Source organism: Juglans regia, chromosome 15, assembly GCF_001411555.2.
Source record: "Juglans regia cultivar Chandler chromosome 15, Walnut 2.0, whole genome shotgun sequence".
Classification (NCBI taxonomy): Eukaryota; Viridiplantae; Streptophyta; class Magnoliopsida; order Fagales; family Juglandaceae; genus Juglans; species Juglans regia.
The window spans coordinates 20323928-20396016 of NC_049915.1; the positions used below are offsets into that span (position 1 = coordinate 20323928).

Here is a 72089-nt window from a genome sequence, read left to right on the forward strand (position 1 = left end):
ATATATAGAATTGGTTTCCTCTTTTCCATCACTAGTGCCTTCAAGAACCAGGAAAGAGAAGGCTAAGCCGAGAACCTACTCTCTCCACAATGGATAGTTGTTGGGTTTTAATTTCAGAGTAACAAAGTTTCCAACTCTCTGAGAAGCAGATGCTATGGAAAAGAACAATAAGAGCCTACTCTCACAATAGCTCTGGTATGAAGATGATATATTTTGTGAATCACTTCACCTTGACGTGAGAGTGAGTGTTTTCTCTTATTTATAAACTTGTTGTATACATTTACATATATGAACCCACAGTCTATGTGATTTGATAGAGATATAAATAAACCGAATATGATAGAGATATGTATTGCAAAAATCATGCAAATTATACAAAGAAATTATTTGTCTGCAAAATCTCATCGATCAACATGCATAACTGACTGGGTGTTGGCAGAATCCTATACTTCAATAATAATTATGTGCCCTCAATTGTTCATAAATTATAAGCTGAAGTCTATGGCTCATCTACCCTAGAGGTAGATAATATACAAATTTCTCAACACCATTATTGATGATCTCTTTGCCTTTGTCATAAAAATGTCAATATTACATCAGCTATCTATCTTTCATGACGTTAAGGCATTCACAATGCCTATTAAACTAAATTCCTTAATAACTGTTGTGGTTTTTGTCAAGTCTTTGTGCCTAAGTTGGGGGCTTTTTTCATTGTCATGTGCCTAAATAAGGGCTCGCCAATGGAAGTATGATGACACTTGGGGAAAGAAGAAAATAAATGAAAAGGCAGAGGAAGTGCCGTTATGTAACTCATGGTACCAAAGTTATCATGTTGCAAATAGTATTTTTTTTATGTGAGAAACATCAAATTAACTAAAATTAGAAGTACAATTGAAGAGACGGGGGGCCCCATCAAACACCCCCAAATCGAAGGTAATAGTGCATGAAAAAAAAACAAACAAACAGGAATGGAACTTCACGATTTGATCCCATACTTCTTAACTCGAGAGAGGCCACATTGAAGATGGTTTTTTCTGTTAAATGAAGATCCAACAATATTAGGTTGAGCATTAAAACGATTTGTGCTCAAGTGGCTACTGGAAATCTCCGCACCCACATTTCGAACAAAAAAACATCCAATTTCACACAGAAAATGGTAATGAGTGAGACATGGAGCCTTAGAGGCATGAACAAGCAACTAGAAGTGGTGGCTCAAGGTGGCCACAACAGAGGGGCATGGTGGAGCGCATGCTCGTTGGTTTTTTACAAAATGATATGGATCTAGCCCTTACAAGCATGAAAGTACACAAAAACAAGCATATAATAAAACAGTAAATCTGAAGAGGATAAGGGGACAAAGCCAGTCCAAAAAGATGTTTGGTTTGGAAAACCAATTGAAAGAAGTTGAAAAACCTCGGAGGTGAGGATGTTGAATGGAGACCATGAGCACTGGCAGTGGCACGCGGACATCACATGCCAATGGAACAGTGAAGGTACCGACAATTTATGGAAGATTGGGTGATGAGAACTCCATAAAAGCATTCTTCATCAAAGCCATCTTCAAAATTTGATAAAAAATACATATTTTCTATAAATCATCCGTGGTCATAATCACATTAGATTAGTCAAAATAATAATATAATATATTTTTTTAATAATAATAATATTTCTTCATTCACATATTTCAAAACTGAACACAAAAATAAAAGTAAAAGTGCATTAAGGAAAGTAAAAACCGTGAAAAATAAAAACTGAAAAGGCAGTTGGGAGTAATTTTCACAATAATATTATTTTTTGAAGATGAACAATACATCTTCAAATTTGAAGATATACTTAAAATTACTGTAGCTCATAGTTCAAACTGAAACCAAAGTAGATCATTTTAGTGCTCTTAAGACCCATAAATACTAGAAGAAAACTAAGAAGAAAGGAAGTTAAAAACGAGAGAAAATGAGAGAGTTGGAGAAGGGCAAGGAGGATCCCAAGCTCCTCCCTCCCAACGTGATGGTGCTCTTTTGGGTCTCTCTTTGGGTGCAAAGCTCTCTGGGAAGGGTCTCTTTGTCCTTCCCGCAGTAGTCGCACAGGAAGAAAGAGGTTGTTGAATGCTGGTTGCACACCCAAATACTTCACCTTTCCTGGCACGCCTCTTTTCGGCCTTCTCATAAAAAGGCCAATGGTACCAAGAATATGGCCTGGGCCGAAAAGGATGGAGATAAAAAAAAAAACCCACCTAGGGTAAGTAGTCTCCATTCATAAACAATTAGAAAATGCTAAGTTGCCCCCCAAATGTGCCCCTAAGTTCCCCTCCCCAAAAGGCTGCAATCTCATCGTAAGAAGTTTCAAATACTCTCTCCAAATGAGGTGTGGAACATCACCCTATTCATGTCATGCCCTAAGCATATTCTTCAACACCCAGGGGTACCCATCAGCATGCAAAAGTTGAAATAAATAGATAACCAGCATTTTCATGATTCGGAACTTGCATCATTACGAATCAACAGACTTGTTCGATACATCGGATCAGGATTAAATAGTTCTGCATACATTGTGAAGGCACCATTAAAAGACTTGACTAACTGGTGGATAGAAAATGCACCCTAGCAAGTGTGTATTCTTTTCCAGAAATCCATACTCCTGTTTGTGACCACTGCACGTCTTCCCAATCAAGATTTTCCTCCAATACCTATTTGAGCAGAACAAGATTCCATTATATAGATGTTCAAGCACATATAGAAATTGAACTCAAAACAGATTTGACAACTATATCCATTTGTATAGCAATTCAATGAAAGTCTAAACAAGGATGCGAATGACGCAAATGATTCTCTTGCTCTTACGAAAATTGGAATAAAAAGTCAAACAAATTGAGCTATATGTTGGGCACTGACAAATAACAGCCCTAGTCTATAAGCAATTTACTGTGAGGACCAGCTTCACAAAAGCACCAGATATATGTGGAAAAGAAACATGCAAAAGCAAATAGTAGAGGCTGATGCAAACACCCAGTACATACTTATAATTTTTATTTTTTTGGCACCGGGTGCCCGAAAACAAAGTCCCAACTAATCCTGGGGTGCACAGGATTTTATCTGAAAGCAACCGTTTCTAGAAATTTTGAAGAAAAGTGCAGGTAAGTCAAAATAGACGAATGGGGACAAGAAGTACCTCCACATGTTCAAGGGGAAGTGGGATCCCAACTGATTGCATGACTTTCTGGGGAAGAGGCTTCTTACATCGAGACCACCGAAATGCATCAATAACCATGTTATCACAATCATTTCTTTCACCATTTGTGGAGTGTGAGTGATGATTCTGAGACTTCTCCGTCTCCAAGCCATGCACCTGAGTTGCTGGTATAGCTTTGACCATTTTCTCTCCAGTGAAACAAAGCTCATACCTGCAGATAATAACTCAGGAGATGAGAAAAGACAAGACAGTCACATAGGAAGTCCACGTGGACTTCAGCCTCCACAACCTCAAAATTTTAGAAATATGTGATCCCATGATTATAAAGAGTATGTAGTCAAACAACAAAAGAGTAAGGGAATTGAGCAGGTAAAGATAGACCCAACCAATCATAGAAAACAATAAAAAGAAGAGAGGATGGGTGGCTGGAGGTTTTAATCCCATCCCATTGACATGCTAAGTTTTCCTAGTAACCTGTTGCATTTTAAATCTGAAGAGAGTCAGACGAGGGAAATCAAGCTAAAAAAGGGCAAAAATTGCAAATTTAGGTTCCATATTCATTAACTGCTTCCAGGGGCAGGGTACCAATTGAATAAAAATAAACTTTGAGAGGGTGTTTGTCAATGGACAGCTTTGCTGTCCATATTTGTTTCCTTGATTTACTCTTCAGAATCATTAGCTTAATAATTGACAGATTGTATAGGGATAGAATTAGCATATACAACGTTATTTCCATGTATAGAATCCTTTCCATGTATAGAATCCGATGTACAGTTTATATATTGGAGAGAAACCACAAGGCCGGAGACTTTTGGCTATTTTCACACAATATTTTGACCTATCTTGACATGGTATCAAGAGCCGTCTCCTAGTTTCTTGTCGTCGTCAATTTTTTTTCGATTTTTCGGCAATCCCGTTTCGGGTCTGGTGGTTTCGGCACTTTCTGTTGTTGGGTGGCTGTCGACGCAGTCTTCTCTAAGCCTTTCGGCAATTTCTGTGGTTAGTTGCTTGTCGGCGCAGCACTCTGGTAGTGTTTCCGGCGTCTCTGTGTCTTCGTAGTTGCCATCGCAACTCTCTGGCAATTTTCGGCTCTGGGATTCTCGTTGTTGTGACTTTCGGCTTCGTCTGGGTGGCTATGGCTTGTTCTGGTTATTCCCGTTTGGGTTCTCAACTTCGTCTGGGTGCAGCTTCTCACGTGGGATTTTCTTTCTCTCGGCTTGGTCAGTTTTTTTTTATGTTCTGTGGCTTTCGGCTTCTGTCTTGATTTTGTTTCCTGGAGACTATAGAAACTTTCGGTCTATATTTTTTTGGGTCTCGGTTGATTTCCCTTAATGTTTCCCTTGCTGTTTCTGTTTTTTTGCTTTGTCTTGGCTTCATTTATTTGCAATGGACTCTGCACCTGTATGTGTCAAGTTTACGGGCACAAATTACTCTACTTGGGCATTTCAGTTTGAGCTTTTCCTCAAGGGAAAAGATCTTTGGGGTCATATTGATGGCACGGATATCGCCCAAACATCTAATCCTAACACATCCCATGATCTCAAGGCTTCTCCTTCATGGGCTGTGCTTGATGCTCGGATTATGTCTTGACTTCTTGGTTCGGTGGAACCACATATTGTTACCAACTTACGGGCTCATCGTTCCGCTCAATCCATGTGGAATTACTTGAAGAAGGTTTATCATCAAGCTAATGATGCTCGTCGCTTTCAGTTAGAACATGCGATTGCCATGTTTCAGCATGGTACTCTTTCCATCCAAGATTACTACTCAGCATTTCTAACTCTTTGGCATGAATATACTGATTTGGTTACAGCGGATGTTCCTGTTGCCGCTCTTTCGACTATTCAGACTCTTCATGAGACTAGCTGGCGTGATCAGTTTCTTATGAAACTACGCCCGGAATATGAATCTATTCGCTCCTCTCTGCTGAATAGATCACCTGTTCCTTCTCTTGATATTTGTTTTGGTGAGTTACTTCGTGAAGAAGAACGTCTTAATACTCAAGCTATTCTGGAGCAATCTCATGGTAATTCTGGGATGGCAACTGTGGCTTATGCTGCCCAAGGACGAGGATCACCTATGACTTCTAAAAATTTGCAATGTTTCTGTTGCAAGGAATATGGGCATATTGCTGCCAATTGTCCCAAGAAATATTGTTCTTATTGCAAGAAAAATGGTCATATTATCAAAGAATGTCGCATCCGTCCACAGAATCGTCAAGCTCAAGCATTCCAGACTTCTGTTATTGTTCCTCCTGCAGCAACTCCTGTAGCACATGGCTCCTCCTCAGGTGCTTCCTCTGATTTTGCACCTCCTGCAGCAAATTACTGCACACCAAAAATGGTGCAACAAATGCTCATTTCGGCATTATCTGCGATGGGATTTCAAGGTAAAAATAATACTAAACTCTGGTATGTAGACTCGGGCGCTTCTAATCACATGACGAATACTTCCACAACCCTATGTCATGTTCGGCCCTATGCTGGTCAATCTGCCATTCAGACTGCCAATGGCAGTTCTTTGCCTATAGATGCTGTTGGAGATGCCTCTTCCACATTTACTGATGTGTTTCTTGCTCCTCAGCTTTCCACGAATCTTATTTCTATTGGTCAATTAGTTGATAACAATTGTGCTGTTAATTTTTCTAGTGATGATTGTGTTGTGCAGGACCAGGTCACGGGGGAGCCGATCGCGAAGGGACCTAAAGTGGGGCGCTTGTTTCCACTATTTTTACCTATTCCCACACTTTCTTCAGTGTCTTCTATTAAATCTTTTGCTTGTAATAATGTTCCTGATTTGAGTATGGTATGGCATCGTCGTTTAGGCCATCCCAATACTCAGATCTTATCTCATGTATTGCACTCCGGATTTCTTGGTAATAAAGAACGTTCTTCTTGTTTATATTTTGAGTGTGATTCTTGTAAACTTGGTAAAAGCAAAACACTTCCCTTTCCTTTGCATGCTAGTAGAGCGTCTCATTGCTTTGATCTTATCCATAGTGATGTTTGGGGACCTTCCCCAGTTAGTTCACATGAAAAATTTAAATACTATGTGACTTTTATTGATGATCATAGCAGATTCACTTGGGTTTATTTTCTTTGCTCTAAATCTGAGGTTTTTCGTACTTTCACCGAGTTTTTAGCGTATGTCGATAATCAATTTTCTGCGACTATTAAGACGTTACGCACGGATTCTGGTGGTGAATATTTGTCTACTGAGTTTCAGGCATTCTTGGCTTCTAAAGGTATTATCCATCAACGTTCATGTCCCGCTACTCCCCAACAAAATGGAGTAGCTGAACGCAAAAATCGCCATCTTCTTGATGTGGTACGTACTCTCTTGTTAGAATCATCTGTTCCCTCCATGTTTTGGGTCGAGACTCTGAAAACTGCTACTCACTTGATTAATCGTTTACCTTCCCAAGTCTTACACATGGAATCTCCCTATTTTCGTTTGTTTGCTAAGCAACCTAGTTACGATAATCTCCGTATCTTTGGTTGTGTCTGTTTTGTTCATTTACCTCCTCATGAGCGACATAAATTATCTGCTCAATCTGTTAGATGTGCATTCTTGGGATATAATGTGTCAAAAGGGATTTGTTTGCTATGATCCTACTTTACATCGCACACGCATTTCTAGGAATGTTATTTTCTTTGAAAATCAACATTTCTTTCTTGTGTCTTCTATGCCCTCTTCTTCCACTGTGGTCCTCCCCTCTTTTGAGCAGCAGCTCTCAGATCTTCATCAAGTCAGTTCTCGCTTTAAACCAGGTATGGTGTATACGAGACGCTCCCGCCCACAGTCTCTTCCGGTGGCTCACCCGCTATCTGATCCTAACATGCATCAGAATCAGTTAGTTGCAGCGCCTCCAAAGCATTTGGTACGTCGCTCTCCTCGAGTGTCTATACCCCCAGATAGGTATGGGTTCTCTTCTGGCAATTCTATTTCAGCTCTTACTGCTGCATTGTCCAATTTTGATATTCCCACATGCTACTCACATGCTGTCAAGCATGACTGTTGGCGACAAGCTATGCAGGAAGAGATTGCTGCTCTAGAGGCCAATCATACTTGGGACATTGAACCTTGTCCTTCCACTATAGTTCCTCTGGGTTGCAAATGGGTTTACTCAGTCAAGGTTTGCTCTGATGGAAGTTTGGATCGTTATAAAGCTCGGCTTGTTGCCCTTGGGAATAATCAAGAATATGGTGTCAATTATGAAGAGACCTTTGCTCCTGTGGCTAAGATGACTACTGTTCGTACGATCCTAGCTCTTGCTGCTTCCCATGATTGGCCACTACATCAGATGGATGTCAAGAATGCTTTTCTTCATGGGGACCTTAAAGAGTGTATTTATATGAAGCCGCCCCCGGGATTGTTTCCCTCTCCGACCTCCAATGTATGTAAACTTCGTCGCTCTCTTTATGGTCTCAAACAAGCTCCAAGGGCCTGGTTTGATAAGTTTCGAACCACTTTATTACAATTTTCCTTCAAGCAGAGCAAGTATGACACTTCATTGTTTCTTCGAAAATCAGACATGGGTATTGTTGTCCTTTTGATTTATGTTGATGATATTGTGATTACTGGTTCCAATTCTGCTTTACTTGTCCAGCTCAAGACTCATCTCTCAGAATCTTTTCATATGAAAGATCTTGGGTCTCTCACATATTTTCTTGGTCTTGAGGTACATCGTAGTTCCTCTGGTATTTCCCTCAATCAGCATAAGTATGCTAGTGATTTGGTGGCTACAGCTGGACTACAGGAAGCTCCCTCTGTCAATACTCCCATGGAATTAAATGTCAAGCTTCGCAAAGAGGAGGGTGACTTACTTACCAATCCCAATTTATATCGGAAGTTGGTGGGTAGCCTTGTCTATCTCACTATCACTAGACCAGATATTTCCTTTGCTGTACAGCAAGTCAGCCAGTTTCTTCAAACTCCCCGTCATCTTCATTTGGCTGCTGTTCGTAGGATTATACGCTATGTTCAGGGCACTTCTTCCCGTGGGTTATTCTTTCCTGCAGGCAATTCTCCTCGTCTTGCTGCTTATAGCGATGCTGATTGGGCTGGTTGTGCTGATACACGTCGCTCCATCACTGGTTGGTGTGTGTTCTTAGGTGATGCGTTGATCTCTTGGAAGAGTAAGAAGCAAGACAGAGTTTCTAAGTCATCTACAGAATCTGAATACCGAGCGATGTCTCTTGCTTGTTCCGAGATTATTTGGCTTCGAGGTTTGCTTGCTGAGTTAGACTTCTCTGAGATTGATCCTACACCTTTACATGCCGATAATACAAGTGCTATTCAGATCACGGCTAATCCTGTCTACCATGAGCGCACCAAGCATATTGAAGTAGATTGTCACTCTATCCGTGAAGCCTTTGAAGCTCGTATTATCACTCTTCCGCACATTTCCACTTAGCTACAAATTGCAGATATCTTTACCAAGGCTCTTACTCGTCATTGATATTGCTTCCTAAGTAGCAAATTGATGTTGGTTGATCAACCCGCATCAATTTGAGGGGGGATGTCAATGGACAGCTTTGCTGTCCATATTTGTTTCCATATTTGTTTCCTTAATTTACTCTTCAGAATCATTAGCTTAATAATTGACAGATTGTATAGGGATAGAATTAGCATATACAACGTTATTTCCATGTATAGAATCCTTCCATGTATAGAATCCGATGTACAGTTTATATATTGGAGAGACCACAAGGCCGGAGACTTTTGGCTATTTTCACACAATATTTTGACCTATCTTGACAGTGTTAAAACATGAAATTCAGAACATACATAATCGAGCTGAATTAGCACTTGCTAAAAAGAATACCTGCGTGAATGGGTTTCTAAATACAAAACTTCTCCCTTCTTCAATCGTGCAGATGTATAAAGTGGTTTCTTCAGACCCTTGTCAGCAACAATGCTTATGCTGTATTTAATCCTGAAGAAATTCATAAGAACATATGCGTGGAGAGCAACAATCATTCAAGTGTTAAAGGCTTAAAATGAAATACGAAACAAAGCAGCAGCAACAACAGAAGCTGCTAAATAAAGTGCGGCATCTACACGTAGGTGAATGTGGAAAACCGGATACTCAAAATATAAATATGATTACAATTCTTAAGCCATGTATTTACCATTGTCCCTATGACTGACAATTACATGCGACTGGTCAAAGATGGATTGCATTAACAGCACTGTAAAGCAAATAAATCATAGCCACAACAATGTAAATAATGTAACCTATACCAGAAGAGGTGGCGATGGAGGAGAAAAAGAGAATTCACTTGCATGGCATCCTTTAAGGCAATTGCATCCACTGAAGTAAAACCTAGCCACAATAGGGGCTGTTTGGTTTTGTTTTTTTTTTTTTTTTTGATAAGTAAGAGATAAACTTTATTGATGTGAATGAAATAGGCATGTACCTAGTACACAGGAAGTATACAGTTGAACACCTAGATACATTCTAAGAGCGGTGAACTAAAGATAAGAATTCATGAATATCATCCCCATTTAATACAATAGCTAAAAACCAAAGCAATAAAGTGTGCAGAAAATAATTCTTCAGCTCCATCATTGTTCGTTCCTTGTCTTCAAAGCAACACATATTACTTTCCGTCCAAATACACCACATAATACACAACGGAATCATTCTCCAAACTGCTGCCACTTGATGACTGCCCTGCAATTTTCTCCAACAACCCATCAACTCCACCACTCTCCTAGGCATTACCCAAGCCATACCGACCTATCGAAAAATCTTATCCCACAACCCTCTTGCTACATCACAATGCAGTAAAAGATGATCTACCAATTCTCCATTCTTTCTACACATGTAACACCAATTCAGCACAACACATCCTCTCTTCCTCAAATTGTCCGTGGTCAAGATCTTACCAAGGGCGGCATTCCAAACAAAGAAAGCAACTCTAGAGGGCACTCGAGACCTCCAAATGTTCCTCCAAGGGAATGAGGTGTGATCCTGTAAAATCAAAATTTTGTAATACGCATTTACTGTGAATTTCTTATGATCCTGGAACCTCCATTTCAAGCTGTCGTGTTGCGCCATAGTAGACCCTAAAGAATGTAACAAGCTGAAAAAATCTGAAACCATAGATAATTCACAATCATGAATATCTCTATTAAACAGAATATTCCACTGATGCGAACCATGAGCAAATAATCGCACTTCCGCCACAGAAACCTCCTTATTAACTGCAATACGATATAAAACTGGAAACACCATTTCCAATGCATGATCTCCACACCAAACATCCCGTCAAAAACTGATTCGGTTACCCTCACCTGCGACAAAACGAATATGATTTACAAAAATAATCCACCCCTTCCTTATAAACTTCCATAGCCCCACTCCATGCCCCCCTCTCACTTCTTTAGAACACCAACCACCCCAATCAACACCATATTTAGCATCTATAGTTTCCCTCCACAAAGAACCCCCTTCCATAATATCTCCAAAGCCATTTCCCCAATAACACTTTATTAAAAGTTCTCAAATTACACACACCCAACCCCCCTTACATAACTGGAGAACATACTGTCTTCCAATTAACCAAGTGAACTTTATTCTCCTCCCCTAAGCCTCCCCATAGAAATGCCTTGAAGAGTTTCTCAATTCTATTCACCACCCCTGCAGGCATAGGAAAAAGAGATAAAAAATAAGTGAGAAGGTTTGTGAGGGTACTCTTGATAAGAGTGAGACGACCCCCTTTCGATAGATACCCTTTTCCATCCAGTCAACCTTTTCTATCTTCTCTACCACCCCATCCTATATAGCTCTACTCTTGAAAGTAGCACCTAGCGGAAGACCCAAATATTTCATTGGGAACAAGGACACCCTGCAAGCCAGAAGACTTGCTAGATTGCGTATATTAGGGACCACACCCACCGGAACCAACTCAGACTTGTCAAGGTTCACCTTAAGCCCTGATACTGCTTCAAAACAAAGTAATAATGCACGCAAAGTTTGGACCTGACTCCTATCCGCTTCACAAAACAACAGTGTCGCCTGCGAAAAGGAGATGTGAAATTATACAAGAGCTACCAGAGCCATTTCCCACCTGAAAACCAGATAAAAAACCCCCACTAACAGTAGCCTGCACCATCTTACTCAACGCCTCCATAACTATGACAAAAAGAAAGGGAGATAACGGATCACCCTGTCGCAAACCCCTTGAGCTATAAAAGAAACCAGCAAGAGTGCCATTAACTAGCACTGAAAACCGGGCCGTTGAAATACAAAAACGCATCCAAGAAATCCACATATCTCCAAAACCACACATCTTCAACAAATACAAAAGGAAATCCCAGTTCACATGATCATAAGCCTTCTCCATGTCTAGCTTGCAAAAAATACCCGGACTTCCCTCCCTCAATCTAGCATCCAAACACTCATTTGCAATGAGTACCGAATCAAGTATTTATCTCCCATGAATAAAAGCATTCTGAGGCTTGGAGATAATATTTTCCAGCACTGGACTAAGCCGATTAGCAAGAACATTTGAAATTATCTTATAGACACTGCTAACCAAACTTATTGGGTGAAAATCCTCAATATTCGACGCCCCATATTTCTTAGGAATGAGTGCAATAAAGGTCGCATTAAGTGATTTTTCAAACTTTTGATAAGCGTGAAATTCACTGAACACCCGCAAGACATCACCTTTCACCGCATCCCAACAAGTTTGGAAGAAACCCATTGAGAAACCATCCGGACCCGGCGCTTTGTCCTTAGCCATACCAGATATGACCTTGAAAATCTCATCTTCCACAAAAGGTCTCTCCAAGACACTTACAAGCTGCGGATCAATTGCCTCAAACGATAAGTCATCAAGCTTCGGCCTCCAAGTAACTGATTCGGTAAGAAGAGTCTCATAATAATGTGCAATATGACTTTTTAGATCAGCGGAAGAAGATAGCACCTGAGTACCTGAATGTAACAACTCAATCGCATTATTACGTCGATGAGAATTAGCCATTTTGTGAAAAAATTTCGTACACCTATCACCCTCTTTTAACCAAAGGGCCTTAGATTTTTGGCGCCATGAAGTCTCTTCTAACAACAAAACCCTTTCCAACTCTGCCACAACTGTTACTTTCCTCAATAACTCCTCCTCCGAAGGGCCCTTCCCAATAATTCCTTACCCTCCAACTCCTCCAACAAAATAGACTTTTGATTGTCAGTGCGACCAAAAACTTCCAAGTTCCATTTCTTCAGGTCTTGCTTTAGAGCCTTAAGCTTTCCTGCAAGAATAAAACTCAGAGTGCCACTAAACTGGTACGAAGTCCACCAAGTTCTCACCATCTCTACAAACCCATTCACCTTAAGCCACATATTCTCAAACTTGAAATACCGACGACCCCCGTGAATGCCACCACAATCTAAGAGAATAGGAAAATCGTCTGAACTGACTCTAGCTAACCTTTTCTGACTTACTTTTGGATAGTAGGCTTCCCGTAACGGCGAGACAAGAAATCTATCCAATTTCGTCCAAGCACGGCCGTTAGACCAAGTATACTCACCACCCACCAAAGGGAGGTCCATAAGATCCATATCAAAGATGAACTCAGAGAATTCCGCCATGGCCAAAGTGTGTCGATGATGCCCCGATCGTTCACAAGGAAAACGAGTAATGTTAAAATCACCCCCCATACACCACGGCACATCCCATAAAGAGTGTATTCCCGCCAACTCCTCCCACAACCATCGTCTATCTCTATCTATGTTGGGACCATAAGACCCTGCAAAAGCCCAAATCCACCCATCGCTCACATTTTTGAATAACACCGAAACCGAAAACTCTCTAACACACTCCTCAATCACCTCAACCACTCTTTTATCCCACATTAATAACACTCCACCTGATGCTCCCTGAGAGGCCAAATAGGACCAACCCATATAAGAACATCCCCAAATACTACGCACAAATCTTCTATCAATAAAACCCAACTTTGTTTCTTGCAAGCATATCACATCACCCTTCCACAATCTCAATAAAGCTTTGATACGAAGACGTTTGTCCCTATCATTGAGACCCCTTACATTCCAAGAAACAATCTTAGGCTTCATTAAAACTTAACTTACCCCTCCCTTTTGATCTAACCCTTCCACTACTCCCATCCTTAACATCATAATTGATGGAGCATGTTAAGCGTTTAAGTTCCCTATCTTGTTTTGTAGCTGATTTCGAACGACTAGCTTCAATAGCCACAAGAAGGGCTATAAATTGTTCCTCATAACCTCCAAAAGAGACCCCAAAAATTTTCTGTAGCTCCTCTACCTTTTAAAAATCCAATTCGTCAAACAACTCCCATAATCACTGGGAGGGAGTGTACATAGAGGAGTAAGAGCCCCCTCCTCCCCAACACTGTTATTGGGGGTCAAAATAAATTCCGAAACACCCAACTTATTTGTTTCACCACTTAAAACCAGATTATTAAGAGGAATATCATCCCCAGAAAATATCTCAGGACTACTCATCACCAAAAGTGGAAGACCACTCGGAACCTCATCACTGTCCCGCGAAACCTCCTCACCGCAAAGAGACGTCTCTCTTTCCCGCAAACCAGACTGCTCGTGCACAGCTTTTGGACCTTCGTCCACCATACTCAGCTCTGAAAGCCCATTCTCCACCAAGATCCCTGGAGACGAGGACGCAGAGGCAATTCTCAAACTCTTTAATGCTATCGCCTCCACCAAAAACTCCCCCTCCTCTAAATCTTCCCGTTGGCGCTCCTTTACCGTCTCACCAGAGTGGTCGACCGAGGTCGTCGACAACTTCTGTGCCGGCAGGGTTGCCGGTAATGAACTTATCGGCGCCACAGGAACATCGCGCTGTCCCTGATCTGATATCTCGGATCCAAAAACCTTCCCCGACCCAACTGGAGCCACTGCCCCCCAGGCCTTCACAGGGCCTGAGGCCTGACCCTTGTCAAGGCCCATCGCACTACCATGACCCATACCAGGCCCACCCTTACGGCCCACCACCTCCTTTAGCTCAGCCTTACCCTTAACGCAGCGTTTTAGGTAGCTGATTTCATCTAACACGATGCCAACCTTCTCCTCCAAACCAACTAACATCCTCAAAACACTTTCCTCATTTAACCCCAACAATCTGCTTTCTTCTCCACCATACCTCTACACGTCCTCATAATTGGTTACATCTGACACCACGTCTAACGCAGCACGATACGGTACCTTCTTCAGCACCTCACTATATGACCTTGCTCCTCCTGCCCACGATGATGGAGCACCTCCCTCACCTCTGTTCTTCTTTGCAGCAGCTGTCTGATGTATGATCGAAACAGGGGATGGAGAAATCTCCATTAAAATATCTCCAAGTTTCTTCCACCCCTCCCCCTTCCTTCCTTCCTTCCGGAATCACAAGCAATCCTCTCCTCTTATCACGACCAAATTCTAAGATGGAGATAAAACTACCATTGAGATTACGTCCCTTCCTCACTATTAACACAGTGTCTCATTTTCTACGAGTTCGCAGAAACTCCTGAGGACCCAGTGTTACTGCACATTCCTTCACCATAGAACCCAGCCAACCCAAAGTTTCCCAATCCACTGAAATATATTTCACACCACGACGACTGCTTTCTATAATCCTCCACCACCTTGCATTCTCCTTTCTGAACTCAAAAAACTTCTGATCAATGAATACCTCCTTACACAACCCCATCTAAACCAACCCACAAACAATACAACCCTAGTGATTCAATGATACACTAATCCCCTCAAGAAGGAAAAGCCATTAATGAAGCACTACCAATAGTAAGGAAAAAACCACAACAAAAACTGAAACTGTACGGAGAGAAAATATACTAGAGAGAGAAACTAAAATATTTTGGTTTTGTTTTAGAGAGAAGGCAGGGAATTTTTCTTAGAGAGAGATGGGTGTAATGCCATAGTGCTGGATACGTTTAGTCTATTACTCAGTAAATACCTCTTCAAAGATGCAAGTGGCAGAATGGTTTGAGGCATAGAATACAGTGGATATTCAAACTTGTGCACATTCAAACCATACATTTACCAGTAAACCAAACTTCTAAAAAACACCATATATCAGTGTTTAACCTATTTTTTAAAATAATACAAATAATTTTTTTTTTTTATAAGTAATAAAGACTTTATTCATACGAATGAAATAGGCATCGCCCGTGTACACAGGGAGTATACGAAAGAAAACACCTAATTACATTCTAGGCTTCTAGCTTAAGGAAAGAAAGTCATGGACATTGTTTCCGTCAAGTACAATGGCTGAAAACCATAACATTAAAGTGCGCATAAAAAAATTTTGAAGCTCCTCCATTGTGCATTCCCTATCTTCAAAACCTCTCATTCCTCTCGGACCATGTGCACCACATGGTCTAATTATGACACAAATAATAATTGCATGTGATGTCAGATTTTATGTACATGATCTAATAATTTTTGTAAAACTAAATCTTGGTCCATGCTTTCATTTAATCATGTGGCCACCATCTCATAGATCAATACCATCTCCCCCTCCCTCTTCTTCCCCTTTTTTGCTTCTTTCTTTTATGTTTATCAGACTGCCATACTAAAAATATTAGATTTGAGTAAAAACACCAAAACTTTTTTTTTATATATATAGGTAAAGATATAAAGAATAAAGAACAGTAAAAACACCAAAAGTTGCGAGAGAAACTTACAACAGAGATAACAGAGCTTGTGAACACTAACATACATAAGTTCTAAGAACTTAAATATCTGCAATCCCCCCATGGTGCATCTCTAATTATTAACACAGGCTCATGATCAAAAAAGGATGAGAGAGAGAGAGAGATTTGAAGTGTACCAAGGCTCATTGCAGAGGTTGTACTGTATTGTAACTTCTCGTACGTATCTCTGTTGCCGCAATGCATTCTAGAGAATGAAAGTCATCACGAGACTAATTACAATCCACAATTCATACATGTTTTTACAATTATATAATAACTTTGCAATCTCAAAACTCACGTCTCATAAAATTTAAAATTGCGATTATAAAAGGTCAGATATCTACTGTTTGATGATGCTACAATGCTATACTACCTTCTTTTTACCAAACAGAAGGCATAGTTAGCACAATACAATCCTAGAAAGTTTAGGCAGTAGACCATCTTCTACCCCTTCTTTCCCTAAGAAGTTGTTTTCTGGATCTAAAAGCTGCTTGATTCTTTCTTTATTAGCCTCTCTAGGTTTCATTATCCTTTACTGACGGATATATGGATCTCTATGTGCAGTGCTCAGCATTCTAGAAACTTTAGCAGAAGTGAGGAGTTGCTTCCCAAGTTTGCCTAATGATTTCCAACATGGTAACAAAGCCTGGTAGACTGGGAGGTCTAAAGCCCAAGATGAATCACATTAAAGGTTATGAAATGCAAATTTTCTTCTTCAACAGTACGATGCTTATATGCCAAATGACAATCATAACTTCCATTTTATTATTCGAAAACATTATGAATTCAAATAATTGTCATATTTCATTTCTTTATCTATTTTAGATTTAAATTTTGGCAAGAAAATTGATCAAAATTCATTAAAGAGCACTTGGGTGCAACCCAAATATACTGGGAACCACAGATATGTAGCTCAAACTACTAAACAATAAAGTAGTCAATGTAAGATGTCCACCTCTGGATCACACAATTAGGCCTGCCACCCGCCCTATGCGGGTGGGCTACCGGCCATCCTGCCCCCACACCCCGACTGGGCGGGGGGCCCTCTGTTGAACCCACACCTGGCCCCCATCCCACATATGTGGGTAGCCCCGCCTGACTGCCCGGAGAGCAGATTGGCCTATGGGCTGTCATGCAGGTTATAGGCCCATCGAGCCAAAAACCTGTTTTTAGAGTCTATAATGACTTTAACAGCCGGAAAATGGCTGTCAGCCCATATCTAGCAAAATAAACACAATTTTTTTTTATAAGTAAAAATAAATGCATAATTTTTCAATCTAAACTTTATATAAATAAAGTTTATGTCTACACTTCATACGACGATTTAATTGGAAAACGCATTTAGTATACAATAATAATAAAGTAATGCAAGATACAGTCCTATGGTCTATAAGACTTGCACAGTCCCTTTGAAAAAAAGTGGGGCCCACCATAAAAAGTGATTTTTCATGTGGGTCCTAGGTGTGTCCCACTTGTTTTCAAAGGGACTGTGTTGGGCTTGCACATCCTAGGACTGTGTTGGGCTTGCACATCCTAGGACTGTACAAATCATTTTCCATAATAAAATATGTCACTACCCAAAAAATATGCTCATATTTAAGAAAATTTTGTCCAAACTTAGTGTATTTCTCAACAATTCCACAAATACAAATGTGTCTCAAGTCTTAGGAGAATAGTTCCACACGGTTTACTTTCATAAGGACAAAATCTGAATTTAATTTAATTTCAGACCACAGACAATTCCTCTCATGGTGGCAAGTACACAAATGTTTTGCCCGTGTATTGGATGCTTGCGGGTATCACGGTCCCTACCCCACCTAAAAAAAATGTTCTTAAACCGATCAAGGACAAGTTAAAAATTTTCTACAGCATCATAAAAAAAATTCATAATAATACAGACAGGGCATGTAAAAGATGCTTGCTACAGAAGCATAATATATATATTTATCGGTAAGATACAATTTTATTAAGAAGAAAGGGCGTAACCCAGTAAATAGGGATTATACAAGAGATTCACCTAAAATGAATCAAAGATGTTTTCAAAAAATACTGATAACTTTTTTATTTTTTATTTATAAGTAATGATAAAAGAAATTCTAGCTTGCAGAAAAGTCTCAAACAGTTGGTTTAAGAGATGTCAGTGGTACCGAAGCGGCAGCCCTGGTAGTCATTGTCCGTTCAACGGCCACAGGAGCAAGGGTAGGCTCCACTGTTGATGTATGTGTAAGACAAGGTTCAAGATCAATGGTTCCACCACCTTTCTGAAATTTAAATATAAAAAAACAGAACAGAAAATTAAGACAACATCAAGATTGGCTTTCAGATAAGAAAATGTATATTTCACGGATACCATTTAGAGCGTCAAATGAAACTAATAGCAAATCCAAGCAACAAGTCCATAGACTTATACAAAGCATTTCCAAGATCAAATGAAAGCACAAAAGAAATACCATTACTTGGGGGAGGCAACAATGAAAATATAGACTATAACTAGATGTTTCCATAACCTTCACGATGCAGCATCGCTCAACACGGTAACTACAACCAATTGCAGCACCCCAAGCTCGAGAACGAACATTATTTCTCAAGGTGGATATGTAACCTATTAAACGTTGGAAGTACAATGTTAGAATTACAAAAGTCATAAGCAGAATTTTTAGAAAAATATTTTTACTTGATCGGTAGAATTAGTCCAAAATATAAAAAGCAAACAAGAGAAAAATTAAAGAAAATTCTGGAACATGCTCACAAAGTAATAATTTATAACGACCCAAGGAAGGCCCAAGTCATATCTGGACTCTAAAGGACTAGTCAATGTTACAATTGAAGTCCCTTGGAATCATCATAAAGGGCAAGAACTTCTCCTTCCCAAGAAACTCATTCACCATCTTCCTATACTCGATCCAAGATATTACAATCTCTCCCCTTAAATTCCTAAAGTTCAGGTCAGGCCATCCCATTCTAGGTGGCATGGCTCAAGTCCTACACTTATGGTTGGATTTGGCTTTGATAACATTAATAACAAACCAAGGACGGTCCAAACCTCATCTAAAACCTATACTACAAAAGAACTAGTAAATATTACAATTGGCACCTTTGGGAATCATTATAAAAGACAAGAACTTATTCATCTAATGCAATGCAAGATCCCATTCCCCACCTAGATTGGGGTGTTACAAAATTATTCGAGAAGTGTACCTCCCCTAAAAGTCCAACTGGTAAAGTTTTGGACCTTGCATTGATTGAGAGGTTTAAACAATTTGAGAAGGCTTTTAAATCATGTATTAAATCAAGTTTGAAGGAATTCTTATGATTAAAATCTGAAATTAAAAACAGGACTTACTTGATTAACGACTTAGAAATTGTCCAGTCTTGTCTTTATATAAGTAGAAATTGTTTGTAAATCAAATTGAGGAATGCAATAAAACTTCTTATGGCGGGGAAAAGGACTGGCAATGGAATTGAAAATTATAAATCAAAAGATTCCCAAGTTTCAACATTCTAAACCTCTCACTTTCATAATCCCCTTGTTTCCTCCTTTCTTCTTCATCCCTACTTAAACTTTGGCACTTTCTACAATTACTTCAAACCACAACCCAACCAGGAAAAATAAACATTCAAAATAGTTACGTTCTATACTTAATCAGAAACCCATAAAACTTCTCTTGCCAGATTAACAACTCTAATTTTTTCCTAACCATGAACAACCAATTAGAATTTAATTTGTGGCATCTCACTTGTAATGTCAAGCATCTATGCAGGGCTGCCTTATGTGTTTTCAACAATTAAATTATGCAGAAAAGATAGGTACAGTTGAATATAGGCTTACAATCTTGTGGAGGTAGCACTCGAATAGTAGCACGCAACTCTAGGATAGCAGGTGGAGGAGGAGAAGCTGTAGGGCGGCAGTAACCAGTATGCATGAGAACTGGAACACAAGGAAACTTCAATATTAATCTTCATACACCACTTCAGTGATTTATTTTGATCAGTCTGTCAATTTTATTTATAAGAAAAAGGGGTGTAACCTAGGTACACAGGGAGCATATAGGAGAAACACCTAAACAAAGAAAATGAAAAGATCTAGAGCCCTGAAAAGTCGAAGTTGAACAACAATTCAAAAGAACAATCCCATGGTAAAGAGTAATGAGAATGCCATTTTCTGGCATAATTAAAACAATCATAATACCACTAACAAAAGTCATGTGTAAGAATGTGGTGAATCTGCCGATCATTTATTACTTCACTGTGAGGTGACAAGGGTGTTATAGGATGAGATCTTTTGCAGGACCAGACTTGCATGGGTGATGCCTAGGAGGGTGGTGGATCTCTTTGCATGTTGAAAACACCTTCAGGGCAACCCACATTTTGCTGCTGGATGGAGAATGATTCCTTTATGTCTCACGTGGTGCATTTGGCTTGAAATGAATTGGTCAGCGCTTTGATGATTGGAAGCGCTTTTTAGATGAGCTTAGAAATTGCTTTGATGATCGGGAGTGCTGTTGTATTTAGGTGTTTTCTTTTCTATACTTCCTATGTACATGGGCTTCACCTATTTCATTTGCTTCTAATAAAATTATTTCTTACTTATCAAAAAAAGGTCGGGAGCATTCTTTAGATGAGCTTAGAAATTTCTTTTTCCACGCCTTATTTCTTTGGACTTCTGCTATTGTACTCAATGGATCTAGCTTTCATGATTTTCTTGCATCATTTTCTTGCTCCTAAATTGTAACTAGGTGTTCTTTTTCGTATACTCCATGTACTTGGACAATGCCTAGTTACTTGACTCATAAAATACTATTTTATTTATAAAAAAAAACAGTCATAATACCACATACCAGCAACAAGATCTGAGTCATCAGTGTATATCTCTGTCCCCCAGAGCTGGCCACCTCTGACCTGCACATAATGGCCTCAATAAGTTGAAATGAAGATACAGCATGGCTATTAGGAGCATATATTCAAGCTTCAAACCCTACACTAGCAATAATAGGAATAAAGTGAGTAATCAGGGGTAAATATTTAATCAAATAAAACTAGAAGAGTGACAATACCCTTGTTTTGATAGGTAAATACAACTCACCGCACCCAAAAGAAATTGAGTGATTCACCACTAACCCTTTCTGATAAAAAAAAGATGTTGTATGGTCCAAAGACACCATTGACAAGGAGCAAGATCTTAGTTTCCATTATAAAATCCATAGAGCCAGGTATTGATGTAAGAGTTCGTGAACAGAAAATATTAATCTTCAAAACCGTCGAACACATGACAGACCACCACGAATACAGGAAGATTTCCCCATAACAGCAATGTGACAAGGAGATGTGAAGTATACTGCAACATCATTTGGCCACATTTCTAAAAATCTAATGCCCTGTTCCATGCAGCTAGACTTTGATTAGCAATCCTGCCACCCCCCGGCAGGTGCATGATATGATAGGGTTGACAATATTACCCTTTTCCTGACAGTATAGTCCCCATTACATCACTGTGTGGGATTCTTCTGTTTCTAGCCAATTTAACCAGTTTACACTTACATTTCCAAGAAACAATATCCTTGAGAAAATAACAGCCAAAGATGATAACAATCTAACTTCATTTTTTTTAATACAATTACAACAATCTAACTACTTGTGCAGTTAACCATTTATTCTTTATAAATGCCACATTAAACGAGGGGCGGTAAGGATATCCAAGCAATCATTGAAACAACACAACCTCAAAGATCAAACTTAAAAAATAAAGAAAAGGAAACAAATCATAAGGTGGATGTCTCAAGTAAAATTATCTCCTAACTAGACCCTTCCATTCAGCAAAGGATGTGTGGCACTTCATTGCCTCCACACAAAACTATCCAGCTAAGCATTCCATCAGATCCATATCTTCAAAATATTTATTAACCCGAATGAACAAAATTTTGAATTGAATCGTACCAGTCTCTATTCCGTACATATTATTTGAAGATATGGATCTGACGGAATGCTTAGCTAGATAGCTCCAAATCCTACAAATACTCTCTCAACAATTTTACCCATTTTGTTTTGTGTGCATGGAGAAGTTGCAAACTTTTCCACAGTTTCATCAGATATGTCTATTGAGTACATGATAGAGGGAATGACATTCTAGAATAAAGCGCAAAATAGGTGCGCAAGAGCATAAACTGTAAATACCTAAGAAGTTTGTGAACACTGGGTAAATTGCATTATGCAAATTATAAAAAGCTCATTGATCAATGTCATATAAACATGAATCAGTTTGACTTTACTTGGCGATTCGTAGCTGTAACATGCTCAGCGGGAATTCGAATTTCAAGAGTTGGACCATTTAATGAGCTTTCCCCATTATTTTCAGCTTCTGATGCTTTGTGTTCCTTCCACAACTTTATCAGTTCTTGCATACATTCACCAACTTTATAAACAACAGAAGATACTTCAACTTTACCTGAAACACTCCCAGCTTTAGGATATAACAGATAGGCACAAGAAACAAGTAATATTAAAGACATGATGAATGGAAATAATCAATTCCATTTTAATATACAATGGATAAAAGTGTATTATGAAATAAAGGGATTAAAAAGCTTTACACCAATAGTACACTACCACTGATAATTAATTACCTTTTCACATTAAACATGAATCAATTTGAAATTTCGGAAGCATTGTGAATGATAAGAATAAGAACAATATTTTCTGGCCCGAGCTTTAAGGTTTTAATAACAAATATTTGATTTTTTTTCTTTATCACGCATTAATCACCCCTTTCCTTCCCTCCTCCTTTCGGTCCACAAAAAAAAGCAAATGCAACATCATGGTCGAAATCTCAAGACAATATATGAAATTAGTAATCAGAAGTTAGAAAATAGATCATTTTGTAAGTGCACAAGCATTATCAAAGATGACATTCCTTAGTCAGGTAATTTAATTGCCATAATAATTGTAGAAAATAGTATAATGAAATCCAAAGATATATGCATTTGTATCAAACAATGGATACTTATTCTAATTTCGAACAGACTCAACAAGAACCAGGTTAAGATAATATGAATTCTGATTTTCAAATCTAACGGAATGCTAATACTTTTTGATCAGGAAGCACAGATATTAATGCAAAGAAAATCATCACAAAATGCAAGGTAAACTGGAGATGCACAAATGAAAGTGATTTTCGTAGTAATCGACATTACTGCACCAGGGCATGTCAGTGAAAAGAAGTTACATCTGATAAGATGAAATACAGCAGCTTACCTTGAGATCTGCAAAAAAATAAAAGGCAAAAAAATAAAAATGTGCCACCAAGGGAAAGAAGAAAAATATTAAGATTACCACCAAACAATAAATATCCATTGGAGAGGATATATCACATAATATTTTTTTTTTGATCGGTAGATATATCACATAATATTTACAGCATTGATATTTGAAAAATGAAAAAATAAAAATAAAAACTACAGTGTTAGCACCATTGAGTTGGTAAACAAATAATGTCATATTCTGAAGTTAGAGTTATGTCATTTTCACTTACCGTTTTGTAGTTTATCTCCTATTAGTCATGAGCTTTCTTGTTTGGCTAATAATAACCCCCAAATCCTTTACCCACAACAACAAGCCCCAACCTAGAAGCCATTGGTAAACAAAAGAAGACAATTCCAACAACACAATTGCAAGGAAATAGAATACTTATTTCTGCTTTAAATTTCCCTACTGGACCACCTGAAAACACTAATGTTGCCCTGCCTATAAATGCTTGGTTTCAAGTTAAAACTAAAATTTAGCATTCTACAAAAACTTTGTACTTTTGTATCGAACAAATTGAAATTAATAATTGCAATTAGTTTATTTGCACCATGCCACCAATCTAAATCACTGCATTTCTGCATAGCACGTGCGTATGTAACTTTTATTATTTAAAAGAAAAAGAACGTCACAGGGCTTTAACTTTGATAGTTGGCATATAACTTATATCTCATCTACCCTAAACAGAATCAAGAAAAGGATCAAGCGGCCCCCAAATATCTTTTATTCCAACAAAGATCATAATTTTATAGCATAGCAAAAGATCAAATATATACATCAAAGATGCACCAAACCATGAAAAAAAAGTATATGAGAAAATATGAAAAATAAATATTAGAGTCCTTGCAAGCCGGTGTGTACAACACACCATCCACTCCACGTACATGGCAAGATTTGATTTGCAGGATTCAAGTTTTTAAATTTTGCTTGCAAATCAAATTATGCCATATCAATGTGTGGAAGGTGTGAACCACACACTGGCTTGCAAATATAATTTAATAAAACTTAAAAGATTTTGGTTTCAATTAATAAACAACATTGTATCAATAAATTTTTTATGGGTAATATTTATTATTGAAACTAATATCTATCTAAAAGGGGATAAAAGATTAAGGCCTCATTTGGATAGTGAGATGAGATTTGATGATTTATGAATAGTAGGGCTGTAAACGAGTTCTTGTCTTCGCTTTTCTAGTATTAGAATGTAACTAGGTGTTTTTTTTGTATACTTACTGTGTACTTGGGCTTCGCCTATTACATTGTGTTTAATAAAATTTTTAACTTATCAAAAAAAAATGAATAGTAGTGAAATGGTTTGTGTTGAGATATTTTATGAGGTTTTAGGAAATGAGAGAAAAAATTGAATAAAAATATTATAAAGTTAAAATATTGTAATATTATTTTTTAATATTATTTTTGTTTTGGGATTTGAAAAAGTTGAATTGTTTTTGTGTTTTGTTTGGAAGTTTGGAAAAGTTATAATGATTAAGTAATGATTAGATGAAAAAGTTGAAGATTTGAAATTGAAAAGTATCTGTGTTTGTGGTGTTTGGATATTGAGATAAGATGGTATAAGATGGGAGGCTCTTGCCATCCAAACCAGGCCTAAGAAACCTAACAAATTTATATCCAATATTTTTTTTATAAGTAAAATAAAATTTATATCCCATATTAACAGTTTCAGTACACAAAATTCAATATGCAGATCTTATTTTCACCAACAGTAACGTTTAATATGCGAAAATTGATCCATTAAGGTTAATAATCTTGCAATTAAATTGGCAGCAAAAGAAAATAGTATGACACACCCTTCATTTTCTTGAGCACGAGACCTAAAACGGAGCTCGCGGCTAGCCACTTGAGGGCTACCCCTTGACCGCTGCATTCTCTTCCTTTGAACTCCATAATTATAAACTTCCCTTTCCCTTTCAGAAGCCCCTTCACCATCCGCACATCCATCGTCCGATTCTTTGTCATCGCACCTAGTGCGTCTTTCAGTTATATCTCCTTCAATATCATTACTTTCCTTCCTCCTATCTCTTGCTTCCCTATCAACATCTTTCCAGCTATCAAAATCTTTCTGTTTCTTCTGCTCTGATGCTAGATTTTCCTGCTCTGGAATTCTTAAAGACCCATCCCCTAATTCCTTCTCATTGTGAGAAATCTCTTTGTCTACTCCATTCCATGGGTCCCTCCGGGTATAATCCTTTTCCCTCTCTTTTAGTCTTTCCCTGTCTTTGGAAAAATCTTTTCTCTCTCTCTCCCACCTCTCTACATCTCTTTCTTCTTTTGTTGAATCTTTGCACTCACCACCGCTATTAGCTACTGGAGGACCACTCCTACGATCAGTTCTTTCCCTATCCCTTTCTCCCCAATCCCTATGCTTCACATCTTTCCTCTTTCTATCCTTATCTTTCAATTTCTCATCACCCTTTGAACCAACCTTGTTTTCTCCAACAGCCTCATGAGATTCCCCATATTCCCTCTCCTCAATTGTTGAGCCTTCCTTTCCAACCTCACTGGGGCTTTGTGAATTAACACGTGGAACATGCCAAATATTTATACCTCCACTTGGGGCATCCAGATATTTTTTTACCCTATGGTGTTCTTTTGATTCTTTCCAATTCAAGTGACTACTTGCTGCGCCATAAACATCCTTTTCCGTCTTCACGTCACCTTTTGGATCATTAAAACTTTCCCTATCATATCTCATTTCCTTATTATCATCTCCTCTACTGTCAGGTCTTACATCCTTTTCACTCTTCACAATTTGAGATTCCCTCCTCCCCTCACCATACAACTCCCTCATCTCCATCTTTGTATCTCGGTTCTCAAACCGAAGATCTCTACCATCCTTGGAATCCTTCAATTCCATCTTGCTTTCAGAATGATCGACATGTGATTCATTCGAAGAAGATGGAATCCTATACAATGAATGAAGAGGAGATCTTCTATCTGCATCGCGAGATTCAGTCCGGGGAAGCTTCGGCACCCGACTTTCTTGAACTATCTCGTAGGGGGGATGGTAGTCGCTCGAAACTGCAGCTGACATCTTGGGGTATGCACCAGAATCCTCATGTGGGTATTTTGAAGATGAGGAATGACCACTCTCTTCATGAGATCTTTTAGGAGCACCGCTCATAATGATAATCCTGTACAATTACACAACCCAATCTTATTGAATACAATAACCAACACCAAAAAGCATCTCCTAAGAGAAAAGGCAAGTGCGCTATATGGGTGAGAACAACTTCGCATATAGTTAGAATCATTCATAACTAGAGCAATCCTCAAAAGACAGAAGAAAAAAGAACAATACAACTGTAAAGCATAACAAATTGGAAATATGATAGAAGTGAGAAAAATTAAAGATTTTTTTTTTATTGGCACCAGGTGTCTGAGAACAAAATCCTGACTAATCCCAGGGTGCACAGGTCGTTGAGAAGGAGTTTTCCATGTGTGTACCTCGGATAATTCAATGGGAAGTTCTCCAGAACATAATTGTTTGCACCCAAGAGGATTCGATCCTTAGACCTGGAAGGAGCATACCACCAAGACCAAGGTCTTTACCACTTGAGCCAACCCCTAGGGTTCGAAAAATAAAAGAAACAATAATCCTTTTCATAATTTTTGAGAGAATATACATTACACGAATTAATTCAAAGCCTGAGTTGTAATTTCTAAAGTTTAATGTTAAGCTTAGCCAGTGATTTTGGTGAAGATATAAATATAAATGATTGCGCTTTTCATATTTTATCAGCAATCCAACAGGTAAACAAGGGATAATGAAATATAAACAATATTGCTCTTCAACTCATTAAGTTTTCCGACATTGAAGCACCAAAAAACGATGGGAAAACGGAAATAGAAACAGGAAAAAAAAAAACTATCGAACAATAAACCCTAACGAAATCCCCAAGTTAGGGAAGAAGAATCAATTTCAAACCTTTTTATTCCCCTTACGGTTAACGAGAAAACCGAGGGAAAATGAAGGTTAAATCGCGATGAAACCCGAAAGATTTAAGACTTAGTGGAAAAGGAACCCTACAAATTAAATTCTGAATAAAATTGAAGCAAGAAATATGAAGGTAAGAATGTAGACTCAGAGCTTCCTGACCTGTGTCCGTGTGCTTGGATTTGTGCGACTCTGTCTCACCACTGACCACGTTATTCTGAAATCTGAAGTTCTTTTACATCTGTCTTTGTAATCCGACGTCGTTTCCCTTTATGGAATTATTCAGAGCCAGAGAAGCTAGCGTGACGGTGGATGTGCTGATCGGATGTGATGTTTATTAAAATATTTTTGTTTCATGATCTAAAAAGTTGAATTGTTTATTTAATTAAATTAAAATTTAAAAAAATTATAATAATTAAATAAGAAGAATATTAAAATTTCTTAAAAACAAATAAAGCCTAAATATGAGCGTGGTTTTACTTGCTAATTATCACTAAAAAAAATTTCAATTTTTTTTTTAATTCGTTAAGTGAAAATTAATCTTCTTTTAAAACATGAATTTGAAGAAAGAAAATAAAAAATAATATTATAATAATGATATTTAGTGATGGTTATCAAATATTGTTCTCAATTAGGGTACTGATATCTTCTTTCTTTTAAAAAAACCACAACTTCTAAATTTATCCACGTAGGCTCATATTTCTCGAGACATTATTTCTTGACATTTTTCAAATAGTAAATAAAATGATAAGATGAATTACTTTGACACCTCTCTCCTATACCCTTCTTAGCTTGCTCGTGGGTTTAGAATTCTTTTTCTTTAATTTACCCTTGATCTTTTTTAAAGAAAAAAAGAGGAAGTATGACTTCTTGTGTTTATAACACCCCCAACCTGCACACATTGATGTAGAGAAATTATTGTTTTAGACATATTTTGTACGTACTGAGAGGACTCCTCAAACAGCTGGGAGGTGGACCAAGGGACTTGCAAATATATAAGTAAAGAAGAGAGCTCGAAGGTGGTCACAGAACCCTTCGATGCTTAAGTCAGTTTTCTTTTTTAGAAGGTGTTTACTTTGCCTTCAAATTTCATGAGTTTGAACATACCTTGATTAGGCTTTTATATTAGATAGTTCGGAGTTTTGTTGCTTTCATCCCAAAGAGTTGTCTCATCGTGCCTTATGCATGTGAATCAATTAGGGGACATGATACCCTAAGGAAACTAATTAATACGGTATTAAGCTCTGACTTACGTCTCGGTGCCTCCCAAGTCAAGTTCGACGAGTCCCTCTCTCCCTTTGTTGGAAGAGTCATGGTTGTTCTTTCGGCATGCATTCCCATAGCTACTGCTTCACAACCATCATTTTGGTTGCCTCTCAGCCTACTGCAGCGGTGCCCACCTTTCCTGTAGTAGTCATGGTTACTTCTCTCGCACGTTTCCTACCAACTGTTATCTAGGGATTTGTGGTGTTTGCGCCTCCTCGACCTATCCTAGCGACATCCACCTTTCTTTTTCCAGGTAAATGGTGGTTATAGTTTCTCCCGCACACTTCTTGGTAGCCACGTGCTGGTGATGATTCAAGGCAGTTGGCAAGTCGGGTGACGGTTGGCATATGTCACCCCTAGCACCCTTTGTCGGCGTCTCATTAGTCTTAGGTCGGGTCGAACAGGCCTCTCACTATAGTTGGAAAGGGTAAAAAGTAGGGGTGATTAACGGTCCGGTCGGACCGAACGGACCGACCGGACCGACCGTTTCGGTCCGGACCGGACCGGACCGAGACTTAGACTGGTCCGGTCCGGTCCATATTTTAGAGGACCGAAATCATTCGGTCCGGTCCACGGTCCACAGTTTTTTCGGACCGGACCGGACCGAATGAAAAATTAAAAAAAAAAAATATTTTTTATATATATTTTATATATAATAATTGTACAATTAACAATATAAATTTTTAAATATATTATTAATACTTGTTAATATTCTATAAATTAACAATATTTTATATATATATTCATTTAACCTATCACTATTAATAATATAAAATTTTAAATATACTATTAACACTTGTTAATATTCTATGAATTAATAAATATATAATATCAATTAGTTAATTATATAGTAATTATATAAATTAATAATATAATTTTCATCTAATTTATTATCATTGACCATATAAAATATTTTTTTATTGAGTTTGTTACATAATCCACATTAATAAGTCACTTAGTTTAATTTAGTATTTTAAATAAATTTTTTTATTAATTATTAAAAAAAAAAAAAAAGAGGGCGGACCGACTGGACCGGACCGGACCGGATAGCTATCGGTCCGGTCCGGTCCCTTTGGGTGTTCGGTCCGGTCCGGTCCGGAAAAATAATGGACCGAAAATTTTCGGTCCATCGCCGGACCGGACCGGACCGGACCGGACCGGCCCGTTTGCAGCCCTAGTAAAAAGGCCCTTTCACACAAAATATAATAACACAATTCAACTTTTTCAAATATAAAAACAATAATAATATTAAAAAAATAATGTTATAACAATATTTTATTCATTTTTTTTAAAAAGAGCCGGTAGCCACCCACATAGCAGTCCCGTCCCAAATTTATTAATAAATCATCATTTATGGCGGAGGAATACCATGGTAACACACGAACACTTGGGATTTACAAAAATACCCCACGCATCAAACAAATTAAAATAAAATAAAAAACCCATCCTATACAAAGCCCAACAAGAAACCATCTAACTACATGCCACACTCAAAAGAAACTTTCTACCTTATAGACGGAAAACCAATCTTATCCAGTCGGATCATGCCCTTCACAGGAGAAGCTAGAAAGTTCGTACATGATCCATATGTCCTCGTGATCCCTGATTCCCCTTGACGGGCAAAGAAATCTGCAACTTTATTACTTTCACGGAAAATATAAGAAACAAAAAAAACTTTTCTTACCAGACATTAAAGCAACAACTCCCAATAGTCCCAGAGGTACCACACATTACAGGCACCCGAAATCAACCAATGAACAATTAACGCCGAATCACACTCTATCTCCACATGATTTAGGCTAAACTCTTTGCAAACCATGATACCACTTAGAAGGGCCCTTAATTCAGCCGCATTATTTGTGCCCATACCCAAGTGTTCCTAGAAGGCCGCCTTGACATTCCCCAAATGATCCCTAATTACTCCACCCCCACCACAAGATCTCGGATTTCCCCTACTACTCTTGTCAACATTCAACTTCACCCAACCTGCCGCTGGCTTTCTCCAAGCCACCGCACGAGGACGGCTCGCAGGAACCTGCTTAATAGGCACATTAATATCTGATAGAATCTCATAATCACCCGGAGAGAGCCTCTTACACTTTGATATGTTTATAGAAATTTGGCTAAGCCAAAATTTAACCGCAAGCCAAACTTCCTCTGCCGATTCATAAGTTGCCTCCATTCTAGCCTTACACCTTCTTGCCCACAGTCTCCAAGTAATCAGACACGAAAGCAAGCCTACAAGTACACCCCATTGGGATGCACACTTTGGACAGCTGAACCAACATGAAATACGTGCACGCCATAATGAAGTTGTCATGCCCCAAACACCCAATGCCGTCAAGGCCTTCCTCCAAACTAACGTAGCTATATCTCCCGAGCACAGAACATAATCCAAAGTTTCGGAACTTCCATTCGTACAACAATCACAACGAGAGGCAAGATTAATACCCATAGTTATAATACGAGCATCCACTGGGAGGCACCTGAATCATGCCTTCCAAACACAAACAACCACACATCTAGGGAGGAGTTTATGCCAGAACCAATCCGTCCATGGACAGGTTTCCCTACGAACTCGTGTAATGTCTCATGCGGAAGACATGGAAAAAAGACCATCTCTGTTCGGTTCCCAAATGTAAACGTCCGACCCCTCCTTACCTGCCACCACTAACCGAATCACCTCAAGAGCTTTATTTTCTCCAATTAGATTTATCAGGGCAGATTCATCCCATACATTACCAACCCATAGGTCCTTGACTTGGAGATTAGAGTTTATAATATTCTGGGCGTCAACATTAAGAGGTCCACTCGAAAGCCATCGATCATGCCAAAAAGAGACTCTTCCTTCCTTAACCTGCACCCTAAAATGCTCATAAACCTCTGAAAAAACATGGATGATAGATTTCCAAAAAGGTGAACCATTTACACGTGAAACCGCAAAAAGAAGATTTCCTTCCTTCACATATTTAGCTCGGAAGAACCGAGTCCAAAGATTATCTAATGTTAGGAGACGCAAGCAAATTTCATATGCATGGCTTGCTGAACTTCATCTTGGTCCCGAATTCCTAAGCCTCCTTCCTTGATCGGTTTACAAATAGTCGACCATGCAACCCACTTCTTTTTTGCCTTCCCATTATACTCACCCCAGAATAAAGTCGATAAAATAGAATTTATCTTAGTGAGAATAACCTTAGGCACATTAAGCACTGCTAAAAGATGTGTCGACATACAAGACACCACATGCCTAAGCAAAGTGAGACGACCACCTTGAGACAATTTTTAATTTCCACCCGGCAACCTTGTTCCGAATTTTAGTCACCAAAGGTTCCAAGGTTCTTGCCGTAAGACGCCCCGTCATCAAAGGCACCCCCAAATAAGTAGTTGGAAAAGTACCTTCTGTAAAACCTGTCATTCTAAGAAGGCCACATTTCCTGGACAAACTAATCTGTTTGGACAAAAATATAGCCGACTTCTCATTGTTAATATGCTGTCCAGACCAAGAAGAATATTTTTCCAATGCCAACAATAACATTTTAATCGATCTTTTCTCTCCCTTGGCAAAAGTAAGAAGATCATCAGTATATAGAAGATGAGATACTAAAGGGGCTCCTCGAGGATGATAATACGAACCAATCTTTCCTTCCTCAAAATCATTTCGCAATAACCGAGTAAGAACTTCCTGCATGATAATAAACAAATATGGAGAAAGAGGATCCCCCTGCCGTACCGAGTTGGTTTGAAAAAACCTTTATATGTTTCATTCATCATGATCGAGAACCAAGGGGTCTTTATACACGTCTCCACCAGACCACAAAACCTTTCAGACAAACCAAAGCCCTTCAAAACCAAGCATAGGAAAGACCAATCAACTCGGTCATATGCATTTGCCATATCAATCTTCAATATTACATTTCCTCCATTACTCTTGCGATGAAGAGAATGAACCATTTCTTGTGCTAGCGTGATATTCTACTACGCCCCGGAACAAATGCACCTTATTCCCATGAGATCATGCGAGAAAAGAAAACTAGCCAAACGATTCACAAGTATTTTTGAAAAATTTTTATATGCAACACTACACAAGCTAATAGGCCTAAACCTATCAAAACTTTGCGGATTTTGCACTTTAGGAATGAGAACAATAAACGATGCCGAATAAAACCTTGGGAGAGGCGTACTTGAAAAGAAATCCCGAGTAGCTTCAGCCACGTCCCTTTTAACTATATCCCAACACACTAAATAAAAAACTGAGCCAAAGCCATCTAGCCCAGGACTACTATTTTTTGGAATAGAAGATAAAGCCCTCCAAACCTCCTCCTCAGTTGGTTCTTGATAAAGAAAGATATTCTCCTCATCATTCACCACTGAAGAGACTAGACCCGTTAAATCTGGCTGCACAGAAGGACCCTCTCCAGTAAGGAAATTCTGAAAAAAAATTAACCACCTCATTGTGAACCACTTCTGGTGAATCCAAAAAAACCCCATTAGGAAGAGTCATTTTAGAAATAGCTGACGCTCTCTGGCGTTGATTCACAAAGGCATGAAAAAAATTCATATTACGGTCACCTTCCTCAAGCCATTTCCTTTTTGCCTGCTGCGCTAATCTCAGTTCCTCTCTATTTTCTCACACCTCCAATTCAGCCTTGGTACTTAAATATTCATGTTCCAAGTCCGACTGGAACCCATCCTGAAGCTTGAATTCAAGAAACTCCATGCATTCCTCTAAGGTTTTAATGGAAAAAGCTACTCGACCAAAAACCTCCTTGTTCCATGTGAGCAAAACCATTTTTAGACTCTTAAGGTTGGCAGCCAACCGGATTAGTCCCGTACCATTTACCTCTTCCCTTCAAACATCCTCCACGCACGTCTTAAAATTTTCATGTGTACACCACATGCTTTGAAAGCGGAACAGATGAGGACCATAAGAATTCACTTCCTTATCAAATCGGATTAACATAGGACAATGATCTGATGACTAACAATTAAGAACCTCAAGATGAACTTCCGGGAACCATTGGAACAAAAAAGTATTAGATAATGCCCGATCCAAGCGTGCCCAGCATCTAGACGTTCGTCTATGACCATTGCACCATGTCATTCTACCGCCACTAAAGCCAATCTCCACAAGTCCCGAATTACGAATGCATGAATTAAATTCAGCCATAGCTGATAAATTGGGTTACCACTTATCCTCTCTCCATCATTCCGAATGGCATTAAAATCACCTACTACAAGCCAGGGAGCCTCATCCTTCTGAGCATCCACAATATCCTGCCAAAGATCCCTACGTTCCACTTGTAAGCACTTAGCATACACAAATGAAATATAGATCCTTTTAGCTTCCTTTACAAGACACCCATGAATTAATTGATCCGGCATATTCTGCACCTCAAAAATTAAATCATCACTCCAAAACACCCAAAGCTTACCACCCATCAGCTCATTTGAACAATAGGAAGGAAAATCAAGGAACCGCGCCCAGAACTCCATAGAAGCCTCATCAGCAAATGGCTCCAAAATTGCTAGAATCGGAGGCCTATAATCCTTAACCAGACATTTTAATCTACTCTTAGATGTATGCAAGCATGCACATTCCACACCAAAATCTTCTCAATCATATATTAAGTTTTGCAAGGCAAGAACTAACCCGTCGAGAGTGACACAATTCCAGGCTTATTGACTTCTTCATCGCAGACACCAGAGCATTTAAATCTGACTCCGAGCCATAACCTTTCTCTATTGCCAAAGAATGACAAGGTTCACTCTCTTCTTGGTCCGGACTATAAGCATCATTTACCCCAGACGCTGTGGTAGTATTCTCTAGCGCTAACATTTCAGAAACCAGATCTTGATGCCCATCTGCAACCTGCCGAACCAACGGGACTCCCTCCTGCATGGCGATAACACCCGCAACCTCCCAGGACCTCTCTAAAGATTTACTCATAATCATTTGCAACTCAGCGCATGCATAGTCCCCGAGAGACTCCTTATGCATATCGTTTGTAACCACTTGCGCCAAAACCTCTCCATCATCACACCGCACCTCATCAAACTACACCTTCTCAAACTATACCTCATCACCTTGAACCGAGTCACCACCAACAGCCCCCTTTCCTTTGAGTTCTGAAACAAACTTCACACTCCCAGTGCACTCCACCGATCCACTAGCCAAAGGTTCCCCCCGTACCTACACTTCAGGATTTGCGCTAGGGCCCTCAGGGGGCTCTTCTATATTACCAATTGCTCTGGAACGCTAGAGGGCACTTCAACACTCTAATCCTCCTGCTCCTTACTAGGCCCCGCTTGTACAACTCGCCATTCCTCCCTAACATCTTCTTTACTTTCTTCGGAGCCGCACGATCATCTGGTTGCTTCTTAACCCCAACACGACAAACTACCTATGTATGGCCCTGGCGACAACAATGCTTACAATACGACCCCTACTTCTCGTAACGTACTCTTGCCAAATTTTCTTCTGCGCCGAAACAACTATAGGGAATCCTTTTATTGGTCCCTCAAGAAGATCCACCTCTACACATAATCTTACCCCAGAAGCACGAGTCTTGTTCATAGTCGCATTATCAGTACCCAAGAACCTGCCAAATCTTGATGCCAAGATCTGCAAACAATCAATCCTGTACAGGTGGAGGGGAAGACCTGGCAAGAAAATCCATTGAGGCGCCGTAGTCGGTTCACTTTTCAACTCAAATTCTTTCGTCCAGCGGAACAACCAAAATACACATCCTTCAATAACTCGCCCTTCCCTCGCCCATGCATGGATAAAATCCCGTTCAGACTTCAACTGAACAAAAACATGATGAGCATCCATGAAGCTGATGACAGGAATCTCCAGCAAGCCCCACTTCTTAAGCACTACAAGCCGAATGGTATCAGTGGAAGGACGTGAACGTAGGAATTTCAAAACCAGAGCAAAACGGAAATCCTCTGTAGCCCTTGTCATCTTGGCCTCTAAGAACACGAAACCTGGTTGGCCATCAACATCCACAGGGAAACGCATAGGCAGTTTGTAATTGGAAGACGAAGTAGTCTTCGACACCGCCTAGGAATATGATAAGGACGTAACAGGATTCCCCTCTGGTGGAACAGACACCGGAGAGGAGGCTACTGCCGCCATGCAGAAATCCTAGGCAGTGAGAACGAACAAACTCTAGAAAGGCAATCTTGGAGTTTTCTTGGAGCATGCCTTCTACCTCAACATAGATTGAGAGGGTCTTTAGGAGCATTCAATCATATCTACTTCTACAATATTTTATTTATCTTTTAATTTTCATCTAAAATCATTTCATCTCATTTCACTATCCAAACAAGACCTAAATAGAATAAAAAATGCATTGGGCTCAACTTGCAAAAATCAATATAATTCAAACATTTCTTTAAATTCATATCTATATTTAAATATGGACAAATATCTCTTTAAATTCTTATTCAAACTTAAAACGAGAATAGACATGAAATATATCTTTAAACATTTATTACTCATTTAATATTATTTAAAATATTTATACAAATAATAATAAATGATGTATAAAACATTCCACGTGTTTTCTCTCACTTAGAAACCTTAAAATTTGGATGAGAACTTTGCGCCTTTGGATTTATAGTAGGTGAAAATAGCTGAAAAGGTGGGATTATTATTGATTCGATTGAGATCGATTCAAATTAACTCCAAATAAAGTTGATACATGTTATTTTTGTTTATATTATTTTAATGACAAGTAATTTCGAAGACCGTAAAAACATAACATGACATTTATCTTATTAAATCACAATCTTGTATAATAATTAAATAAATCAATTTTTCACCGACGTAGTCTCATTTGTAAATAACGACTTATCTTAGACCGATGAGAGCATATCAACTTTTTACTAATCAGACGTGGTCTTATTTATACATATCAATTTGAATCTTAGACTGGGGAGAGCATAACCCCAAGACAAATTGTTTGGCAACCAAAACATTTTAAAAAAATTTTCACATTTTTAATTTTTTCTCATAATTTCATTCCTAAACATTATTAAAAATAAAGAATTTTTCTATTTCAACTTTTTATCTAATTATTACCTTAAAAATCAATATAACTTTTACAAATTCTAGAACAGAACATAATCTTAAAAAAATTATATAACAATAATTCAACTTTATCTATCCACTTTCACAAACTCCAATATAATACTTGTTTAAATTTATTCAAATATTTCCCTCTCATTTCCTAAAACTTAATTTCAAACAAATTCTCCTAATTCCTAAATATTTCCAATAATTTTTGGTAACCAAACGTGATCTTAGTTCTCTTAGTAGGGCTGTAAGCCTGTAAATGAACCAATCCATAAGGTTCGTCCAATAAACTCAAATAAAGCTCGACTCGTGAAAAAAAAAAAAAAAAAAAAGACTCGATCATGAAAAAAAAAATTTCAATTTGACTTGTTAACTCAACTCGATTAATGCTCGTCCATAAATCATTGAATAAAAAGATTGACTCGACTTGGATCGATTACAGCCCTATCCCTACCATGGATCTTAGTCTTGATGGCTGTCTGTTAGGATATCAACCAGAGATGCTAGGTGAAAGGAGAATAAGATGCATTTAAGTAGAAAACATAATCGAAGCAATACTTTTTAAACATGCGCACAAGGCACATTCAACAAAGCTTCACAAAAGAAACGAGTCGGGGGAGTCAGCAATTTCCTAATTTGTGATCATTTACAATGCTCTGGTACGACCCCAGCATAAATACCAGAAACCACATCTGAGGAGGTCATAGAGCCAAAGAATATATGTATATATCTATAATCAGCTGAGATCCTGATTATTCTCATGAAGGGTAACAACCAAAGAGGCAATAGGTTTGTCAGTAGAAGTTTACTGGGTTGTCACACTCTTAGCGAGATTCCGAGGCTGATCAACGTTGAACCCCCTCAAAACCGTGAGATGATAAGCCAACAACTGCATCCAAAAGGCAGAGATCGGAATTAATTACACACATATATGTACACAATGACAAAAAATAAAAGCTGGGAAAGTCGAACGTTGAAATATCCAGAAATTGTGAGTGGAAAGTAGTTACTGGATTCCGCATCTTCTTTCTGCTGCTGTATCTATTGGACATAACTTGGTATTTCAAATCCAAATATAAGCTTCCTTAGATTGAGAAACGTCTATTTCAAAAAATGCAAATGCATTGGAGCTAGTAATCCAAGTAATGTGTACCGAGTCATTTTTAAGCTAGAAGGTTATTGCAACCTAATACATTTCTTTTTATAGGTACTTCGACCTAATACATTTACAAACATATGCAGGGCACCGACTCTTCTGGAATACAAACAGAGTATGCCATAGCCCCAGCACCCAGATCATATACAGCCACTCTACACATGGTTTTTGAACTACGTCTTTGTATATGCACGTGAATGTAACTGTTAATGGTAGCACCCCAACATAGAATGACCAGGACCAAGTCTTTATGACATCAGTTGAAATTAAACACTCTTAATTCAGGTTGCACCAATTACAGTTGGTCAAGATAAATAGCGCATGTAATGATAAATTGCAGGAAATATACCTGTAACGGAATTATATTAACTACAGGTTGAAGACAATCCTCAACCTGGGGAACCTCTATTACTCGACAAGATCCCCCGGGGCCTACAGCATTAGCATCTCCTTTTGAACACATCACTATTAGGCGACCTTTACGGGCATGAAGTTGCTGAATGACAGACTGCTGCTTGCTGTTAGCAAAAGAAAGATGTCAGTAAACTAAGAATTTTAGCTGACAAAGCTTTTTTTTATCAGTAGATGACAAAGATACTCCTAAATAAGATAGAAGTGACCTGAAGCAAGCATCACGGGTGGCAATCACAACAATAGGGAGATTTTCATCAACTAAAGCCAAAGGACCGTGTTTCATTTCACCAGCAAGTATTCCTTCACTATGCATAAGTGCCACTTCCTTCACTTTCAAAGCACCCTCCAGAGCTGTTGCATAATTGTAGCCTCTCCCAAACACAAGGAGTGACTGCTCAGCAACCAATAGTTTTGCAAGATCCTTCATTTCTTGGTCAAGCTTCAACACCTCTCTGACATTGTCTGCAAAAACAGAAGAGAGAGAAAAATAATCACCTTTTAAACATTTCCTAAATTTCTTTGAAAACAGACTACATGCCAGAGACTAAAAACTTACTTGGCAAGTCAAATAGGCCATCTATTATAGCCTCTCTTCTTGCTTGATTGGAAATTGTATCACCTCCTATTGCTAGTGCTAACATGGCCATCACTACTATTTGACTTGTGTATGCCTATTAAATATAGTAATGGAATAAAAAACCAACACCACTAAACAAACAAAACGAGGATATCATAATTGTAATATTTAGTTATTTACCTTGGTACTGGCCACGCCAATCTCACAACCAGCATTTATATGAATGCCACAATGTGTATGCCTGGCTATTGCACTACCAACAGTATTGGTTATGCCAACACATAATGCACCATTTTCTAAAGCATATTCCAATGCAAGCAAAGTATCTGCAGTTTCACCAGATTGACTAACAAAAACAGCTGTATCTTCTCTGTAAATTGGTCCTTGTCTATCCAAGAGATCACTAGCAATTTCCATCGTAACAGGGACGCCTGTATGGTTCATATGAAATAAACAAGGGGACAAAAATCAGAAAAAATGGTTATCTGGAAAATAATACAGAAAGTACAGATTACTTTTTTTTATTGCCACCGGGTGTCCAGGAACAACTTTCTGACTAATCCCGGGGGTGCACAGGCCCTCGGCAAGGAGTTTTCCGCAAGTGCACCTCGGGTAATTCAAGGGGAAAATCCCCCAATCCGATGGCCGTGGGGGGAGCATACCCCCAAGCCCAAGGTCTTTACCACTTGAGCCAACCCCTAGGGGTTGAAGTACACAGAATACTTACCAGAAAGTTCTTCCAAGATGGGTCTTGCAGCTAAAGCAGCATTGTAGCTTGTTCCACAACCAATAAAAACAATCCGCCTACTTCGCCTAATTGTTTTAAGGTGATCCTTCAGCCCACCCAAAAGAACGGTCTTGGCTTTGCAGGAGCCTCCACGTATAAGTCTCCCCCTCATCGTGGTTTTCAAAGATTCCGGTTGTTCATGAATTTCTTTCTGCATATAATGCTCATAATTTCCTTTATTTATTTGTTCAACCTCCATCTCAAGAACAGATAATGCACGTTGAACTGAAGCAGGCCTAGAAAGGGAACGGCCATGTTTTCCCTTGTCATCATCAAACTTGAGTATTGATACTCCTCCATCCTGAAGCAACCACCGTCATATGTACAACTAGGTGTTATAGAATTTATGCCATCTTATGTTATAATATCAACATCAATGAAATAAGTAACAGAATAAGCATCCATAACATCTTTAAGCAACAACATACAGCAATGGTATACCCCAGAACTGTAGGGTCTTTTTCCTTCTAAGCTCTAACCAGAACATATCTGAAGTGTTTTCAGAAGTGCAATTCAACTGCCGGAGAGAAAAAGCTTCCACTAAGTATAAAATTCATAGAAAAGTATGGGAAAGCTACCATGAACCTGTTGTGTGGTAAGGAGCCTCTGTCTGGGGTGTGTACCAGATTCCTTGAAAAGCATAGGGGAATGTTCTGTAATAGAACAACTTCCCACAAGCAGTACATCATGCTTCTATCCTAGTCAAAGCTTCCAGGGCTAACAAAATTCCCCTCCTATATTCATTTCAACAATGGCCAACTCCAAAAGACAGGTGGAAAAACTTGTACCGTTCATATACCAACCAAAACAAAAAAATAAAAAAGAATTTGAAGTCAAATACCTTGAGATGAACAACTTCACCATCCTCAATTACCAAAACTTTCTTTGTGTGTTCAACTAGAGCATTGGCATCACTGGATAAGAAAAGTTCTTTGGGGAAATCATTCTTTGACAGGAATTTCTCATCATGAAATGCTGATCCATTGCTCCTGCCTTCCATTAATTCCTGAGATAATAGAAGAGAGGGACAATCAGAGAAAAATAAATTAAATCAGACAGAAGAAATATCACATTATACACATGCACAAAAGTGGATACTGTTGGAGGCAGTTTTCCATTCATACAAAGTTTGGGCATAAAGGTTTTTAACTCAGGCAAAGATCTATCACATATCTTTAGAGTTTAGAGTGTTGAGTTTCTTCCAAATGCTCCATGTTAAGCAAAAAGGAGTTATCCTCCATACTTCTACACTCATTATTTCCCTCCTCACGTCCCAAAGCCGCCGTCAACTTCACCAGTTGTTGAGGCATCACCCATTCAATCGCAAGAAGATGGAAGATCGAAACCCACAATATGCTAGCCACTTCACAGTGAAACAACAAAATCAGTGATCTCACCACATTTCAGGCACATACAACACCAGTCCATTTTCTCTATATGATATCATCCCATATTGGCTATGCCTTGAACGACACCCCCGTAATTTTTTTTTTTTGGTGGGGAGAATGACACCACCCTACAACTAAGAGTAACACTCAATGCCCCAAGATTTCCCACATCACCCGAAACTATTTCCAATTGCCATTTGTAATGATTTTTTCCATGCTTTGAGGCTGTTTCAGGGTCTGACCATCTTATTTGTGGAGGAACCCTTGGGATTTCGGGGCATTGGATTCATAATTGGGGTTTTGAGTAAGACGACCTTTTCATTTTTTTTCTTTTTCGTAGTGAAAAGTAATAAGAATGGGAGGCGTTATGATTTTTCTTTTTATCATCATGGTGTCGAGCTATTTTCCCGCAGGACTTCCCCTAGAGCACACCTTGTTTCAAGTTCCCTTGGTTGGTGTCAAGAGGACCATTTACAATACAATAGAATATCCATATCATTTCCCCTTGATGAATGCAGGTTCCCTAAATATTATCTCCTCCAACACCACTTTCATCTTGTTTGCTAGGACATTAAATATGATCTTACACAAGCCCCCCACTAGACTAATGGGATAAAAATCATTTTTGCAGCTTATAGTGATTTTAATGGGCTCTAATCATAACATTGGCTAGTCATTTTTTAGTATATGCCAAATGTCGCCTAGCATCGTTACATTTGATTAGCTCCAATAGAGCAAGAAGTGAAAATTTTATATAATTAATTCAACATGGGTGCTAATGATCCAAATCAGATGGAGATACCGATCTATCATCTATCTTCAAATCAGGTTTTGTACCTTAAAAAAGATGAAGGACCCTGAATAAATTAGGAATGATATTTTCTTCTTTGGTAGAAGTTGACTTGAATAGCGAGCCGTCACAACCAGAAAGTTTCCCATTATGAGGCTGCCAAGATCTTAGAATCAAATTAGGAAAATCTTCCTTTTATGGCAGAGGTTGACCAGGGTTTTCAAGCTGTCACAGCAGTGTTAGTCTGGGAGAAAAACCCTATCTATTTTAGGAGAGCTTCCAAACAAAATCAAGGAGGAACCTTCCTAGAATGATGCTCAAAATCCCTCTTCTCCCAATCCAGAGCTGCCGCCCCTCCAGCATTAACTCCAATTTAAATTTCCAGATTTCCCTCCTAAAATCAAGGCAGCCACCTGTGCCCAAGAAACCCTAGACAAGCGATATCAACCATCCAACTTCGAAGTAGAGACCTAATACGAAGTTGGAGTCGTTGATCCCCCTCACATTCCAAGAGAGAATTTTAGGCTTCATGGGAAAAGTAAGGTGCCCCCTCCCTTTCAATTTGTCCCTCCCAACACTTCCCTCTTTAATATCATAATTAATGGAACATTTTAATCTTCTTAATTCCCTTTCCTTCTTAGAAGCTCACTTAAAGGCCTAGGAGCGTCCAGATTCGATAGCAACAAGAAGAGCCTTAAATTGCTCTTCAAACCCATCACAAGATAACCCCACACAAGCCTGTAATTCCTCAACCTTCTTTAGAACCCAATCAGAAGCAATACTGGATGGAGATTGAGGCAGAAGAGTGCTCAGAGGGATCGGACCACCCACATCCTCATCAAAGAAGTCCCTCTCACAAAAAACCATCTGTAAATTAGACACATCTGCTTCCCCTCCAGATGAGACATTCTGCTGCACTTCTTCAGAAATAGACAAATCCAAATTTGAAACCCTACTGTCCAGCTCAGAATGCCGAGAAACCAAAAATAGGCTTAACAAACAAAGGTACAGACTCCAAAAGAATCATACCCTTAGCCAAGGGGACTAGAGACAGTAAGGGGGGCTTAAATCCCCTCCATTCTTTGCCTCCCTGCCGTCATTCCAAGGCACAAATTCCCCCCTCTTCCACTACTGGCAGCATTTTCGATTCTGACACACCACCAGGAGAGTCACCAGTGACCGGCAATGTCGTCTGTGCCAGTTCCGTCTGTCAACAGGATATGTGCTGGACAGATAGCATACGACTTCCCTTTCTTGTACTTAGTCATATATGGCATGTATCTATAGCTGTACATATCTTGTAATTAGTCATAGCTTCCTTATTTAGACAGATTCTAATTCTGTAAATGACTTGATTCTAGCCTTGTAATGTGCACGATGGTGCCTTTATAATGAAAAAAAAATCCTCACAATGAGGTATTCAATCCAATTGACATGGTATCAGAGCCATAACTTAGAAATCCTTTCGGTTCTTTCTCTTGAGAATTTGTTTTTCGTTGGTGGGCGACAGTTTTGCCACTGTCAACACTTTTTGTGAATTTTTTGGTTGTGCTGGGCTGCGACATTGCTTGGAGATCATTCTGGTCATCTTAGTGATCTCGTTTCTTTGTTGTCGGCATTTTCTAGGAGTTTTTTGGTTGTTGGCTTCCAAGTTTTGGCTTGCTTTGGTGCTGTCAGCATCTTCTGTTCCAATATCTGGTGACTCGGTTTGGTGTTGGGCTCATGTCGGCAAAGTCTGTGGAGGCTGGGTTGCAATCGGCACCTTTTGTGGTGGTTGGGGGGCAAGTATCCTTCTTGGATAGGCTTTTTTTTTTTCTTTTATGGGCATCATGTCTTCAGACTCATTCGCTGTGAAATTCACGAGTAAGAACTATTCTGCCTGGGAATTTCAATTTCATTTATTTGTTATTGGGAAAGAGTTATGGGGTCATATAGATGGTAGTGATCCTGCTCCTACTGAGCTTCCTAAGTTGGCTCAGTGGAAGATCAAAGATGCTAGGGTGCTAACATGGATCGTAGGATCTGTTGATCCTTTTATTGTTCTCAATCTAAGGCCATATAAGACTGTTAAATCTATGTGAGAGTACTTAAAAAAAGTGTATAATCAGGACAATTCTGCCCGGCATTTTCAATTGGAGTACGAGATCGCCAGTTACACTTAGGGTGATCTCTCCATTCAAGATTATTTTTCTAGGCTTCATAATCTATGGGGAGAGTTTACTGACATGATCTATGCCAAAGTACCGGAAGAATCTCTCTCTGTTGTGCAGGAAGTTCATGACCAAAGCAAGAGAGATAAGTTCTTAATGAATTTACGACTTGAATTTGAGGCCACTCGCTCCAATTTGATGAATCGTGATCCATTGCCTTCTTTGGATGTATGCTTTGGGGAGTTACTTCGTGAGGAGCAACGTCTTGCTACACAGGCTACTTACCAGCAAGACAAAATGATACCAAATGTAATGGCTTATGCTGCTCACGGGAAAGGCAAGGCTACTTTCAAAGCCATCGGTTGCAAATGAGTTTACTCGATCAAGCTACGTTCTGACGGGACTCTGGATCGATATAAGGCACGGTTGGTTGCACTTGGCAATCAACAAGAGTATGGGGTGGACTAAGAGGAGACTTTTGCTCCGGTTGCCAAGATGACTACGATGCGGATTGTCCTTTCTGTTGCTGCATCCCTAGGTTGGCCCCTTCATCAAATGGATGTCAAAAATGCCTTTCTACAAGATGACCTCAAAGAAGAGATCTACATGACCATCCCACCTGGTTTGCCGTCCTCTTCTTCCTCTGATGTCTGTAAGTTGAAACACTTGTTATATGGGTTGAAACAAGCTCCCTGATCATGGTTTGATAAATTTAGATCAACCTTGCTTTAGTTTTCCTTTAAGCAGAGTCAATATGACTCCTCTCTGTTTCTCTGCAAGACATCCATTGCATTGTTCTTCTTTTGGTTTATATTGATGATATTGTTATTACTAGGACAAATTCCGCCTTGATTACCCGACTGCAGCAGCATCTTCAAGCCACGTTTCATATGAAGGATCTTGGTCCTCTTGCGTACTTCTTGGAGTTGGAAGTTCATACTGATTCATCCTGCATCTTTCTGAATCAACATAAATACACTCAGGATTTAATTACTTTGGTTGGTTTTCAGGACACTTCTTCTGTGAATACTCCTCTGGAAGTAAACACGAAATATCGTCGTGAGGAGGGGTGATCTCCTTTCCGATCCTACTGTGTTTCGACAGTTAGTGGGTAGCCTGAACTATTTGACTATTACTCGACCTGATATTTCCTTCGTTGTTTAGCAAGTTAGTCAGTTCATGCAGGCTCCACGTCATCTACATTTAGCTGTTGTTCGTCGCATTATTTGATATCTTCAAGGGTCCCCTAGCTGTGGTTTGTTCTTCCCCGTTGGGACTTCTCTTCGCCTTGTCGCTTACAGTGATGCTGATTGGGCCGAATGTCCTGATACGCGACGATATGTCACGGGTTGGTGTATGTTTCTTGGTGACTCTTTGATATCTTGGAAAAGTAAGAACGGGATCATGTCTCTAAATCTTCCACAGAATCCGAATACCGTGCGATGTAGGCTACTTGTTCTGAGATTCTCTGGCTTCGTGGGCTCCTAGCTGAGATTGGTTGTGCTCAATTGGACCCTACTCCTCTCCATGCTGACAATACTAGTGCCATTCAAATTGCTGCCAATCCAGTTTTTCAAGAACGTACAAAACACATTGCGGTAGATTGTCATTCCATTCGGGAAGTCTTGGACACTCGTATTATTTATCTTCCTCATATTTCCACTGACCTCCAGATAGCTGATGTGTTTACAAAGGCCATGACACGACAACGTCATCAGTTTCTTGTGGGCAAATTGATGTTTCTTGACCGACCAACATCAATTTGAGGGGGGATGTAAGCGGGATATGTGCTGGACAGATAGCATTCGACTTCCCTTTCTTGTACTTAGTCATATATGGCATGTATCTATAGTTGTACATAACTTGTGATTAGTCATAGCTTCCTTATTTAGACAAATTCTATTGCTGTAAATGGCTTGATTCTAGCCTTGTAATGTGCATGGCAGTGCCTTTATAATGAAAATAAATCCTCACAATGAGGTATTCAATCCAGTTGACACCGTCAACGTCGAGCCAAGAATCGATGCCAACGTGTTAGAGGAAGAGACCGAAACCGGTACGCATGAGACAGAAACGACATGAGATTTTACACTCCACACCTGTTTTGGGCTTTTAGTCAGGCCCAACCCATCCACCTTATTTTTGCCTTTCGTGACCTCAGCCTTCATTGGGCCCATCCCGGAGCCCACCCCACATGCAGCTACCAACTTCTGCTTATCCCTAAAGCCCAGCTTAAATCCCCCAGAGCCCATAGAACCCAGGCCCATCGCCACCCAATGCAACATAAACTCAACTTTTTCCTTCATGTCCAATAAGGCACTCTGTTTTTCACACCCAAAACAGAGGAGAAATTGACAGCCTCTCTCACCGATTCTATGAACCTCCTCCAACCCTTGCCCTTCGAGCCTTCTGGAACAACAATGAGACCACACCTCATTTCTTGCTCATAAGTCGCTTGTAATGTTGTTAAACCGTGTGCATACCCTAAAGTTTTAAAAGTGGTTGCTGTTAACAACCCCAAATGGCTCCAGAAGTCAAATCTGAGCATATTAGCATTTGTTTTACCCAAAGCTCAAGAATCCTTTGTAATACATCAAAAAGACAAGTGAGCCAAACAGCCTGTTTTGATATTTACCTGCATTCTACTTACCAAAAATCATGGGAGCTTGTCTACACATTCATACACAGCATGTAGTGAAATTTAAGAGTAGACATGCATGCCCAAGGTTAGTTTTGCTCACTTCCACTAGGAAGACAGCAAGAACTCTGTAAGGTAGTCAATTAGTAAGGGCTTTAGCAGAGAAGTGACATGGAATATGTGTGTAACTTAATAATATGTGTGTAACTTAATAGGTGCTTGATTGGCGTGCTCAATTGTTTCTCAAAGCTAAGGAGATAAGGTAAGTGGCATGATCATAACGTTTATATGTGCTGTAATTATTCTGTTTTGCATGAAAAAGTGTTACTTACCTATGCCATGTACTGCCATGTTCATTGTTAGCCCCTTTTTATGAAAGTTCATTGAATTGTGACAATGTGCTTGTGGATGCAATTATGTACGGTATTTTGAATTCATTGTTTGTCTGAAATGATGCCATGTAATGTAAATTACTCTTATGTTATGCTTGTAGAATGTCCTAAATGGATACCATGTCACAATAACCATACTTATGTATGTTAACAGAAAGCATGTGAACAGGAAGCGCGTGAGCAGGAAGCATCAGTGGCGGACCTCATGGAGATGTCCGGTGGCTCTGCTGATTTTTTCAGACTCTTATATGACATGAGATTGAGTACTCAGGGAACTAATAAGTTGTGGTGGATACCCACTAGGAAAGGTACATTTTTTGTCTGTTCCTTTTATAAGACCCTCACAAATCCGCAGCACAATCACTTTCCATGTAAAAGTATTTGGAGAAATAACTTACGAAAACACCGTGTGATTGTTGTAGACTGGTGCTATATGTGCAAAAAGAATGGCGAGACTGTGGATCATCTTCTACTGCATTGTGAGGTTGCCAGGTCGTTATGGGATGATGTTTTTAGAAGATTAGAGTTAGCCCGGATTATATCAAAGGGTGTACAAGATCATATCAAAGGTTCTTGCCAATCGTATCAATTTGGTTAAGGAGGATCATTTCAAAGTCGCAAAATGCCTTAGTCAATAAAAGAAAAATTCTCGATTCGATGCTCATTGCTAATGAATGCTTAGAAAATAGACTTTTTTTTTAATATAAGTAAGAAAGTTTATTGATTCTCATAATAAGGCATAGCCCAAGTAAACAGGTGGTATACAAGAGAAATACCTAATTACAACCTATGAACAAAAAAAAGTCAATAAAATTAACCCCTATAATACAATAGCCTTAGCCCAAAGTAACAAAGATTGGAAAATAAGGCTCCATTTGGATGTTAAGATGATCTGAGATGATTTGTGAATAACAGTGAGTTAAGATGTTTGAGTGTGTTTTGTGTAAGAGTGTGGGTCCCATTGAGATATGTTTGGATGTATGAAGTAAGTTGAGATATGTTTTAACTTTTTATGGGAAGTTAAAAAAGTAGTAGGTTTCACCAATGATTGGTTTGTTGTTGTAGTGATGAAATAATTAATTAATTTATATGTTTTAGTAATAAAATACAAATATTATTTAGAAAATCCCCCAATGCATTAAAAAATTAATTTCCCACATTTTTTCCCAAATTTATTTAATTCGAATTCCCCAAAAATTGCTTTTCTCTCCCCTTTGGCATTTGTCTCCCAAAAAGTGATTTTCTCTCCCCACGCCGTGCAAAGGCTTTTCTCTCTCCCCTCTGGCATTTGTCAAATCTTTAAAAAGTGATGAACCATTAGAGCAAGTTGAGATCAGTTCTTATGAAACCATTTTAGGGCATTTGGATGCTGAGGTGAGCCTACCGTACAAAAATATTTGAGGTAGGCTAAGATCACCTCAGCACCCAAATGGGCCCTAAGTCTCTTCCAATGAGTATTCTCTATTTTCAAAATATCTTCCATTCGATTAGCCATTCCTTTTGCATACAAAGCATCAATCCATTATGAAGAAACCACGATTCCTCAACTTGTCTATGGTCAGAATTTTCCCGTGAGAGGCCAGCCAACCAAAAAAAGCAACTTTAGGGGCACTTTGCTCTTCCAAGTGCACTTCCAAGGAAAAACAGTAGAAAAGTGGATAGACATAGCATTATATAAAAGATCTAACTGAGAAATTCTTATTCCCGAGGTGCATCCACAGAAATTTGTCCTCTAGACCACACTCCAAATCCAATGCATACAAGGTGTTGTAGAGATAAGAAATATCTCCTACTTCCCAATCTTGAATTGCTCTGATAAATTATACATTCCACTGCAGCAAGCCATTCGAAGGGTCCATATAATCAGCAATAGAAGCTTCCTTATGCAATGTAATTCTGAAAATATAAGGAAAAACCTCCTTTAAAGCAACATTACCGCACCAAACATCAACCCAGAATTTGACCCTAGTTCCACGCCCCACCACAAATATGAAATTACAAATGAAATCCTCCCTGCCCCTCCTAATAAATTTCCATACTCCCACACCATGTGATCCATGCACTTCATTAGAGATCCAACCTCCTCAAATACTTTTGAATCTGGTGTTAACCACGGTCCTCCATAAAGCCTCGCTTTCTTGATGGTACCACCACAACCATTTCCCAAGTAAGGCCTTATTGCAAATACTCAGTTTTCTAATCCCCAAACCTCCACAAGATAGGGGAGTACAAATCTTGTCCCATTTAATCAAATGAAACTTTTTCTCATCACTCAATCCACTCCATAAGAAAGCACGGAAGATTCTTTCCATCCTATTCGCCACACCAGCCGGAATCGGGAATAATGAAAGAAAGTAAGTAGGTAGATTAGATAACATACTCTTAATAAGAGTACGGAAGAATCTTTCCATCCTATTCGCCACACCAGCCGGAATCGGGAATAATGAAAGAAAGTAAGTAGGTAGATTAGATAACATACTCTTAATAAGAGTGATTCTTCCCCCTTTAGATAGATATATCTTTTTCTCACCAGCCAATCTATTCTCAAATTTTTCAATAACACTATCCCATATTACTTTGGATTTATGAGGGGTCCCCAATGGAAGACCAAGGTACTTCATAGGCAAAGAAGAAACCATACAGCCCAATATGATTTACTAAGTCAACCGGTACCAATTCAGATTTAGACAAATTCACCTTAATGCCGGAAACAACTTCAAAACAAAGCAAAAGAGCTCTTAATGAACGAATTTGATTAGGATCCGGCTCACAAAAAATTAAAGTATATTCAATGAAGAGAAGATGAGATACATTGACACTCCCAAATGAAGTAAGTACCAACCACTGAAAATCTAGACAAAAAAGACTCATCCACTGTTGCCTCCAACATTCTGCTCAATACATCCATAACTAGGACAAAGAGAAAATGAGAGGATCTCCTTGTCTCAATCCGCTAGAGCTGTTGAAGAAACCCCAGGGAGTGCCATTAACCAACATCGAGAATTTAGCGGTAGTGATACAATACTTCATCCAATTGCACCACCTCTCCCCAAAACCAAATCTGCCAAGAATATAAACCAAGAAGTCTCAGTTAACATAATCAAAAGCCTTCTCCATATCAACTTTGCAAAGGATACCTGGAGTGCACGATCTAATTCTACTGTCCAAACATTCATTAGCTATAAGGACCGAATCTAGAATCTGTCTCCCCTTAACAAATGCATTTGAGGCTTTGAAATGATCTTTTCCATGACCGTGCTGATATGATCGGCAAGAACCTTGGATATGATCTTATACACTCTACTCACAAGACTTATAGGATGAAAGTCTCCCACCTCCACAGACATGGCCTTCTTCGGAATAAGGGTTATGAAGATTGCATTAAGACTTTTCTCGAATTTCATGTGAGTGAAATTCAACAAAAACCGTCATAACATCCTCCTTGATTCCCAACAGACCTGAAAAAAAGCCATTGAAAATCCATATGGTCCTAGCACTTTATCGTTGTCCATACCTTTCAGCACTTTAAGCACCTCTTCCTCTTCAAACATCCTCTCTAGCCAGTCAGCACACGATTTATCAATCGTGTCAAATGACAACCCATCAACCTTAGGCCTCCAAGGGAATTGCTCCGTAAGTAAATTATCAAAAAACTGCACTGTGATTCTTAATTTCAGATCTGTCGAAAAGAACATTTCCTCCTGAATGCAGCACCTCAATAGCATTAAATCTTCTGAGAGTTGGTTACTCTATGAAAAAAATAGGTACACTTATCTCCTTCCTTCATCCAAAGGGCTCTAGATTTTGTTGGCCAGGAGACCTCTTCCATGAGGTTGTTTGGGAAACATATCTCATCTCATCTCATCTAAAAAATTCTCATAATTTTCTTCCCAAACATCACTCAAATATAAACACTTATATCAAATATTCAATTTCTTCATCTAATTATTACAACTTTCTCAAACTTTCAAACAAAACACAAAAAATAATACTACTTTTTCAAATTTTAAAACAAAAATCATATTAAAAAATCATATTCCAACAATTTTTTAACTTAATAATATTTTTATTCAACTTTTTCTCTCTCATTTCCCAAAACCCAATAAAAATCTTATCTCAAATCATATTACTACATTTCTCAAAACTCTCATCTCATCTCATTCCCCAAGCATCCCTTAAGTTTTTCCAAATCAGCCAAAACAACAATTTTCCTTGCCTTCTCCTCATTTGTGAGAATCCTGGAAGTCTCCTTTTCATCAAAGCATGAAAGTTCCTTAAAAAGAATCTTCCTCTGATCATCAATCTTCCCAAAATTTTCATCATTACACAATTTCAAGTCTTTCTTCAGAAAATGAGTTATATTAAAATCCCCCCAATACACCACGGCTCATCCCACCAACTACACAAACCAACAATCTCCTCCCAAAGGAACCTTCCATTGTTGTCCACATTAAGACCATATACACCAGCCAAAGAACACTTGTAACCATCATCCACATTTTTAAAAGAGCAAGCCACCAAATATTTCCTGACATAATCCTCGACTAGATTGACGACTCTTGTATCCCACAGCAAAAATACCTCCCAATGATGCCCCTTTAGAGGCAAGATATACCCAATCCATATGAAGACATCCCCACAAACTTCCAACAATACTTCTATCTATGACCTTCAGCTTGGTCTCTTGAAGACAAATGATATAAGCCTTCCAATTTCTTAATAAATTTTTAACACAAAAGCGCTTACACGGATCATTCAGCCCCCTTAAATTTCAAGATAAAATCTTTGGTTTCATTAATCATAGATATTCGCCCTAACCTTACTCCTTCCCCTACTTCCACTACCTTCCCGGACATGATAATTAATAGAGCAAGCTAGTCTCCTTAACTCCCTTTCTTTTTTGGCATATGATCTAGCCAAGCAAGCTGGACCGACTCGATAGCAATGAGGAGGGCTTTAAATTGGTCTTTGAAACCCTCACATAAAATCCCTACGCATTCCCATATTTCATCCACTTTCTGGAGGACCCAATCCGACTGAGCTACCCATTGTGAACCTGGCAGCATAGAACATATGGGGCTTGGGTCATCCCCTGTCCCTTCCATGTTATATTCAGAGCAGGCAACACCTTTGTCTAATTCCCTACAAACCAGCTGCAAATCATACACTTGCACGGACCCCCTCATTCGCAACCTCCAAGATACTCTCAAAAGAGGAAGGAACCCCTACAGAGTACTCGTCGGACTCATCTTGGATGGGTGTCCTCACACCAACAGAGGGACTACCACAGCTTATGGTAGGTTGCAAAGAACCTCCAGAGACTTGCGACAACCCATTTACAGTGACAGAACACGGAGAAAGCTCATTTCTAGCTACCTCAATAGTCTCCTTAACCATATCGAGTCTAATCTTGCTCGACAGAACAAGGACCCACATCGGCAAGCCATCCAAGGGGTCGCCTGCGTCTGGCGACCTTTTCTATGCTGGCCTGGAGGACCCCAAAGCAGTCACTGACGGATCCAAAGAGGAAACCACTCTCAGGTTTGAGGAAGACTCGAGAAGTGGTTTGATTTGCCGGGAGTTGGTCGAGACCAACACCAGTGAGCCACTCAAAGGGTCGCTAGCATCTGGCGACCTTTTTTGTGCTAGCCTGGAGGACCCCGAAGCTTCACCACCTCCTCTAATCCTCCATATGGGCTAGGTTGCAAGTTTCAAAACCCAGCCTAGCCTTAGCCTTACCTTTGTCCAAGCCCGCGTTATGGAGCCCATTAGAGCAGCCCACCTTATCTCTCAGGTGCGAACTGGCAGCCCATCTACCAAATCCATTTCCTTGCCCATACCACGTTCCACTCCAAGGCCCAAGCCCATTTCTCCTGCAAATGCCTCAGCCATGTTGTCATATCCAAAAGTGTACTGTACACATTGACCTCTGTCAAAGCGACAGCAGACCTACCACCACCACGACCTTGCCCTTGAGTGCCTGTTGTGCCAGCAGTATGACAACCCTTCTGAAGGCCATATCCAGTATTATGTCTTGTTGTAGGTCCTCCCTATGCCACCAACCCGCCATGCCCTCCACCCCTTTTCTGCACTTGTATCGGCACTGTGGCCGTCTACTGTTTGAGGACATCCTTATACGAACATGATTTCGAATGATTCACCACCGCCATCGGCCCCAAAAAATGACCACCCTCTGTTATGACCACCCTCTCAATGCACATGCCATCTTCCTCCATCCCAAACCGTCCATCACTTCCGGTATGAAGATAAAATTACGTCCGCCACCGTTTCCATACTCCACTAGTGCCATGTATTGACCGCGGGCATTGGAGCATCTCTGTGCAATAAAGCTTATGGTTCCCTCTTGTGTAGTAGTGTAAAAAACCTTTTTTTCACCCTTCAAACAATCCTCCAGCGATTTAGCGAACCACTACACCGTGAACATCCCCAACCTCACCTCTTTCACAACCTTTTGACTCCTCTCAGTAATAATCATGGAACTTCCATCCGTCTTCAATACAAAGAGTTTAGATTCTATCTCTAAGTGTTTCGGGCCCCCCATAATCACACTAATCTCACCTTAAAACTATAATGCTCGGAAAAAATCTCACCATTAAACCCCACCAACCATCATCAGAGTTTTAGTTGTACAAAGAGAAAAGAATGTAGCACTAGAAGTATGAATGGGAATGTAGTATGAATGGGAAAGTAGAATTAGAGTACGAGAATAAAGTATTCTTTGCAAATTGGATATGCAGAAGACTTATGATCACATTAATTGGGATATTCTGTAGTACTTACTAGGAAGGAATGGATTTGGGGAGAGGTGGTGGTGTAAGTGGATTAAGCATTGTGAGAATCGTGCATGGTACGGGATTGTGGAATTCTATTCGGAAAGGAATGGTAATTTTGTTAGTAAATTTAGATTTGTGGTGGGTGGGGGACCTCGGATTAGATTTTGGCATGATATTTGGTGTGGGAATAGAGCCCTTAAGAATGTTTTTCCTTCTCTTTTTTTTATCTGCATTCGATTAGGATGCTTCTGTGGCGGATTATATGCACAACTCCAATGGCTCTTCATAGTGGAATGCGAGATTTATTAGAGCTCCAATGGTTCTCAGATTTTTTCAGCATGTTGTATGCCTCGAACATGGCTAGGGGTGGGGAGGATAGGTTGCTTTGGATTCATCCCAGGAGCAAGAATTTTTCGGTCATATCCTTGTATAAGGCTATGCCATGCCAAACACCTAATGCTTTTCCTTGGAAGTGCATTTGGAGGAGCAAGGTGCCTCTCAAGGTTGCTTTCTTTGTTTGGCTGGCTTCTCTTTGAAAAATCCTAACGACGGATAATTTGAGAAAATATGGTCTCGTCATTATGGATTGGTGCTTTATGTGTAAAAGAAATGGAGAATCTATGGATCACCTACTTTTCCAGTGTGATGTGGTTAAGGTTCTATGGGATGAGATCTTTAATAGGAGTGATATTGCCAGGGTGATGCCTAGAAGGGTGGTGGATCTTTTGGCTTGTTGGAAAGGTATCCAGGGTAATCACCGAATCACTACCTTTAGGATGATGGTTCCCCTATGCCTTATGTAGTGTATTTGGCTTGAGAGGAACAATTGTATTTTTGAAGATAGAAAACGCTCGTTGGGAGAGATTAGATATCTTTTCTTCCATGCATTATTACTTTTTTTTCTAGTTCTTAGCTAGTAATTAGGTGTTCTCTCTTGTATACTTCTTGTGAACTTGGGTTATGCCTAATTACTTGGTTTAATAAATTTATTTTTACCTATTAAAAAAAATAAGTATAATTATGCATGAATGTTTCCAAGGTACATCCTACAGTTAAGTTATGTATAACTTACCTTGACACCTAGGAGCAATGGGCTGCCGCGTTTGCAAGCAATCAATTCATTTGGATAATGCCGGCTTTTGAAAATAAGCGCATAGGCTCCTTCAAGATGCCTCATAACTTCAAGCACCACTTGACTAAATGTAACAGTCTGGTCATCTGCAACATAAATAACAAAATGCTCTAAGCTATTGTCATTTGTAATTGTGCTTTAAATTTTATATGAAATGGCTGAAAAAAGACACTAATAAAATCAAGTGCACTATGTTTTGAGCAATTATAGTACGAGAAAAACACCACACTCCGTTCATCCACTACGGCCAAAAAAATAAAAATTCTTTGATAAGTATCAGCCAAGAGAAAAAGTATGGTGCTTTTGTTCAAAACTAGAGCCTTCAATAGGTCTAAGTGGCTACTAAGGGTTAGTCATGCCAAGCATAGAGTACTTGACTATACGTATTCCATCAGCCAAAGGCACTTTTTTTTTTACGTATTTGAATTTCCCTTCAAAAAGTTTTTTTTTTTACAAGTAAAATAACATTTTATTGATAGTAGTGAATAGGCATAGCCCAAATACATAGAAGGTATACAAATAGCATACACCTAGTTACAAAATAAGGAACTAAACCCTAAACCCTTCAAAAAGTAATATTAATTTGCAGGTGCTTTGTCTGAATAATGAGATGCCAAACTTTCGCCTCCGATTTCACTATAATTGGTTTGGTATAAGTAAAAACTTATTTCACTATAATTTTACACTTAAGAAGAGCTTGCATCAGCCTTAAGGATGAGAGAAAGACCAGAAATTTCTAGAAGGGGCCCTTTTAGAGTACTAGCTCTATGCTATGCAGGTGCTTACATATTATATAATATATATATATAGATATATATATTATATAAATTACAAGTACCCATTGCTTGTTGATTTCTGGACATTTTTTTGTAAGTGATTTCTGGACATTAATGACATATTAAATAGGACAATCGTGCTAAAACACACATAAATCTCAATTCATCCGTTCCAAAGCTATTTTACTACTTCACCAGTAGCTTTGTACTCGGGAAAAAGCGCTATTTTAATACATCAGAAAAGGTACAAGTAATGCTTGGGTTTCTTAAAAATCCAGAAAAAAAATTACGATTTTTAATCGAGAAAACTGACTCCAGTCACAAATTAAGATTACCTTCTTCATTTGCTTTGTCAAAAACGAATTTGGCAAGCTTTGGAATGACTTCTGTATCTGTTTCAGATTCAAAGGTGAACCCATGTCGGACTAGTGTCTCCTTTAAGACCTGAAGATGTAAACCATTAAAAACAGCTCAACAAAAGCACATATATAATAAGGATACTGTTAAACTTTACATTTGCAACTTGAAGCACTAATTAAAATATTGAATCCATATCAGAAGGTCATTTATATGAACATTGTAGTTACTATTGCACAAGCATAGACATTATCTCATACACAACCACCATTACTGCCATCTCAACTCTCAATCATTGCTGCGCATAAGTGAGCACCAATATCCTACATGGACCACACTTGTCTGCCTCACCCACAACCCCCCAACACATTAGACATTGTGCTCACACAAGCTTATCCCAAGTCAGTTAAAATTTGTTACAAGGGCAATACAAGCTATGTACCCACTTATGGGAGTATCCAATGCTAATCGCCAACAAACAAATCCAAAATTGGCGGGCTAACACAGACTTGAGAAAAGCATTTCATTTGGACCCTTGAGCAAAGAATCAGAATATGAAATAAAAATGTGAACCTAATTAAGGATGTGTAAAATGACTTCTTATCCACATGACATATTACTGTAACTTATATCATGCAGTTATTCTTAGATAAAAACTCAAACTAAGACCAAGAACAGTAATAAGAAATGTTTGCCACATCTAAGAAGATTATCACATTAGAGAATACATCATTGTAGAGGAAATAAAAAAATAATAGAGGAATGAAACATCTAGCTGCAGAAATCTGTAGCATACCTCATAGTTAGTAATAACTCCATTATGAACGACCAAGAACTCGTTTCCATCACCAGAGCTCTGAGGATGACTATTACGTGGGGCAGGCTCTCCATGAGTTGCCCACCGGGTGTGTGCTATGCCAGCATGGATGGAAAAAGATTCCTCCAAATTTAAATCCGTTTCAGAAACCTCTGAAAATAACAAAATTACCATTAGTTCTACCTATTCCCCCATCATGTTCCAGCAAACATAACAAAATCCATGAGCCAAACTTGTAGAGAAATGGATGCAAAAATATAGCCACACTGACAATAGGCATGGATCAACTACAAACATGAAGCCAAGCAACATGTTTTCCAAAAAAAAATGAAAATCTAATATTAGGGAAGAGCATTTTAGGAGCAAACCTGACTAATAAACATTTTTGTTATAGCTGTATGTTGTAATGCCCCAAGGGAGGCCCAAGTCACGTTTGAGACTTACTCCAAAAGGACTATTCAATAGTACATTTGGAGCCATATTGGAATCATTATAAAGAGGAATAACTTCCTCAAGCAATATGGGATCCATACACCACCTACACGCACTATATGGGATAGCACAATCCCCCCAAAATCCCAAGTCCTCATCGGACCATTCCATCATAGGCAGCATGGCTCAAATCCCACATTTCTGGTTGAGATCGACCATGATAGCATTTGTAATGCCCTAAGGAGGCCCAAGTCACATATGGATCATAGCCTAGTCAATGATACAATTGGAGCACCATTAGAATCATTATAAAGGGCAAGAACTTCTCCTGTGGGATCTCATATACCACCTAGTAACCTACACTCACTACTCATATGGGGTATCACATATATGCTATTGGTTGTTTGTTATTGATGGATCGTTGACTTTCTTATTAGTCATTTATCAAACCTATACCCCCTTTTTCACGGATTTGTGCTAAATTTATAAGTATTTCAATTTCAAAATTCACAAGATGCTTGTTTCGGGAATTAAAAAAGACCCAGATAAAAAGAAGAGTGATAAAGTTGCATTGGTTCAAACCAATATTGAACGTTTTGAACAATGAAAGTGAATTGGTCAGAACAAATATGGACCATATGTTGCGATATGGAAGATGATTCCTTCATGTTTGATGTGGTGCTTATGGTTGGAAAGGAATGGGCGATGCTTTGAAGATAGAAAATGCTCGAGGGGAGAACTTAGTTTTTCTTTAGTACTTTGTGTACTTGGGCTAAGTTTCTTGTATTGAATGGAGATAACCTTTCATGTTTTCTCTTAGCTTATTCTAGTTCTTAGCTTGTACTTAGGTATTTTCTCTTGTATTCTTCTTGTGTACTTGGACTATGCCTATTTACTTTCAATAAAATCACTTATTACTTAAATAAAAAAAAAAACAAATACATCACAATCCTCGATCATATATGGCCAAGAAATTTCCATCAATTGAGATAGTACATAGACCCCTTGGTCGGTGAAAAAGCAATGAAATTGCCCGTGAACGCACATGATACACAATTGGCCCAAGAGTTTAATCCAAAAATAAAAAAATAAAACAATCAAGCAAACATTTCCGGTTCGCTTCCTGCCCCCCGAGTTAAACCGGAAGACAAAAAGAACAAAAAATTAAATGAAAACCAAAAACCAATAAAAAGAGAGAGAAATTTTCTCAGAGAGAGATCAAAGACCTTGGTAGACGGATTTGACGAGAGACTCGATGTTTCCCTCGCGGCGAAAGACGAGGGGAGGAGGACAGAAGATATAATTTTGGGACGATGATGATGAGGAACTGTCGGAGGAGGACGAGTCGATGGAAACGCCGGCGGAATCGTAGCCTCTGTACTCCAAACGCCTGAGACCGTTGAAGAGTACCTGCAGAATATATCGCCTCTCCTTGTTCACGTTGTAATTCAAATACGCAAATATCCCACACATTGTTCCCTTCCGTGAGCTTCTTCTTTCTTTTCTCTTCCGGGTGGGGTGGGGTGGGTTTAAGGGAGAGATTTTATTCTGGAGCAGGAGAAAGCGGGTACAGAACCGGCGGACAACTATGACTTTTTCGCGTCTGACCTTTCGCGTGGGCCGTAGCGTTACATTGTTTGAAGGGGCTTTCTTGTCATTCGAGCGTGCATCAAGCGTGCTGACGTGGCCGGACGTGGTTGGGTGTATTACGGTGTCATTTGACATTTTTTTCTCTAATTTTCTTTTGAAAAATGTTAAGTAGCCCCTCAAAGTACCGATTAAAGTAATTGTAAGGAAGGTATAACGGTTTGATCTAATTTTAGATAAAATTTGAGATCGAATTAGTATGTGTCGATTTTATATTTTTAGGAATTGATTTTAAAATTAATATTTCTAATTTTATCGATTTTAATTTGATTCGATCCAGTTTTTTTATTTTAATATATTATATTATATTATATATATATATACTAGTATATAATACTATAGTGATAATATATTGTAGTATATTATGATATATATTATAATTGTATTATAGCTTATAATGATATATTATATTATAGACTATAGTGATATAAGATTTTAAAATTTAATATTATATTAATTAGTAATTTATCATATAATACAAACTATTTTATATATAATTATATTATATGAACATGTCTCATTCAGTCCAATTCGATTTTAGAAAAAGGTTTTAGAAAAAGAAAAACCGGAACTATATCGATTTTAACCAGTTTTAAGAAAAATAAAATCGGTACCGAACCGAACCAAACTCGATACAGGACCAAACTCACCAGTTCGGTCCGGTTCACCGGTTTTTTTTTTATTCCCCTAACTATTATTGTCTTTTTTTTTTTTTTGGTGCTCAAAAGTATTTCTAGTACATTTGTGTGTATTTTTTTTAATATTTAAAAAAAGGAAAAAAAATACCCAAATGAATTAGTGTAACTTTGAGGGGCTGGTTAGCAGCACCCCTTTTTTTATTCCACTTTAGTTATTGTGAATGATACACAATTTTATCATTAGTACGATATAATCTGATTTGTAAAATTTAAAATTTAAAATTATCAGATAAATTAAATCATGTCATATTAGCAATATGAAAAACACACCAACTCATAAATATAATTTTTATTTTTATTTTAAAACATATATAAATTTAAATAAAGGAAGAAGAAACAATTATTCAAAACAACTAAAAGTAAAGAGAAGTACTATAGTTACAAAAAAATTTCAAAAAAAGGAAACTAATAAATTGACGTATTTTCATATGGTTCGTTATATTTACTTTATAATAAAAATAATTTTACAATTTAATGTATCACATCAGGTCATGCCAATTTATAAATTTACTTTTATAAAATTTCTTTGTAGTTAAAGTATTTCTCAGTAAATTAACCAAATAAAAGAAAGAGTAAATTTGAGGGAAAATAGCACTACAAGAATGGTTGTGTGTCCACCATTCGAAGTAGTTCATATTGGTATGGGTGTAAAATAAAAAAAATTGGTTGAACTAGATCGAGCCGGTAGGTTTGGTCATGTTCGTAACTGGTCCGGTTCAGTACAAGTTTTTAAGAACCGAAACCAATTCTAAACCGGTGTGATACCAGTTATCATATTTTGAAAACTGATCTAAATCGAACCGGACAAATATATATATAATTTTTTATATTATATATAAATTTTTATATTATAATATTTGGAGGGGATATTTGGGGTCTTCTCATTGCCAAGCCCATGGCAGGTAGGCAAGCCCAACTTACCACTTTAACCTATAAGGCTTGTGACCCAAGGGCCCAAGGGAGCATGGTATCAATAAGAGAACAATACTATTCATAAGGAGATAACGCTCCAAGATGAAAGTAGTTATCCTGGGATAGATAACTCTTATAAATCAGAGTTGTTATTCCCTCCTCCTTTATTAAGGGATAATTAGATATAAACGCATGGACGGATGGTTATCAACTCCCTTGACACGTTCATGCGTCTCTATAAATGGTACATAAAGGTAACAAATGTTTCCCTAAACTTCTTGATATATTTTATATTGAGACCACTTCTCTAACTTAGGCATCAGAGCTTATCCTAGGCACCCAGTGCCGCTGAGTTGTTTATTGTAGGTCATTCGAGTGGCTAGTAATGTGAAACATGTCCTTTACAATATTGAAAACTCTAGATTTAATAACTTTCGCACACCCCTTAGGCACAAATTGAAGTGATGGCAGTTGAAAAATAAAATGATTCATCTTGGCGAAATGAAGGAGGTTGGGTTGCGTTCTGGGTGGGAGATAGGAAACAGATGAAAATACAAGGAGCAGCTTGCCTCGTAGTTGTAGTCTTGGCGAATTTTTTGTTGAAGATCAGCTTGAAGCAACAAATTTTCCTCGTAGTCATACTCTTGATCTCCATAAAGTAATCCACGATTTGCTTCGAAGAAGTCACTCGTACTCTCACCAATCTCAATCGTTTATTAAACAAAGTTTCATGTGGAGACAGATGTAAATGAAATGATCTTGTGTTATTTGGGATCATGGCGTGTTAATCTCACTTTTTCCACTCACATGCTGCGCATAGATTTTAGTTCTTTTTTTCTTTGGCAGAATTACACAGTATAGATATGTGTGAATTAAAGATATCGTTTAGAATTGACTTGAATTTCATAGATCTTTTTTTCCCTGTTGACTATTGGAACTTTATCGAGTGGGGATTGCTCTCCTGCAAGTTTGGCATGGGGTCCGTATTGCATGGAGCTTAAGGGAAAGGCTAGAGCATAGAGGTTTCATTCCATACTATATGATCTATTGATCTGCTCCTTGTATCCACCGCTTGTTGTTCCATTGGAGGAGAGCAATCCTGTCTTCTTGGCTGAGACTGACATCATTTTTAGGAATATTTTTTCAGCATGAATATTGTTTTCAGGAACTGAAAGAGTAATTTAGGAAGACAAAAATTAAATAGCACGAATATTGAAGGGGGTTGGGAAACTTGATGCAATCTCCGGTCGATGACCTTTCTCAAACTTGGATCTTCCTACATACAATTTTGTAGCCTCGGTCCCTTTAAAACAAGAGGAACTAAGATTGTTCATCCGGGCTAGGTTTTTTTCCAGCCCAGTCCAAAACATGGGAAACTAGATTCCAGTTGCGGGTTCCGGCTCGGAACCCTATATTTCAGCATGAATGGGAAGGGAGACTCACAACAGTCTCAGTTGAAGATGAAACTAGATGATTACCTAAAAAAATATTAAAAACTGAATTAGATATATAATAAATTGAGTTAAATAGATATTAAAAAAATATTTCAAGTTTTAAATTTACCTTCAAGGTCAATCGACTGTATGTATTCTTCCAACTCTCATATGTCGACCGGATTGGATTTTAACCAATTTTGGATGCAAATGAGGGCTTCGACAATCTTTGAAGACAATAAACTCCTGAAATGATCCAAGATGCTTCCTCCAATGCTAAATGCGGACTCCAAGGCAATAGTGGAAATAAGTGTGGCTAATACATCACGTGCTACATTAGCAAGGATAGGATAATTGTTGGCACTAACCCTCCACCAATCCAAAATATCAAAATCAGGTGATTTTTGTGCCCACGCCTCCGACAAATACTTATCTAGCTCTGATCTAAACTCCATAAAACCTTGCTTCTGAAAGTATTTTTCTATCATGATATCAAATTTACTCAAGGTAGTAGTAGAAGTAGAAGTAGAAATAGTGCTTGGCCTCCCTTGAGCCACATTAGAACTCCCCACACTAGCCACACGAAATGTGTTGTACTGCTTAATCAAGCGACTTAAAAGGAGTTTAACCTTAACCTCTGTCCAATCTGCCAACTAATCCCCTTTGCATGTTTTCAACCAAAACTTCATTGCCACCATTTTGTATCGTGGATTAAGTACAAAAACAACATATATCATCAAGTTGAATCTATCTGTGCTACCCCAATACTTGTTATACTTACTTTTTGTGTTATTGCCCATGGTCCTAGTAATAATATCATGAATTGTGTACATATCATTTCATGCATATTCAATTGTACAAAGTTCTTGAAAATATACATTAGTCGTCACATAGAAAGAACAAAAAATGTTCAATGTAACATCATAAAAAATTTTCATCAACTTTACAACAATCTGTGCTTTTTTTCAATCATCACTAGTGGAGTGATTACGCCCAAAGAATAATGCGGTTGTTGCAATATAGATTGGGGTATCGATTTCACAGGGAGATGGTAGAAACACTAAAAAAGACTAAAAATTTAAGAGAACAAAATTCAAAGTAGCAATGTAAGATGAACCATTTCTGAAAAGAAATAAATTGAAGAGCCAAAACGTAATAATGAAAAGTTTTGACCAGAATTAATAGCAGCGAAGCATCGGGAATCACTTACTTGAACTTGATAATTCTATTCATGGTAGATTCATTGGATACTCAACAAGAGATCATAGCACTAGACTCTTTAACTAGAAAATATATCTTTATAATCAATTTGTTCAAATGTAATTCTTGAAAACCACCATTCTTTTGAAAGTAGGGATTGCTATCATATTAGACTTAGATTCGAAGACAACAATATACTCGATAGCAATACTGCAGTAGAGAATCACACCAATAATATTGACGACCAGATCTAAACATAAACACATCAACAATCTCATAGAGAAAGCATGATTGAATCTATGAAAAGTATTGGTTATAAAATTATCCAAATATAAGAAAGACTAATAAGAGATGATCAACAAGAATTATATCAACAAGAAAGTTTATTACATGAATACAATAAAATTGAAATCATCATCATTCAAGCAAGTTCATCCCTAGCTTCACCAAGGAATTAGCTCTCCATTCGAAAGAAGAAGAATTCTTTTTCTAAAAGATGAATTTCTGCCAAAAAAAAAACCCTTACCCAAAAAACCGTCTACCTCTCCACGTTATAGACTTTGTCGCATTCTTCCTTCGAGCCATCATCTTTTGGAAAGAAAATCACGTGCCAATCTCGCGAAAGTAGTATTCCAGATTTTCAATTGCATATTGAGAGCCATTTTTAGCATAATAAACGGCCAAATTAGAAAATTTCTATTTATGGAACAAATGTAGCCCATTAAGTGTGTTTTCCAACGCATCTTGATTCGCCTTAATAAAAAATTGGACGGGGAAGATATGACCATAATACTAATGGATACTCAGAGAAGCTGTAGATTCCAAATATTTTTCATTAATTGCTCTTTCCTTCCTTGTTTATGACGTGAATCTTTTTGACTTTGGACATATTAATTTCTCCATTGATTGTTCTTTTCCTCCTTATTAGCCAGACTTCAGTTTAATCATTTTTAGATTTATTCCTGCAATAAAATCATTAGACACTGAATCAAAACTTAGGCACTATGGAATTAAAGTTTAAATTCGAAAAACATAATCAAAATGCCCAAATAATACATATAATCTAGCAATTAAACTCGTAAAAGCAATGTTCAGAGTACACTCTCTTGCACTCATCATGGGAATCACGAATCCATTATCCACATACATATAATAATGTTTAAGGGTTTGTTTGTGTTTTTTAGCAGTATTCAACATCAAATATGTGGAGTTCTATTTAGTAGGAACATCCAAATAAATCATCCTCCAACTAATATTTTTCTTTACTACACAAGCCTTGAACTTCTCAAATCTTGAAGGTGAAGATTTCACATATCTGACAGCATCTCTAATACTTGTTACAAACTCATAAATATCTCTCAAACCGTCCATAACAATCAAACTTAAAAAGAAATTCAATCAACACCTAATAAAAAAGAAATTCACACCTAATAAAAAAATTTAGTGGTTGACACTCTGAGTTTTTCTGCATTATATTTCACAAGTGGACTACACACTATTCCTTCCACATCTCTCTTAACACTAGATGTTTGACTTTTTTTAACTCCTTTAACTCTAGGAAAGGAAGTTTCACATAACTTGATGCATCTTAATAAGATAACTTGATAAATTTGCAAGTGGAAGGTCAGAAAAAGCAGGAAGCAAAGAATTTCCAACAATAATAAGAAATTTCATGCATAACACGCAACTGATTGTCTCGAAAACCTGGACAACCCAACTTAAGGACCATATCATGGTCCACCCTTAACTCAATCAGGTTATTTGTTGGCTCAAGCCTAGTCCTAGCTCTAACCCACTAGACAAATCTCTTCCTCCTAAGCCTCTTGTTTCACTTTTATCAGTCTTTGTTCTATTTCATTTAGTCAGCAAATCTTTGGTGAGCATTTTTTTTTGTTTATTTAGTAACTAATAATAATGATGAAACACCTGTTCACCAAACATTCATATATGGACAGATTTTCACTATTTTTAGTCTGCAACCTTTTTTTGGAGAGAAAGAGAGCCATTTTGATTTAGAATTCACATGGTTTTTTTCCCCAAGCCTATAAAAAAAAATCATGATATGGAGTTTGAAATTGTCTTTTTCCATAATTCTCCAAACTTTGGTCATAGATAACTTATAATATAGTTAAAAGGTTAGTTGTTGAATCAATCTTTGAGCTTTAAAAGTATTGTAAGAAGCTTTCTAGGTCTATGGATTTTACTGTCAAATGTTGCCTAGAAGGGAAAGAAAGCCTTATAATTTTCCAAAACGCCAATCATACATACACAATCTAGTTCAACTAATTTTGCAATTGATAAAACAAAACATGGGAAGGAAATTGCTAGCATTGAAAATCCTCAAATCAAAATAAAATGTAAAGAAAAAACCAAGCTAGAATCAAAAGGACCTACAACATCTACCAATCCAACATTCTTCGAACACAAGCTAAGAGATATATAAGAATCCATGAGTTATAAAATCTCCAATAGAGAGAGAGAGAGAGTGAAACGGAGAAAAATTAACATTGTTAAAGTTGACGACGGAGCGACAAAGTGATCGGCCACAAGGCAACGGAGCTTCAATAGGCAAAGGAAGAGTGCTAGGAGGCTAGGGTTGAGAGAGAGAGAGAGAGAGAGAGAGAGAGAGAGAGAGAGAGAGAGAGAGAGAGAGATGGCCTGAAGGCTGAAGGGTTTCAGGTTTTAACTCTGCATAAAAACAATGCCATTTTAGTTTATCAAAATGACATCTTTGACACTGTGATCTATTTTTTTAAAAAAACTCAAGTTTTCCTATGTGGTTACCAGTCCGAGTTTGTTCAGGGTCAAAACTTGTAACCGGAACCTGATTAGTTGGGTTCGCTGAGAAAAAAAGGGCACGGATGAACAGTTTCTAGCCGTGAAGGATGGCATTATATGGGTTTCTGTGGGGTTAAGACCTTTGGGATTTGGGTCAACTTGTGATTGTCAGATTTTCTAGTTAGCAAGGATGGTACGATCTGAATGGCTAGAAATGCTTGTGGAATGAGATGAGATGAAAACTTTATTAGTAGTAGTAAGAAGATTTGTGAATAATTGTGAGATAGTTTGAGTTAAGTATTTATTGAGTTTTGAAAAATAAGAGAGAAAAAGTTGAAGAGGAAATATTATAAAATTAAAATATTGTTAGAATATAATTTTTATTTTGGTATTTGAAAAAGTTGAATTATTTTTTTATTGGAGATTTGAGAAAGTTGTAATGATTATTTTGAAAAAGTTGTAATGATTAGTTTGAAAGTATTTGTATTTGAATGATGTTTGAGAAATAAATGAGATGAGATGAGATTTGTTTCCAAACATCCTAGGATACGCTTAGATGTCAAACCCATTTTAACTTATTTCAAATCAATTATTGATGGGATCTACTACTTTTTTAATTTTTCATAAAAAGTTAAGCATATCTCAACCTATTTCATACATTCAAACACATATCTCGATCAGCTCAGATCTTGTCCCCACCTGCATCCCAGCTGACCCAAATAGGGTCGAACGGGGGGTAGGCACCCGCCTCCCTCAAATATTTATATTCTATTACGTATATAATATTTAAGTATGTACTTTACTCGTATAAAAAACATTTATATTTAGAAATATTACATTAACTAATTATGAAATTTTTTTAAGTTTAACTAATTTAAAGTAGTGTTAGTATATATTTCTATTAAATAATTTAATTATTTAAAATCCAACAATTTTTTGTAACACTTTTTCTCCGTTCCTCTACATCCAATTTACTTGGGTTAGTAATCAAAGAACGCAACATTAAAAAAAGTCGCATTGTCATATTCGGACTAAAAATAGCTGCAGCATACCTGAGGCTGATTTCAGCCTCGAGTTTGGAAAATACGTATAACTCAGAATTCACTTTCACTGTATTTAACAAATAACTTTAGATACGATTTGTTGTTAATATTTCGGAACAGTTTTCTGTTAACATGGGTAAAGAAAAAAATGAATATCTTACGTGCTCCATGGCTAAGAGGAAAGAAAAAGCCAGTGGCCAAAAAAATATTATTCTTATTAATTACTATTGACTATCCCACACATCACAAAAATACCTCTACATCCTATAAAAAAAATATTTATAGACATAAAATGTAAAAATGAATAATAACTATGCATACATTCCTAGTGACCAAAAACCCAAGGTTATGCAGCAAATACTTGATTCTTTCCTTAGCCTTCGCCATACTAAGTATTCGTTTTTTTTAAGGACTTGTGTCAGCAGGTGCCGAATATATACAACATAAAAAGAAGGGCGGATATACCAAAACAAGTCGACCTCTCTTTGGCAATCTTACCAGCCAGTTTCATTATGTACACGTTAGTTTTGGCCCGAGGTAAACTCCTAATAAAACTCAGAAAACCTTTACAAACATTCAGAGCCCTCAGCGAACATCAAAAGGCGTTGTCAAGCAATTTCCAAAGCAGCTGCTACTATCAACATCGGTAACTGTCTCATCCTTGCAGTGTCCACCAGCTTTGGTATTTCTGTTGGAACTCCTGCATCTTTGACAGACAAACATTGCAGGAACCGAGCCAGAGTCATTAATACCGGAACATCTGGTGTGTTGCCACACGCCACAAACATCGCAAGCCAACATTCTCTCCCCATCATCATCCTTGGCCCCACAGCTACAATCCACCGTCCACCGCTCAACCCCCCTCTCCATTCTAAACCTACTCAGTCCATTTTTCCCCGGGCATCTCCCTCGCACTCGAACTGATTTGGCTGACCCTAACAAGAGCTTGACCAGCTTCGTATCATCCACATTGGCATAGCCAACCAACTCTTCGGCTTGAAATCTTCTGAACATCAGATATACATCTTGAAAAGCTTTCGATGTTTGGAGCTTGAGGTCTGACACAGTGGCATTTGGAGGCAGGATAATCAATTCAGGTGGTGCGTTTACAGCATGCTCAGAGTCATCTATGAGCTCCACCTGACATGACAGGCACGTTACCGATGGGTTTGTCATCGGTGACATATTTTCAACCAAGTAGTCTTTCACAAAGTGCTTGCAGTCAAGAAGCTTCTCAGCCGCACCACTAGCGAGGACCCTCGTTGCCTCGTTTCCATTTCCTACCATATTTTGGAGATGGAGCAAGGATTCATACAGGAATCTGAGATCCTGCAGAAGGTTCTCTTCAGATCGACAATTAGAGGTGGAAGAATCATTGGAGCCAGTCATTTCACCCATGGAACCGCATACAGGCTCGAGCCTGTTAAATATGAGATAATTAATCCAACCAGAAAGTATACAGTAAATTAGGAACATAAACAGAAGGCAGGGATGAATCTTCTTCTATTCTTGTTTTTTTATTTTTATTTTTTCAGTTTTTGAATATTTTAGAATAAGAGAACTGATTTTTATTCTAAACAAACGAAAAATGAAAAAAATAGGTCCAAAACTGGTAAAGTAGGTGGTTGAGTAGCATGATACTTTCTGAAATTAAATTATAACCAATTCTAACGATACTCATGCAAGGATAACCACATCTTGAAATTTCGACAACTATCAAAACAACATTTATGAAAGCATGCATGATAAAAACAATTTCCAAAAAGACAACCGAGTGCAATTACTTTGTAAGGTCCAGTCTCATCAATATTAATATGAAGGCTTACATGATGCACATAAAGAGAGTATAACTGGATGCGGTACCTATACACAATCACAAGTTCAAGTTGAATTGGGAGTTCGCATAACACCTTGAGGAATGTTATTTTCAAAAAATCCCATTAACAGCAAACAGCTTAAGGAATTGCACACACTTTTTCCCCCTCAAAAAGAGTAAACACGGTAAAGGCAAAGACCAGAATGATCCTCACCTGTATTCAAGAGCACCTGATTCAGGATTACATCGGGCTTTAACAACTATCCCATCTGCTGCAAATTTCCCTCCAAGTTTTCCAAGGCAATAATCAAGGAGCTCTGGGGGACCCACCTTGCAAACAGCACCTCTAAGAGCACGACAACTAACCCAATTAGAACCAGAAACCGCGCGAAGGACTCTGAACATGGCTTCATCCACTCGCTCAATGTCACTCCCAGTAAATGACCACAAGACTGCAGAAGTGCAAGCTCGACTCTTCTTGCAAAAGATATCATCCACCCCGGATGAAGACTTGTGGGCATCATGGATCAAACTCATCAAAAAACAGAAGAGATCTCTTATATTAACAAGTTTACATTTTGCAAAGGACTGGTAATGTGAGATCATGTCCTGCAGGCGAGTGCAAGGTTCCTGTCCTCGGGAGAGAAAGATGGATAATGGCAGGCTGGAGAGGGACTCAACAGCCATTTTATACGCATCAAAAGTGAGAGCAAAGCTACCAGCCCCAAATTCATAACCCCACTCACCGTACCAAGGACCGCCTTTGGTGATGGCATGAAGCAGCCGGTACTCTAACCCATACTTCTTTGACACGTCCATCACACTCACTTTTCTGGTAATATGTAGATAAGCAATCAAAAATAACTAAATATGACTGAGGGCATTCAAAAGGAATGCATCAGAAAAAAGGGGGCAAAAGGGGAACAAAACATCCAACATGACATTGTAGAGAACACAGGCATCAACTGTCAATTTCACAGAAATATAGTTCAAAAAGCCTTGATTTCAGGAGAAACATTGACAGAAAAACTCGCCCAGATCAAACATTAATAGCCTTAAATTTACAATAAAACAAAACTTATATAGGTATCCAAAACTTCCCAACAAGGCAAAAAAGATTTCAAGTTCTTTGCATTTATTTCCCTATCTATTTTGAGGTAATAGCCAATTTGTTGTTTTGTGATTCTAATATATCTTCCATTTAAAGACTTACAAAGCAGACCATTTCTCTGAACTTACTATAAAAATAACTTCTGGAGAAAAAGGAACTAAAATAGAAGCCAATATGTATGAAAAAATAATAAAAACAATGAAAAAATTAATGTGGATCTCAGACTCAGTATTTTGGGATAGGTTAACGTGGATTGCAGACTGACTCATAAACATCATAGTAGTAGTCAATTAGTTTGTTTCTTAAGTATAATTACAAAAAGATCCTAACCTGACCCCAAGCAGTTTGCAAAGGCGATCCCAGAAGTCCATGATATGACATCCAGAAAGAACCCTTGATCCTCCTTCCCTACCATTAACTCTAAGAAGGTGGCCATAACCATTTGAATGGACAACACCATGCAGAAGATGAGTTGTGTTCTCTAACTGGTTAAACACCCAATCCTCCACGTCATCTGTACTCGTCACATGGTTGCATGATTTGCACCTGAAATTAATAATAGTTCAGGCAAGGAAAGATCACCTACCCAAATAATCATTCAATCATTTTCAAACAAGCTAGAAATAGCTAAAAAGACACATTTCTGTACAAACCCATGCATAAAACCAGTTAACATCAATGAAATCTCTCTCTCTCTCTCTCTCTTAATGTCGTAGTGGAACCTCATCAAGGCAGTCTTCAAACCCACACTTGGCAGTAAACCTTAGATCCACAACTCCACCTGTTGGAGCCATGTATCAAATGATCCAAAAAATCTCCAAATTATCCCAAGTTCTTCCTTTGACCATTAAGTTGCACACAGACGGGTTATATTCATTTTGAACATGAAATTCCATACAGATTATGACAGCCATGAAAAAATTATTACCGTAGATTGGTCAACCTCAATAACACATTTAATTCAATCAATTAAACTAATTGATCTAATAGCACAACTAAATCAACCTTATATCAAGATTATTGTAGATAGGTCCCTAAGATTAAAAAAAAAAAGTTTCAACAATATCTCTTCCATAATACCCATGTATCAAGATGGTCCTTCCGTCGAAATTCCATTAACTCATTAACAAAAATGCACAATCAACTTGAGCAAACATGTGCCAAATATACAATCAACTTGTCTAAAAAATGCACAATCAACATGCAATATCTGTAGAAAATGTTATAAACGTAAAAAGATATAAAAAAATACAATAGAAAATACTAATGATATAAAAATATATTAATAAATTAGAAAAAACACATCACAATTAGGCCCTGTTTGGATTCAAAAAGTGTTTCATCTTATCATTACAACTTTTTCAAATTCTCACCCAAAATATAATAAACAATTCAACTTTTTCAAATCCCAGAACAATAATAATATTAAAAAATAATATTCTAATAATATTTTTTTCAACTTTTATCTTTCATCTAAAACCGTCTCATCTCATCTCTGAATCCAAATCATCCCTTAATCTTACAAATTAAAAAAAAAACAAGAAATTGAGAACCTAAATTTTAAATAAATCAAATTATGTGAAGTTAGCATACAATTAGATTAAATAAATTTAAATTCTATATAAAAAACGTAACATTAGATTTTGATTAGAAAGAAACAAAACAAATTGAACAAACATAATAAAAAGAGGAACTTAAAATTATAAGCAAAATATGAAAATAAAGAAAAAAGACGGGCATGTCGACCATAGGGCTGCCATAGGTTGCTTGATGGATGGCAAATCCATGGGGCTCCCAATGGTCACCCCTTGGTTGGTCCACAAGGGGCGGCCATTGATGGCCTATGGTGGCAAGTTGGCAACCCACAACAGCCACCCTTCATGGATGGCCCAGTTTTGTTTTCTATTGTTTATATGAAGTTCCTTTTCAAAATTTTTATTATTCTTTGTGATTTTTTTTCCCCTAATATTAACCTTTTATTTTATATTTGAATTTTCTAATATCAATAATATTTGATGATGAATTAATGGAAGACAAACTTTTTTCTTACCCCATGGATCAGTTGTATAATACCGTTCTCTTCATCATTTCCCTTAAATTAATTGTGCTCTTCAAATTACCATTGTCATATATTCAAATCATTAAGCCCCAGGGACAACTCCGGTAACTTTCTCTTAAATTAATTGTGCCTTCACATTACTGAGGTCAAATACAATCAACCGGTTAAATCAGAGAAAAATGATGTTAAAAGATATGGTAGCAAAAACAAATATCAACTAAATAAACACCACGGTTCAATTTGAAGTTGCCCAAATTACATAGCGGAACCTGTTGTATCAATTGCTCTGAATCTCACCCAA

At 38.2% G+C, this 72089-nt stretch overlaps 4 protein-coding genes across 7 annotated transcripts in view; 1 reads left to right on the top strand and 3 right to left on the bottom strand.

Moving 5' to 3' along the window:
- Nucleotides 1-2431: 2431 nt before the first annotated feature.
- Nucleotides 2432-27410, bottom strand: LOC109001249. 4 transcript variants are annotated; one of them, XM_018978457.2, is made up of 13 exons: nt 27308-27341; nt 26656-26724; nt 24999-26342; nt 23143-23150; nt 22161-22351; nt 20733-20793; nt 19724-19822; nt 18345-18496; nt 18042-18155; nt 16032-16099; nt 9014-9124; nt 3166-3397; nt 2432-2683 (listed from the first exon to the last, which is right to left on the bottom strand). In XM_018978457.2, exons 3-13 carry the CDS (start codon nt 26330-26332, stop codon nt 2573-2575), a joined length of 2481 nt encoding a protein of 826 aa, XP_018834002.1. In that variant the 5' UTR covers nt 26333-26342; nt 26656-26724; nt 27308-27341; the 3' UTR covers nt 2432-2572. The 4 variants fall into 4 exon arrangements, with proteins under 4 accessions (XP_018834002.1, XP_018833996.1, XP_018834016.1 ...); XM_018978451.2 differs by lacking the exon at nt 26656-26724 and having other exon boundaries at nt 27308-27410; XM_018978471.1 differs by lacking the exon at nt 26656-26724 and having other exon boundaries at nt 22161-22336; nt 27308-27409.
- LOC118344650 lies at nt 3834-5961 on the top strand. The gene is made up of 2 exons (XM_035685672.1): nt 3834-5575; nt 5854-5961. The coding sequence occupies exons 1-2, from the start codon at nt 4840-4842 to the stop codon at nt 5889-5891; spliced, it is 774 nt and encodes a 257-aa protein (XP_035541565.1). The 5' UTR covers nt 3834-4839; the 3' UTR covers nt 5892-5961.
- Nucleotides 27411-36999: 9589 nt separating the features above from the next.
- Nucleotides 37000-58699, bottom strand: LOC109001291 (glutamine--fructose-6-phosphate aminotransferase [isomerizing] 2). The gene is made up of 11 exons (XM_018978515.2): nt 58318-58699; nt 56639-56811; nt 55821-55929; nt 54650-54795; nt 40267-40431; nt 39366-39726; nt 38819-39069; nt 38618-38732; nt 38268-38523; nt 37997-38165; nt 37000-37380 (listed from the first exon to the last, which is right to left on the bottom strand). Exons 1-11 carry the CDS (start codon nt 58562-58564, stop codon nt 37297-37299), a joined length of 2076 nt encoding a protein of 691 aa, XP_018834060.1. The 5' UTR covers nt 58565-58699; the 3' UTR covers nt 37000-37296.
- Nucleotides 58700-67151: 8452 nt separating this feature from the next.
- Nucleotides 67152-72089, bottom strand: part of LOC109001284 (PHD finger protein At1g33420-like) — a 7234-nt gene continuing 2296 nt past the window's right edge. Inside the window, exons 3-5 of the mRNA XM_018978502.2 lie at nt 70060-70275; nt 68833-69450; nt 67152-68222 (exon numbers count right to left, since the gene is read on the bottom strand). Of these exons, the coding sequence (XP_018834047.1) occupies nt 67388-68222; nt 68833-69450; nt 70060-70275 (1669 nt within the window). The 3' untranslated portion in view covers nt 67152-67387. The remainder of the gene's footprint in view (nt 68223-68832; nt 69451-70059; nt 70276-72089) is intronic.

Bases quoted from the DNA above. Each gene is read 5' to 3' on its own strand.
- LOC118344650 (XM_035685672.1), top strand. From the start codon at position 4,840: ATGTGGAATTACTTGAAGAAGGTTTATCATCAAGCTAATGATGCTCGT. The intron at 5,576-5,853 runs GTAAAAATAATA...TGTGTTGTGCAG, and splicing joins ATCTGCGATGGGATTTCAAG to GACCAGGTCACGGGGGAGCC.
- LOC109001291 (XM_018978515.2), bottom strand. From the start codon at position 58,564: ATGTGTGGGATATTTGCGTATTTGAATTACAACGTGAACAAGGAGAGG. The intron at 39,727-40,266 runs GTATTTGACTTC...TGGTTGCTTCAG, and splicing joins GTGAAGTTGTTCATCTCAAG to GATGGAGGAGTATCAATACT. The intron at 37,381-37,996 runs GTATATTTCCTG...TTTTGGATGCAG, and splicing joins TTAATATAATTCCGTTACAG to TTGTTGGCTTATCATCTCAC.
- LOC109001249 (XM_018978451.2), bottom strand. From the start codon at position 26,332: ATGAGCGGTGCTCCTAAAAGATCTCATGAAGAGAGTGGTCATTCCTCA. The intron at 19,823-20,732 runs GTATGTGGTATT...CTTGTGTTCCAG, and splicing joins TGACTCAGATCTTGTTGCTG to TTCTCATGCATACTGGTTAC. The intron at 16,100-18,041 runs GTACCACTGACA...TTCATTCTCTAG, and splicing joins CTACCAGGGCTGCCGCTTCG to AATGCATTGCGGCAACAGAG.